This window comes from Thermobia domestica, chromosome 5 (genome assembly GCF_964235325.1).
Source record: "Thermobia domestica chromosome 5, izTheDome1.hap1.1, whole genome shotgun sequence".
In the NCBI taxonomy this organism is placed as follows: domain Eukaryota; kingdom Metazoa; phylum Arthropoda; class Insecta; order Zygentoma; family Lepismatidae; genus Thermobia; species Thermobia domestica.
This window is the reverse complement of record NC_137458.1, coordinates 261,349,659-261,421,747: the sequence shown is the minus strand read 5'-3', so window position 1 is coordinate 261,421,747 and position 72,089 is coordinate 261,349,659. Positions and strand designations below refer to the sequence as shown.

Below are 72,089 nucleotides of genomic sequence, written 5' to 3'. Positions count from 1 at the left end.
GCCTGGCCGAAACCTCGCGCCCCAAAATATCGCCATACCCAAAATCTCGCCTGACCAAAATGTAAATGTTCCAACAGATGATAAGGATGACGGTATAAAAGACGCTGTTTCAGAAGAAGTATCACGGGTATTTGACCAAGTCCCGCGATACCATATGAACATTCTATTTCTGTGTTAGATGATTTCAATGTGAAAGTAGGGCGACAGGATGTTTTTAAACTGGTTATAGGGAAAGAAAGTCTGCATAAGGAAAGTAATGACAACTAACGAGGTTAGTTTCGTGAAATTTGAAACATCCAAAAACTTAAAATTTTAACAAAAATCTAATAATATTTATGAAAATATGAAACAATATATGAGTTTTTACGACGTCCCTTGATTATGTCCTATAGGTTAAAGAAGACGTAGATGACCAGGATGAAGGAAATGATCGAATAAAGAAAGTGGGAGGAAACGGGAATAACCCGAGAAGGCCCACGCCCACGATGTTTTGTATGTTATTATTATTATTATTATTATTATTATTATTATTATTATTATTATTATTATTATTATTTGTAATGTGGAATTGCATATTAGGAAACACATTGGGTAAATTTTAAAGAAAAGTTTCAGTCGCGGCGAGGTTTTGGCACGGCGAAATTTTGGGCGGCGAGGTTTTGGCCCGGCGACATTTTGTCCCGCGAGGTTTTGGGCGGCGAGGTTTTGGCCACGCGAGGTTTTGGGCGGCGAGGTTTTGGCCACGCGAGGTTTTGGCCCGGCGAGATTTTGTCCCGCGAGGTTTTGGGTGGCGAGGTTTTGGCCACGCGAGGTTTTGGCCCGGCGAGATTTTGTCCCGCGAGGTTTTGGCCGGCGAGATTTTGGGCGGCGATGTTTCGGCCGCGAGATTTTGTCCGTATACCATTCAAACTTCAGCTCTTTTATGTTAGAGGAAAATATATTCATATTTTTCCGACTTAGAAACTTAGCTATATAGAGAGTGGGAGACATGAAATGTATGATCCGTCTGTCTACAGCTATCACTGAAAAACCTGGATAAGAGTTAGGGGGATTTTTAAATCGATTTATTATCCCAAGAATAGGTTCCATCTCCTTAACTCTATTTTAAGTTGGAAGTGATAAAAACACACCATTTACTTTTTTTTAAAGATGTATGGTCATAGAGTAAAATGGTAATATAATAAAAGAAGTGGTGTTCTGCAATTAATTCATCGTTCGAAGAACAGATTCTTTCTCAATTCCGATGTCCATTAAACAGACACGGTACTAGATAGCGAGAATCAAATTTTTGATACACATTTAGCATCTAATAGTGTGTTTTTACGACCCTTATCTCTCGTTTCAAATTGAAAATAATGAAAAATCTATAATTTTTGGTTCAACCCTAATCGCTACAATGAAAAAATGGTACGAAGTAAGGAGAGATGGTTTTTCATTTAAATTCAGTACCGCACGGATACATTGAATCTGTTCTCCTATTATAACCGGAGATGATACTTCAGATTTCATGATTGACCTCTATGCGGCAATAAAGGCAAAAATATAATAAGAAGCAGTTTCTGGTATTTGTGAAGTGTCTTAAGAATCAGTTTTTTTATAGCTTCCCCTTCATTAAAACTGAAATTGGTAGAAATGTGCGATATCCAGGTTCAACATTGATTCTGGTGGTTGAAAACGATACTAGATAGCGAGAAGTGTTTGTCGTTATATGCGATTATTCAACGACACATTGATAAGTTCAATCTCCGACTTTATTCCTCTTTGCAATGAAAAGTGGCAGAAGTTTACTGCTTACTGTTCGGTTTCAGTTTTGATCTTCATGAACCGAAAACTGTAAGATGTAACAAGTTTGGGAATCTACTGTACCTTCACAATAGGAAACGGAACTTACTTGTTTTCTCAATGGAGCAACTCAATTGTGTTTATTATATTTATGTAAAATAAGAAAAAGAATGATACACTTAAGACTATATGGAATAAATTTCTACTGGAACGCAAAAACCATTGAGATGATATCACGGACATGATCGACCAAATTCTTAGAATAATTCATCAGCACTCAGTGCTTCGAAAAACAAACAACGACACATACTAGATTGAAGTAATCATTTAAATGTATCCATCTTTGTTTTACTTACACAATCGTTAAATACAGCAGGTTGTAAAGAAATATAACTTCGATATATCTACAGGCTTTTTTGTATTTCATTTTTAAGTCCAATACTTGAATATATTTTATAGTGCTTTAGGTCAATATAGTAACTACTCACAATCAAATGAGTTCAGAATCGCAACTAATATTTCACCTACTACTCAGCATTTAAGTTAAAAATAATGTTTTTACGTCAAACCTTTCGTTCAGACAAACAAATTTTGTAAGCTTGGTTAGTCAAACTATATAGCACTATCTTCTAGTGAACTAGAGCATATTCTGGGAAAAATGTCTGCTGTATAGTCGCTTGTCTAGAAGGCTCAAACAGTTTCGAATATATTTCGAATATCTTCCACGTACCGAAGACATGTGGTATAAGTACGGGAGGGAACTGAGAGATGGAAAATACCATATTTTGAACTTGGAGCTACAAGTGCAATACAAAAAGCGAAATATAGCGCAACTAGTATAGTTCTTGACTATGTAATTGCCCTTCTTCTTCCACTTCGTATTTTAATCTGAGACTCAAATCCAAGAGACGCTTACATAATATAAATAAAATATGTTTACTAATTGTCTAGGGTAATTAGCAAACAAATATAACTTAATACCCAAGGTTCAGGGAATTTTATATAAATTAGGCTTTTCCAGTTTGACTAAATTTTATTCAGGAATCAAAAAAATTATCGGGATTAAACGTTCTTAGTTAATAGTTTTGAGTTCTCTAATTTGTTCAGTAAAAAGAAAGAAAAACAAATTAGGTTCACCTCTACTTCAAGAGGTCTCCACCTATTTAAGGCCATAAATTCTGCTTGCTTCAGTCCGGAAGCTTTCCATCCAAGAATAACTAAGATTTCTCTAAAAGAGGTTCTGAACATGCGTCCTCGTACAAGCCATCATGAACCTCGAAGTCTCTAAAGACAGCCCCAACATTCTGATCAAATAGCTAATAATCATTAATAAGGGAAAAGGGAAATAGGGAAATTTCCTTCATCTAGGAATATAGCACATTCATTCAAGGCTCGGTAATAGGAAACAATCTGAAACCCACAGTCTGTCATCCCCTTACCTGAGGAATCAGCTGTGTAAAATAATCTAATCCAGCTAGTCAAACACAACTAACTGAAAAAATACTTATTCGGCTCCAGTTTCCATAGCAACGGCCTACCCTAAAATTCAATCAAATTCCTGCAACAGCAAGCGCACAAAAGGACGTTGCCTACAATAGATTTAATGGTCTCTACTAAAATACATTTCACTCAAATTTCCTACCCGGGTATCGCACCTATCCTTAGTCTAAGCCCCAAGGACATACAACCAGAATTTAAATATTCCGATTCGTATTCCTCTAATACAACTCTAAAACTTGGTCCTAAACCACAGCCATCTTCTCGGCTGCACCCTCTCTTCTGACTTAAAAAAAAAGTCGCGAAGATAAAACGAGACGTATGGAGCACGGATGCTCCTCCCGAAAGAAATTCCGTCTCGACAGTTAAAAAAATCCAGATTCTGCCATCTCTCTGTTATTTCCCTTCTTTCATATATATGATTTTCACAACCTGCCCTTCTCTTGTTTCAAACTGAACTAGCTCGCTACCAAAACAAACTTTAGCCTAACTTGGAATTATTTTCTCTAAAGCTGTAAAAGATAATTTTCATATTAACAAATACATATATATATACACATTCAGCAATACATAAAATGAACAACAGGATATATATGTATATCCATATAAAAGATTAATAAGTATGTACAATATTATTATCATGTTTTTACCAGCGCTAGTACTTACTACTAATTATATATGTATTAATAAAACCAAAGATATAATATGAATATTAAAATAGTTTAAAATATAAGTAGATATATACAACATTAGCAATGAGCCTGAAAGTGCTCGTTGCAACTACAATTTCTCAGTGAAAATACAGTGTGTTTAGTTTTGAGTAGATAAAACTAGTTCTCTTTATTAATATTAATTAAATTCTGTTTATTGATATTAATTAAATTATTAGATTCTGTTTATTAATAAACATGATATATAAAAGCATTAACTAGGATTACTTTTATTTGAAATTGTTTGGAATTAATTAAATATTAGAGCGAAGAAGATAGATATTGAGTGGCAAACATTTAAGGAATAATTGGAATATCAATATTTCGCTATTTAGTCAAGTAATAAATATAAGACAATGTGTGTAATTTAGAAGGAAATACCGCAGGCAACAATGACATCTACGGACAATTAAAAAAATGCCCAGGCGTTGAAGTTCTGTTGGTGTACTAAAATACCCCAGAATCATAGCAAAGGTTTAATTATTATTTATATAACATCAAAGAAGCATATAAACACATCATTAAACCGTTTTAAAATATTTACAGGTCAGATTATTTATAGATAAATTATTTACATACAGAGGTGCTTGGGGCAAAGTCTCTATGAATTATGTTCTTGATCAGATAATTAATGAAAAATTAGGAACCAGGGAAGCAGCTGGTAAATTTGGTACTCCCAAAAGTTCACTGCATGATAGCGTTTAATTGATATGAAATGAATCAGAAGTCTGCCTTAAACCAAAGTTAGGACATTTTCAATAGACTTTCGACTGAAGAGTGGACAGCAACTTGTTTGACACGTCGAAGAGCTTGACAATCGTTTGAAGCTTCTCAGACGCAAAGAATTTCTTAGGCATGCATATAACTGTGCGAAGAACTCAAAATTGAGTACAAATTTAATAAAAAGCAGAGGACTGTAGGAAAGCATTTGTACACGAATTTCATGGACGATTGGGTTGAGTGTTCAATCTGCAAGGATTAGGCTGATGACGCATGTGCAGAAATTGATCCAAGCAACCCCTACTACAGTGTTGTAAAGTATATATTCAGACATGTGGACAGAAACAAACCATAACGTAAACTGTCCGGTTCTACCTCCCCAGTTACGAATTTGAGATATTACCTCACAGCCAAATGAGTTGGACGTATTTGTTCAAAGTTTCTACCTTTGTAAACCTTTGTAAGAAGTAAAACAATGTGGTATACTATTGTGTTTCACTCTATTTATTATCATATATTGAGAATAATAGGTTTTCCAAGAAAGCTTTGTTTTCCATTAGTCTCCAGGACTGGGGAACCTTCCACTAAGTTGACTTTGGATGTACTAAGTATGTTGTCAAATCCACACTGTTTTTCTGCTCCAAAACTGGAAGTCAAGAAATAATTTCCAAATATGCATTTCCCTGTCTTGTAATACACTGTTAACTGAATCGAAGGTTGACAGAAATTGTAACATTAGAACTGTAATGAAATCGAATTATAATATGTATCTTGTCCATTATAGCTATGGAAATATTCACAATATTAAACAAAATTCACGAAAGTTTCAAATATATGCAAATATTAATAATACTTTTGTAACAGTTAAGGATAACGTATCTGATGAAAAGAATGTTACACTGTCGAAAGTTAAAGAATGACGCGTATCAATATATATTTTGTACTTTGTAGGTTTTGTTTTATTAATACTGTAGAATTCTAATGTGCAAATCTTTCTTAAGAGTTCCATAGCTTCAATAGATAACTCACCATCTACATGTCGTTATTCCTTTTAATAAGAAAAAACTCCAGAACAGACTTTATATTATTAAAATTCTCTTAAGACCATTTCACTGTTTTCAAGTTTTCAGTCCATCGATAAATCCAACAAGCTGTTAAGCATCTGGCTTTTCTGTGAAACTTGTAATATCCCCCGATCCAGGTCCGAAAGAATTCAACTTTGAAAGCTAGAAAATTTTTAAGAGAATAAAAACAAGGCATGCTGAGCCCACGAGACTAGGGACACGTATCCATCCAGGTGCAAGACCATTTTAATAATAATCAATTATGTTAGAAATTTGTAATATAAATCAATATTAACTTTTATTCAAAAAATTAACAATTTATTTACAAATTAAAAACAGCAAATATAGCAAATATAGCTATAGTCACTATATAACTATATACGTCAATAATTCAATTCAATATAATTAGTTACTCCAACAAGAATAATCTGCCTTTAATTAAACACATTTTGATAGGTCAAGCTATCACACAATTTTTAACGCTATCTTTAATAGCAGTACTGTAGTTCTAATAAATCATTAAGAATTTGACAAAATACAATTTAATTGTCAAACGATACGGCAAGAAATCGATCTGTCATTTTAGAAAATTACTTTATAATACTTCAATCAAACTTAAGGTTTCATTTTACTACTCGTCTTGCAATCTCTGGAAATTATTTAGATTCAGAAATGAACTAATGGATCTAACAAGAATTAATCAACCTTAAAAACATATATTCTCCGAGTGAGCAACCCAATTGAAGGCGATTATTCTACCGAAACAAACATTCAACATAACAAGGACACAGGAAGGATAGACTAAGAACTTTATAAAAGCTTCTTCTTACCTTTAATATTCCGCAATCAGGATCACCATCTATGCTTTTAGCTCATCCAATTGTATATAACATTTAACGAACTAAAAAATGGAATAGAATACGAAAATTCCCAAGCCAAAACGAACATGCAAATACAGCAAGGACCTTTCCACCGAAACTTCATTTGCCTCGTAACCAATCAGGCTCAATTGGATCATCTACCACTCGCAGCACGATACAGATGCAGCGACAACTCACAACTGACCTCCTGTTTCAAAACGGAGCACTAGGCTGTTTATTAACAAGCTATTTGCCAACATCATTTTATCTTCAAACTCTATTTAGTTGAAATTTATACAATCCAACTTATCAACATGAGTACTTTAAATATTATTTTATTTTTTCAACGACAAAAATTAACATTTATTTCAAACACTATTTATGTTATTTTATACTTTATTTGATTCATTCTGATAGTCTGATAGTCCATTATATGTTACTGAAGGGTGCTTTTCCAAACCGTCGTATCAAGTCAAGGGCGAATCCCTTCTCACAAGTAATGTCACATCCAGTGGCACCTACAGAACTATGAACTATTTCAGTCTTGATAAGTGTTTCTTCCACATATGCTTTTCTGGGGCACTGCCCCCAGGAGTTTTGAGAGTGTCCCCCGGAGGACCCTAAGATAATACCTCTAGAATGTAATAATAAATAAATTAGTACCAGCAGTGCCCCCCTCCCGTAATCCTAAGTGTGCCGCCTCGGAACATCTTTCCTGAAAGAAACACTGGTCTTGATGTTTTCTGAAAAGTCTGTAAAGTGATTTTGTTAATTCAAAATACTCTTTCACATTGGGTAACAGGGGTGAAATATATGCAACAGTATTTTATTAAAATATAACGAGGTTGATTGTGACAAGGAATATAAGGGGCTGTTTTATGAAGTTTTTCTTGTAATAGTTTTTGTAAACCTCTTTTCTATCATGCCATCACACTAGCACAATCACAAGATTTTAAAATAGTTCTTGTTTTAAACCTCAGGTAGTGCCAGTTAAAAGCTTCCGTAAGTTTAAGCGAGTGCGTGCTTTACCAATAATTGATGCAAGATGCTGCTTCCAAGTTATATAAAGATCAATGATGTTATACCTGGATATATTACCGTCTTACAGCTGGAATAGGAAGATAGTCAATCTGAATGGATAGTCGATTATTATTACAGCGATGTACAGTTCATTTTTTAGATGGTAGAAAGAGGATACCATGATATTAAGATGTCATTTCGTGAATCAGTGACATAAATTGTATACGGCTGTCTGCAAAAGCATATTATTGTAATGCATGATGTTGCAAAATGCAAAGAAAGTAGTCTTGTATCCAGCGTTTCTTCCAGACAGTTTTTTTTTGGTTCACTGCCCTCCCCCGGAACTCTGAAAGTGCCTCACGAATGAGGCCAAAATAATATGTCTATAATATGAAAATAAATAGAATAGTAGTAGCAGTGCTCCCCGGAATACCAAGTGTGCCCCACGGAACATTGTTTCTGAAAGAAACACTGCTCGTAAAGTATTGGAATACGTGTACCCTGGGTAGAAATAAAGGCATATCGATACCTACACTGTAGATGACCAATATATGCACGAACATAAAATAATATACCTTCAAAATTTTGAAGAATTACTTTAATAATATTCCTTATTAATAATATTAATTTGTTCCAATTAAGAACTTTATTGATTCACTTGCGTATTATGAATAATATTGCTTGATTCAAAACTGTAATTTCTCTTAAAGCTTTATAATACCTGTACGTTAAAAAAATATTTTTACATCAAAATTTTCCGAATAAAACTATTTAACATTAGCTATTTTCAATATAACGATAATTACATTATCCTTACGAAGAAGCAAAAATACATTTTGTGGAGTATCGACTTCAAAATGTGAGAGAAATGTGACTAGTCTAAGGAAGAATCAAGTATGGTTTAAGAATTTGTTGCGAAACGCAGAATTTCCTTTATTACTATGATCGCTCTGACAAAAACTATAATTTGCATGTTGTGTAACCTAGTCTGAAGATGGCTGAAGAAAATATACACATTAATTTAATTCACAATATTTATTTTCTGACATAACATACCTTAGAATTTATTCTAAAAACCTTTCTCACTAAAAGCAAATCTCGTGTCAATATAAGTGAGTTATGTTTAGATTAGGGCGAAAGTTCTCTTTATTTTGGTTTTAGTCATTAGGGCCCCCCTCCTCTAATCACTTTGTCACCTTTTCTTCATTTGAACCGCGAAATGATGAAGAAACTAGCACAGATAGATTAAATACATTTCCAAATTAATAAGTTTGATATAAAACATATCAAGCTAATTGTGCTGATCTTTCACCTGAGGATCACGACTATTTCCTTCGGGGATATACGGCCCCCCGCGTGTCCCTTGTACCTACGATTCTGAACCAGATTTGTCGTATTGTAATATAGGTTATGTGATACAAAACGTTTACATATTTTCAGAGCATAAAAAACTGCCTTTAAAACTATCTCTGTTCCCCCGCTTACCCCCTCCCCAAGAAACTAAACGTGGTCCCGTCAAGCTGGTACCATCTCCTCATTTAATCAAACAAGAGCATTATTTTCGACGTTTTAGTACGTTTTATAAAAGCACTATTTTCAAAAGGTTTTTATTTTAAAATTTCACAAAGATTATGATAAACCTTTCAGTATTTATTCAATAATTTGCTATCAATTCTTTACGTTTAGAAAACACGCAAGGGCACTTGTAGAAGGCACAACATAAATATCTTAAATTACTCTACTCCCCATTGACTTAACTGACTTTGACAATACATTTCCAGAATTTAAACGTATTTGTAATTGTTTAATTTCACAACAAAATCAGTAACGAAATACTCGAATGCTAGACTGTTAATGGTGGCATACATTTCTAAAGTATGCATAAAGGTTCGCTAAGCCGTCTTTTTTTAAAAGTGCATATATTCATTCCATATACGGTAGTTCTTTCATGAATGTAAAGTGACTTTACCCTTGACCATAAAAGTAGGCGGATCAAGTTCGGCTAGGGCATGTTGGTCATCCAGCAGCACATGAACCAGTGCTGCTATAACCCGATACGAAAGAGAAAATTAAGAATTTTTCAGCGCCTCTCAGAAGTCTGTCTCTTATCTGTCAGTCATAGATATACACTCTACATAACACGTCTATGGATATACACCAATTCCTACCTCGAAAAGTTAGTGCGAAAAGTATATGAAAATATAATATTTTCGTTGGCTTTACGTATTTGCAAAACTTCAGAGCTCTTGATACTATGATAGTACGTGAAATTAAAATAATCAAGTTTGATTCTAAGAAAGATAAAAACAGAATAGTTAGCTAATAGAAGCGTGAGGAAATAATTCAAATGGTTCTGAAACAAGAAACCTGGTTCAGATTAAAATAAATCACAAAATGTTAATTACTACTATATCGAAACTATATATCATCAATCGTATGTACTCTTTCCCTGAAAGGAAAATTGCATCACACTTAATATATCTTGTAGAAATATTGTTTTGTGTATAAGTACATTTAATAAACATAAATGTCATAAGGTTACTCTCTTTAGTTATACTTTTCAAATGGCCAGTGGTACATCTCAGATAAACGTACAATCACACCAAAATTTCAAAAAGTATTTTTCATAAATTAAAGAACGATGCGAAATCCGCAGGAACACTCTAATTGAGAATAGTATGACATATAACGGAGATGAAACGCAGTACTTACCAACTAACTTTTAATTGCTTTCAGATATAAAAGTACGAAATGTAAACCTTCTTTGATTACTTGCAGATAACAAAGTTTCTACAATTTATGCTATTCAATTTCTACGAGTTGAACCTAACAATAACAATAATACATGATAGTGACGGGCAAAACGATTCATTTCGGAGAATCGATTCATTTACTTTGATTCAATAAAATGATTCGATCATTTAATTCGTTCATATGAATTGGTCGTCCGCGTTTTCCTTTTGCGCAAGTGAATTGGTTGGGATGATTCGCTCATTGAATCAGTTCGGTTTCCGCGCATCTCTTTTGCGCAAATGAATTATTCGATCATATGAATTGAGTGGGAATTATTCGATCATAGGAATCGCTTCGGCTACTGCACTTCTTTTCTGCGCAACTTCATAAATTCCTTGTGAGAAAATGCAATCTCGTGAATCATCTTCTTTGTCACATGACACGGACAGCGTTGCATTGGGGTGAGTGGAGTGGCTTGGGGACTCTTAAGCTTTAGTGCTATTATGAAGTTTCAATAATATGCTGTTGTTCTATTCCCATTGTTGTTATTTTTGCATCCTGCTTTCATATTAGAGCTTGAGACAAACACTAAAAGTGTTGCAATCTCCACGTTTTTTTCTGCCAACTTCAGTTTTTCGAGGAAATATTTTGTTGAAATATACTCCGTAAGATTTTCGTGGGATATGAGCAGTTATAACAATTTATTTTCAACTTCTTATTGTCGTACATATTAATATGGGGAAAATTATAGAGATCTGTATAGGCGATATTCATGATTTTGGTTTTCAATACAGAAAGCATTATACAATGAGTCTGTAGTGTTATTTTCATTTATAGTGGGTACTATTTGCCCAGGTCATAAACTTTGTAAAGTACATATGTTAATGGATTTCTTTTGTGGCTGTAAGTCAGAGTTATACCCTGTAGGGTAAAGAAGATGTGGATGATTAATTAAAGTAAATTGTTATCTCGCAGTCCATTCTATTCTATCCTAGGGATCACCGTGGCTCACTGATAAAACTCCTGCCTTCTTTGCACGGGGTCGCTGGTTTGATCCACTGCTAAGTAAGTTTGTGGTGTACATCATCATGTCCGTGCGTCATTTACTCGCCTTAATCATCCATTTTCCTTAGGCTAATGGACATAAACAAGGAACGTTAAACTGCAAGATTTCTATTTTATTCTATTATATTCTAAAATATGTTCTATTTTATTTTTGACTGGAAAAGATACTGATCTTCGCGGTAGAGAAAAAGAGGGAGTTTACACATGAACATATATTTAATACTATTGTGATAATTTTAAAAGATTTAGTTCGGGGAGACATTGAATAAACGCAAAATGAAATGAAATTTTAAAGTTTAACGTTCCATGATTATCATCGTGTAGACTAAAGGAAACGATAACGATGAGAATGAATAAAATGGTGAAATGAAGGAAGTGACCGAAAACAAGAGAGCCCCGAGAAAAGCCACACATATAGTGTTTGTCCACCATAAATCCCATTTGGCGCAAATACAAAACCAGGAACCCCATCCATCAGAAGTGAACGCTAACGCACTGAGCCACTACTACTTCAATAAGCAAGAGATGAACATACATTTGCGAAAATACTGGTAACCCCAATTGAACCCAATCTGAGAAATGCCCCGGGAGAAACTTCTTGGCCTGGCGGATTTCCTCCCCGGCCACCCCTGTTATCATCAGTGTTTGTCTACATTTCAAAGAGAATACAGTTAGTTTGTTAAATTTCAGTTGAGTTGATTTTCAGTTCAACGTCCTTTTCAACAGCGAGGCTACATGAGGCGTGGACCTACTGATTAACATGAAATCCGAACCACATGAGCTTCCGCCGAGAATCGATCCCGGGTCTCCCACATCTTGTTTACATGGAATCTCAAAAAACTATTTGTGTCTTCATGTATGTTTCAATAAAAGTAAAGCGAAATGTAAGTACCACTAAACTTCGTTCCATTTGGACAAGCGTTTTTACTGAAAGATGCTATACACTGTCTTCCCAGAAAGAACCTTTTTTCGTCTTTCTACATATACATTTTTAAAATCAATTATGTACAGTACAAATAATTTACAGTGCACTTTTTCTGTATAAGTACTGTATTTACATTGAATATAATATAGTACTCTGAGTTGATTATAAAACATTAAAATTGACCTTTTTGGCTACTGCAGTTGAAAATGATGAAAATAATTTTATCCAATGCACGTACAGAATCTTAATAAAATGGATAAATGCTCATCAAGACTATGTTGATATTAACTACGAAATCGTATTACATGTAATTGAGCAACACTGTCAGTACTTCACGACAAGAAGCAAGCAACAAGAAAGTTTATTCTGAAAGTAATCTAACAACGCGGCTTCCTTTCTTCCTAGGAAACAACCCTACCACACAGAAAGAAAAAAAAATAATCACATGCATCTACAAAAGCAGGAAGAGAAGGCGCGCATATGGTTTTCTTTCTTTTTCACTCCTCGTGAACTGCAAGCGCATTTGCAGAAGCAACCTCACCAATTGTCTCACACAAGCTGGCAGTTTGTGGTTCTCAATTCATTTCTATCACGGCAAACAATTCAGTGAAGTACAAATGATTCATTAGAAGAATCGATTCATTTGTGAAAAGAATCATAATTCATTTGATTCACGCCATGATTCGTTCATAATGATCGAATCGTTCATGATCGACACAACACTAATACATGATTAAAGTACAGACAATATATATTTGTACTCTAGTAAGCTTTTCTATAAATATTACTAACTGTAAGTACCCGTTTTTGTTGAATCTTAATTCAGAATCCGTTTTAAACGAATAAGAACCCATTGCTTCCAGAATAAATTCCTTATCAATTTCTCAGTATTTACCCTCTTTTGTTATACAACCCCGTGCAGTCATAAGGTAACAGGGGTTAAATACATACATTATTATTTTATTACACAAGTATATAATAGATGCAACTTCTGCATTGAACATAATTCTCCACATTCCATTCTTTGATTTTGTTATTAGATTCTAGTATTTTATTTAAGAATTTCTTTAAATATGTAGTATCTAGTTTGTTAATCGTTTGTTATCGATTGTATCTTTGCACAAAAGTTAATTATTTCATAAATCCTCATAGACCACAAAAAATTATTGAATTTTTACATTGTAAAACTTATTAGCAAGAGGAAGAACAACCAATAGAAAACATAAGAAATACATCTTACAGGTGTATGAAAAGAAACTTAAACTGTTACAAATTGTTACTTGAAATGCAATTTTTCAAATTAACGCCCTACTATTGTGCCCTTTATGCTACAGGAGGTGGATGATTAAGGCAAGTGAATGATGCATCATCTGTACATTTCCTAGTAGACACACCTTTATAATACCTGGACTGTATCGCTTTGTTGTCATTCGCCTTACTTTTAGTGTTCACGCACCAGTAAGGAGTTGTTTTTATTCGGACTTTCAATACCAAACAGAACGTTTGGATAGAAGTTTTTCTAAAACGCTTATTTTAAGTTTGTTGATATATATATATATATATATATATATATATATATATATATATATATATATATATATATATATAATAGATAAATGTTTTAGCAACTACCGTATGTTTTAATTTAATTTAATACATGGCAACGAAATAGTGGTAAGATGATGGTACTTATCTTTAATTGTTTGAAATTTTCGTTCTATATAAGTACGCAGTTTAATAGCTTTCTCTGGAATCGCTAAATTAACAAGAGATGTCTAAAGACCTAAACAAATACTTTGCTTAAATTAAAACAATATACCGTTCAATAATATGTAATTCAAAAGAAAAATTAAAAATTGATAAGACAACTTAATAATTACGTTGCGCTACTAAGACGCTGGAAACTAACAGCATACGTCAATAAATAAAATTTCATTGTAGAAAGTCTGTCAACCATTCAATAAAAGTGTTAGGCCCAAGGGCGTCGTTTGAGGAGGATAGGAGACAATGTTCACTTGAGTTTAAGAGTTCCATAGTCTTTATTCGATTGTTCTAAAATAGTAATAAAACACGTAAAATTCTTAAGTCGCTGAAGAATCAATCTCCCTTGCAAAATCTGAAATTATGCTACGAGTTATGCTTTGTACGTTTTATTTATTAATAAGATTATATAATTAACTTGTTTGAAATAGCTATATTGTTATTATTATTATTATTATTATTATTATTATTATTATTATAGTAGGAAGCAAATGTAAAGTAACATAACGAGACTTAAAAATACGACGCATATCCGATCTGATATTTATGTACACCAGTACATTGTATATTCGTAATTTTGACCATAAATTATTCTCAATATGTACTAGCCTGGCTGATTTTCACTATCAGAAGAAGAGAAAGAAGTGTTTTAAAATAATATGATTGTCAATAATGTTAACATATGAAGATATTTAAATGTTTGTAAAAAATAATAAAATTTTGGATAGCAGGTTGTCAAGAGCAACCAGATATATATAATATAAATAAATGGAATCAAAATAAGGGACGGAGTGTGTATTATTTAATGGCTCAAATTTATTAAAAAAGGAACCAGTGATTTAATCGTTGTATATGGTGCCGAAAACCCGAGAGTTGAAAGGTAAAGTATTGTATTGTTTTCGAAGTATAGTAAAAAAAAACAATCAAGATTGAGCCATATATTAATTGTACTTTTCTAAGAAGTGGCCGGATTTTATATAGGAACATTATCAATGTTACCGATAGTGACAACCAAGTAATAAATTCATTCGACATGTTGGAAGCTTTGAAAGAAATATCACAGCAAATCAAAGATCAACCTCGACGTAGTGATGAGCAATTTGAGAAAGTTCAAGAACAGTTCGAAAAAGTAAATTTGCAATTGGGAAAACTAGACCAAACATTGGATCAACGAATGAAAAGAATAAACCAAACAATTACTGAAGAAACTTCATTATCAGTCAGCAGGAATGCGTTAAATGAACCTGAACATTCTGTAGATCCTAGATTTTCATCGACGAAGAAATATGACATTATTGATTTGAATTTTTGGATGAAATTAGCTAAATGTTCGCAAAAGCATACCGCGGTATTGGTTGGATCGGATTATCCCGACTTCTCTCTTCGTTCGAATGTTTTTAATTGTCCTACTGATGATGTGTGTAACAAAGATTTTGGTATGTATCAATATGCGAGAAAGTATGATCATTTTCGTCTCATGAATGCTATTGTATTTACGATAAATTCTATATGATATTAATGCTGGAAATGAGTTAATGGTAATAGAGCCGTTGGGTGATATGTACACGACATTGATTCACGTAGCAGGAAGAAAGTTCATTCCAATATTTGTGAAATTCAGAAAGAAAGCGTGCGTTCCCACCAATGCTTGTAGTGATTGTACAACTGAATTGGAGGTGTTGAATTGTGTATTCAACAAAAAGACAAGAATGATGTTGGCGAACGGTCTGATGTTGTCTTCGCAGGACGTAATGCAGTGCGTTAATTTCAGACATCCAGGTCTGACGTTGCAAAAGTTTGGAAATTTTTCAATGATACAATACAGTGACAACTTGATCCGAACTAACATTACTCGAGACCAACTTCGATGTATTCATGTGAGATTGAAGTGTCTTCCCAATGTACAAGATGATGTCGGATTCACGTGTACCGGTGATACAACTGAACCTAATCGCAGAAGAAATTAAACCCGTGGTAGGACAAAGTATCGTGAGCATTGTGGAAATAATAGGTACAGACATGTTAAGAGGCATGATACCTCGACATCAGTAAAACGAAAGAGAACCGAACTTAATTTTACCGGATATGTAAATGAACGTAATCCTAGTTGTAACCGTGGTAATGATTGTGTAACTCAACCTAATCCTAATGTAGTACGATCACGTACACATAAGGAGCATGTAAGCATTAGATTTAATTTCGTTCGATGTGGACATCGTAGAAATCTCATAGACAGCGAAAATTTTCAACGTAAGAAACGAAGAACTGTTGAAGTAAATAATGCGCAATATTGTGTTTCTATTAGTGACTTTCAATGTGACTTGAGTGAACTTGTTGGCCATGTAACTTAGAATGGATTTCAGATGTCCGAGAAGATCGTATTCAGTTGATATTGCTTTCAATATCATTATGATTTCGTTTGTTATTCGTACCTTAATTCAGTCCATGTCTATGATCGCAGTTACTCAATTTATGTCCGGATATGCATTAATGTGATTGTATTACTTAATATTTGTATTTCATACTATTTATGTGTTTTTCTTATGATTGCCAAAATGCAATATTAATCACATTATTCATGTTAAGATGTTAATAAAATGTTAATTATTATTTTATGTTCTGATTGTTATTGATATTTCAATCTTAATCTATATTTTGTTTAACTATATCTTATATTCGATCATTTTTGCGTTCTAAGAACAACTATAAGAAAATCACATACATCCTTTTCAAAACCTTCTTCATGTTGCCCAAATAGATAATGCTTGGATTGTAACAAGCATGTAATGGCCCCGAAAAGGAAACAAGTAACTTGTAAATCAAATCTGGAGTGTGCCTTATCGTCGTTGGAACGTATAAATAAATGAAGATGATGATAAAATTTAAAATAAATATGATAATAAATATGATAATAATATTGTGATAAAATTAAGTATAATATACATGTATGATTATATGAATTGTAATTTTTAAGTATACGAGGTGCATTCGAAAACTCGAATGATTAACATGTATAAGTAACCGGTCCAAAATTCATTTTCCTTTTGTGAAGTTAATGAATAAAGAGAAAAGTCCGTCGGGCGCCAAAATACACAACAGTACATTGTATATTTGTATTTTTTGGCCATAAGTTATTCTAAATATGTCCTGATTTTTACAATCAGAAGAAGAGAAATGAATGTTTTAAAATAATATGATTGCCGATAATGTTAACATATAAGGATATTCAAATGTTTGTAAAAAAAAATAATACGATTTTGGATAGCAGGTTGTCAGGAGCAACCAGATATATATAATATTAATAAATGGAATCAAAATAAGGGATGGAGTGTGTATTATTTAATGGCTCAAATTTATTATAAAAGGAACCAATGATTTAGTCGTTGTATATGTAGGGCAATTCAGAATTTTTTACAGCCTATGTTCAATCTTACTTATTTTTGGCCCGTTCAGAAAAAAAAAAAACTTCTTTTCCTGGGTGCAGGCCTCTAACAATTCAATACTGTTTTAAATATATTCCATCATTAAATATTTAAATATAACATTTTGATTTCCACGAAGAAACATACATTTAAATTAATGTAACGAAGAAATCAATAATAGTCGACCCATTAAATTTCCAGTTTATTGAAAAGCAAACAACAATAATTTTGCGCATAAATTAATTGGTTAAAATTCATAGATTGCACTTAACGTTTAATATTGTTAATGGATGTAAGGAGACGAAATACTCTAACACTTTAAAAACCAAATCGTTGGATGGAAGACAGTTTTACATAGTGCTTAAAGAAGCTCAGGATTTTTCTAATGTAGATCAGTATATATTACTTTTCGTTAATTGTATGAGCACAAACTGCAAGAGATTCGTGGTAAGTATCTAATGACCTTAAGGATTCTGCCCAACGAAAGAATAGAAGAAAGCGGTGTTGTATTTGCTTTCTTACATCTAAATCTGTGATAAAGTTCAGTTATATTATTGCATCCTATAACGGGATAGTTATACGTTACCTGGATTACGAAAAAGAAAAAAATGGATACGAAATAAAATTTCATTAATTATTTAATTATATGTTTAATTATATATTCAAAAAAGGAGACAAAATTTGAGGTTTATAGCCTGCTTTTATTTTAAAAGATTTTGTTTTAAAAAAGTGGCTTGAGTAGGATTGATTGTGAGAAAATTTCCTTTAGATTCACGGTCAAGCGCCCAGAGATCTTTTTGCTTATTCGCCTGTAGGTCGTTTGCGCATCGTCGGAGTTTAGGACAGAAAGCAGATTGCCTTGGGAAGCTGATTTGAGGAGGAATGTCTGTACGGTTAACATTGAGGAGGTGTAATTGTTCGAATGGCAAACAAACTAAACTTTGTGCTACGCATCGTGTTTCCTTCGAATTTAAGTCGTTGGCTGTAGATTTTGTGTACTTATTATCTGTAATGAAATACGAATAACCAGTTTAGTGAGGATTTTTGCAAAATTTAATATTTAAATTTGTGCTACATTTCATGTGGTTAGTAATTTTTCAAGACTGCAGCTTTACTGTTGAATGTAAATTTGATGAAAAAAATAGAAGAGAGACTCGGTTCAGTTCTCTCTAATGCCGTTAACAAGGTAAATAAAAATTAAAGGTTTATTCGCATTGTATAGTATCACGGAAGTGCAGTATTTTATTCTATTCCATATTATCATGTGCAATAATTTGTGGGTCCACGTCTGGTTTTCTCTTTGAGTTGCTGGTTAAAATTTTCAACCGTTTAAACTGAAAGATTTACATATATCCTCACTATATAATAGATTATTCTTGTTTGTGAATGGATCCGAGACAATTTAGACAGGAGAAAAACGCATTTTAAAGGTAACAAAGACGGAAATTAAATGGTGAGTTGATTTTCAATTTTGCTAGTAGTTTGTCTCGTCTGTGTTTGTTCAAATTTGTTGTGGGTCGTCTCTTGTCATCCATGTGGCTAGAATTATCGAATATTTTATTAAGAAAGTTTGCGCGAGTCAACTCGGAAAATCCAGGAGAGAGATGGTGGCGGGTTCATACCGAAAGCCACATAAATGTTAATGTACTTGTATTCTTTGCAAGTTTAATATTCCTGTGATTACTTATTCGATCAGTTATTACACTTCCTAATAACTGTAGATTCAGAAGCGAATATTATGAAAAAAAGAATTTCTTTTCTTAAAAAGTAATGATTGTTTGAAATGTTTGACTTGTTTGAGCTTATTGTTTAATCCAGTAAAGTGACATATAATTTGCCAAATTTAAAGCTTTCGAGTAAGTTATAAGACAAATTCCGCTGAATTTAGTGTTCGATAACCTAACAATTAATTATGAGCTCTAAAGTTTTGTATTATATTTAATAACTATTTTTTGTGCAAAAATATAATCTGATATTTTTTAGTAGAAAGGTATCTTGATTCGTAATATGAAGGAAATCTCCCTCAAATATTAAATGAATTTGCGAATTTCTTGAAAAACGATTACGGTTATTGGCGTTATAGAGGAGAAGTCCTGGATTGGCCTTAGTTTATTGAATATGTAACTGCATGCTCGAACTGAGGGATTTTGACTAACTGCTTGACAATTGCTCGATATTGGAAGATTGTTATTTTTTTGGAGATATTTCACTTTTATTCCTGCTTAAAACATATAGTTTTTTATAAGATCTGTTTTGATTTGGCGACGAGGAGAAATATTAAGAATTGTAATTTATTGTAAGAAATAGTTTTTCCTGGAAAGTGTTTGTGTTGCCATTGATTAATATTTATAATATTTTGTGTTTTTGCTATTTACCTCTGGATTTCCGACTTAAAACTAATAATTACATATTCTTGTTGCTTCGTCATGTAAAGCCCCTTCTGTGGCCATTGTTGGATTGGTGTTTCCCCCTTTGTCTGATAGGCTACGGACGGGGGAGTTACAATCCCCAGATGAGATATAGTCTAACCATACGCTAGTTTATGTTTAGAAGAACATAATTATGTCCACCAAGGTATATCATCGTCAATAGTTTTCGAGTACATTGTGGTTCATCCTCCGAAATTAAAATTGATAATTAACGATAATCGTGCCACATAAAAACATAGAATTGATACTCAAGTACAAACTCATCAAGGTTTTTATTACGACACAGCAAAGACTAAGATGTACAGCATTGTGATTGAGATATAACCCATAAAATTTTGTTAAGTTATAATCTTAGCTTTAAGTACAATACTTTCCAAAGAGGAAAATATGCATTATTTGATAGGTCACATTAATCTAAAGAAATTTAGATGATTGAAGGTAAACTCTCATTTATGCGTTTTTTTAAAAAATCTACAAAGCATTTTTTTATTTCGCTAAGAAGGTAATACTTTTCGTCAGTGGTGATTGACAATTTTATCTTGCTGGAAGAGATTGAAGATATAGTTTATTTATATGTTTCTCTATGTGTAATTATACATACACATATAAGTACATTCAGAGCTTAAACCAAGCAGTCATGTTGCTAAGCGGTTAGCATACGCCCCATTGGCGTAGGAGACCCAAGTTCGATTACTGGCGGGAGCTTGGGTGGTTCGGATCCCACTTTAAATTTTAGCCTCGCTTCCCGAACAGACGTCAAATTATAAACAAAATGAAAATCAAATCAAGTCTAAACCAAATTTTCATTGCAGCAATATAACAGTCAATACGGCATTGAAGACCACATACAGTCCTTGTTAAGTGTTGCTATAATTACAAAAAGGCAGAGGCAAACAGAATGTTCTGTACTCTTCCAAACATGAACAATGAAATCTGATTCAATCTTACTTTCAACAATGTTCAGCGTACCAACCAATCAACAAGAAATATATAATTCAAAATAGAAATAAAATACAACTTATTCAACAAAAGTGATGTTCTTTGGTATTTTTCTATTATTATTATCAGCTGATGTCCTACGCATAGCTTGAATATACTCACATAAAGCACTAGATTACATCTAACCAAATGTTATTATCAAAATTTTCATTCAAATTAATGGCTACAATTATTAATTGTAACTTACCAGGTAATAGAAGCATGTCCTCATTTCTGCTTTCCTTAGTTTCTGATAAGGATTACTCCAATGTAGGGCAAAATATTATATAAGTCCTCATCAAATAGAAATTACAAGACACAGTCGGTTCGATGTTGTATGTGATTTCTGAATTTTTCAGGAATAACCAAGAGTCAACTCATTTTTTAAGGTGGTAATTTCTGAAGATGTACGGCCTTTTAAATTACAAGTTGCTCCTTGAAAAGTAAATAGATAAAACCACAGAAAACGTATGAATTAAATATTATTTAATTATCTTTTCAAACGGTGGGTTACTTAAATTTTAATTAAGGTTAATAATAATCACCCGCTTACACAATGGTGGTTCTGGGTTTTAACGTCCCTTTATGCAAAAATGAACATTTCCCCGAAGAAAGGGCGCAACGCTTTAAGCGGGTAGACTGCAAAAAAATAAACATTTGACATATTAAGAATGCATTTCTATATATATTTCCTAAAATAATACATAATTAGGCGTTTGAACTCTTTCATGATTTTCTGCTAACGCTACTGATAGCTAAACACTATGAGTTAGAATATGTAATTATTTTGCGTCCAACCTTCATTTTAGTATTGAATCGTTTTATAATGCTTCATATGGCAATAATAATTCCTCAACATAATATAGCTTTAAAATCGATTCTGATGTATTTTATCTTCTTAACTAGTAACAGTGATTATTCAGGTTCTTTGGAGAAATTGAACATCCTGTATTCAGAGATAATTAATTCATACAATACTAGTTCAGCAAGTAGTGATTTTGTGGACTATAGTAAACATCAAAAATTACTACTTCACAAGCAATTATTTACGCTAATTTTTGACGTCACACTCAATTGAAGAGTTCGAAGGATACACATGAATTCTGTATTTCTAAAATTAGATTTTGTTCTTTTTTTCAATTAAAAATTATTCTCGTTTCACTTTTGTTCCAGGATGCATTTACATAGATAAAAACGTATATCTTCTGCACTTAAAGTCAGTTTAAACTGTACCACAGACTAAAGCTTCATTTCCCATGCTACTGACATCTAGAAAGTACTGTGTAAACACTTACAGGCACGACACGTGTCTTATTAGATAGGTACTGTATTGTTGCTAAGATCTCTATAATCTCAAGTTTTTTCATAATTTTAGTTGAAAATTTTTGGAAAAGAATATCTTGGAGGGTGAGATTTGAATGTGATAAAAATTATTTTACCTGATGACGGAATCGGGTAACTGAAAAGGATGAGACACATTTTTCGCAGCAGCTTCGGATTTTACGAGGAAAATTAGATAACCTTATTCAAAATATTTTTTTTATTTATTGAATCATAATAGATGACCCTGTATTAAGAGAGAACTAGTTTTATTAAGATTTCTTTGATTGGGAGTCCTCATGCCCCATTCTAGAATATATTTTTCAATAAACATTACAAAACGTGTATCCTAAACACTTCTCCCAATTTATGGTGAGTAACGTTAAAACGGCCTGTGCATCTGGCGTGAATTCAAATAATTTAGTTGTATCGTATGAGCAGTGCAATAAGATGCAACGTACGATGAAGGCAATTTCTTCCCAAAAGTTTTATAAATTTAATGCCTCCGTAGTTAAACATCTATTGCATCTTACAGGCTGTCCATAATATTTATATCTGAACTCGCTTCTTTCGTTACTATTCAGTTCAAAATCTCTTGTCGTCGCGAATTCTGTCGAGGAATTTGAAGCTTAAAATATACGAAACGATAATCATGCCTGTTGTTCTGTATGGCTGCGAAACATGGTCGCTTACTCTAAGGGAAGAACATAGACTGAAATTATTTGAGAACAAGATCCTGAGACGAATATTCGGACCCAAGGGGAACGGGAATGGGGAATGACGAAAACTTCATAACGAGGAACTACATAATTTATATGGTTTACCCAACATTGTTAGGGTCGTAAAGTCTAGGAGGCTTAGGTGGGCGGGTTATGTAGCTAGAATGGAAGAAAGTAGAAACGTTTTCAAAGTCTTGACTGGAAGACAAATCGGGAAACGACCATTAGGAAGACCTAGACGCAGATGGGAGAACAATATTAAGATGGATCTCGCAGAAATTGGAATACAAAGTAGAAACTGGATGCAGTTACCTAAGGATAGAAGTCAGTGGAGAGCTTTTCTTAACGTGGCATTGAACCTCCAGGTTCCATAGGCCATAGAGTTAGTTAGTTAGTTAGAACTCGCTTCTTTCTCTGAGAGTTGTAATTTAATTGTTTATGAGATTTGTTTTTCAGTTGCTTCATTCATTCATTTTGAAAGAGTTCCAAAGTTCGTCATCCGTTTCCAGCGAAAGTTTGATAATTTACCTAAAATAAATGGATAAATTGCTCATTTGTGTGCATGATAATATGTACGGAGAGCGGTACATGTGTTTATGTTTTATAAGCAAATTTAAGCATGGAAGTGGTTAGATTGGATTGGAGGAGAATAACGAGCATTTTTATTCTAAACATGGCTGCTGGTGTAGAAACGCTTAATTTGTTATCGTTAGGCAGAGATGAGAAATTGCACACTTTTAATTTTAACAAAATGGTTCCAAACTTCCCTAACCTTAAGCTATGACAGCCTACCCTACCCTCTACTTATAACTAACTTACTCTTCATTATCCTACTCTATTACAGCTTTCAAAGCAGGCCTAAAAATTTTATTTTTAATTATTTATGGCTGCCAAAAACCAGATGGAATACCAATTTCGAAACTACCGCCGTTTATTTTGTATAAATTTTGAAGCGTATTTCATTTTAAGCCTTTACTACTTGCTACTTTTGGGTACTACTGACGCCACACTTAATTGGATGCTTTTTTTGCAACATTCTTTGAGTTGTTTAGTTCTTTTCGTAATGGTTTCTCTACTTGCTTCTAAACTAGCTAGAATCAAACAGAATAAATCAATTATCGTCAACGTTGTCCCGATTCGTGATAGGTAGCACTTACTTTAACATACAAGTAAGTAAAAGTTGCAACAGTACAATGAGGGAAAAGAAAAAGAAAAAAAGTAAAGTTCCCAGAAGTTAGATTTTGAAAGAAGCTTGCCTAACGTGTCAGGATTTATTGTACTAAAATCTTTAGACAAAAATAATTTTACGAACATGCTCTCAGAGCCTTCAGACTACAATTAGTCCGGAGGCAAAACAGCTGATTACAATGGTCGGCAAAATGAAACTTTTTTTCGCTCCCACGAACAAAAATAGGTGATTCCTGTAGGTTTCGAGCTACTCCGTTCGAATCCGTAACCCGTTCTTCTCCAGGACGTACCAGTTTCAGGGAGGGGGTGTTTGATTATCCGCCCAAAGATGCTATTCTCCACCCACAATAATTTGCACGTAATAATTTAAATATCAATATAAATTATGCAGATAAAATTGCATAAACAGTTAAAGTTTAACACTTATGTATCACTTGGTTCTCCTACTTCTCTTGTAATTACTACAAGGTGTCTCGGGTGTCACATTCCAACAGAAGTCTGCGAAGATATTCACACTCCATTTACCACTGTAGCGCATCTTTATGGTAGCTATTTGCTGGTGAAGCATTTCCCGTGTTCGTCAGAGACCTTCCCAAGCTGTACATTTCAGGGAAGAAGTCCAGGTGGCTATGCAGGAAGTGTAACTTTACGGAAATATTACATCCTATGTTACGAAATGAAGTAATAAACCTGCCCACAATGTATTTGTAATGAGGTGACCTATGAATCCCTAGAAAGTTACTACACACTTCTCGAAAGGCCTCCCAAGCCTCACTTTCCACTTCATTAAGCTTAGAATAAAATATAGTATCCTTAAAAAGTCTCTGATTTGAGATCCCGTAAAAACACCTTCTTTCACCTTGGCCTCGCTGAGTCTTGGGAATAGATTACTGAGATGATTAAATGCTTCACTATTCCGGTTCAGGGCCTTGACGAAGACCTTCATGAGCCCTAATTTGATATAAAGGAGTGGTAAGAATATTTTCCCCGGATCCACAAGACGTTCATTAGCCACGTACATCTTCCCTGGAATCAGTTGTTTCCTTGGCGGCCATTTTGTGATGGTGTACTGATCTTTGGCTCGACTATCCCAATGACACAAGAAGCAGCAGTAAGCTCCTTGTAAACCGGTGAGGATGGCAATAACCTTAAGGTCAGCGCATACAGACAACTGGAACTGTTCTTACTTTATTTTCTGCAATAGGTTTCGCATGTTCTCGTATGTTTCCTTCATATATACAGCATGAGCAATAGGGATGGCAAACTTTTCATTCCATTGTGTAGTAACACTGCCTTGAGACTTATCCTAGAGGAATCTACGGATAGTCTCCATTCCTCAGTGTTGTAGTTCAACTTCAGTTGTCCCATAAGCTATGGAACCTCCCTGCAATACACCAAGTCACCACCCTTTGTAAAATCAGGAACTAGGCTCGCCTCTCTTTTCCTATACATCGATATATTCACATCTTGGTTTAGTAGATTCCATTGTTGAAGTCGTGATGCAAGCAACAGGGTCTTAGACTTGGAAAGGTTAAGTAACTGATCAGATCATTCAGCCCCTCCTCACTTATCACATGTGGTTCACCAGTGTCAAGCACTGGAGCGTAATTGGGATCTGACTGTGTACTCAAAGATTGTGCAACATTCTCACAAGCAGCAGGTTCTTCATGAAACACTGCACAAGTTGTATGAGTCTGGTTGTACGGGTACAGGCAGACAAACATTATGTTTCACAGGTCTCCTCGTGGAATCCAAGTTTGGATACTGTATTTTATGCTTCGTGTTTTTTGAGAAATCTTTTATATTAGTCAGGCAGAAGTAACAGTCTGAAGCATGATCACGGAGCATGCGCCAAACCATAGATACGGCGAACGGCACCGATTTATATGTACCTTTCAACCATCATGTGAGAGTACGTGCACACTTGTTACAACTTTATTTCGGAGCCCAAACGCGATCCTGGTCACCAATTTTCACCCGAAGTAAAGATAGTAGGCTGTGTTCAGGAACGGTGACAATAGCCTACTTTGTCCCTTGAAAATCACATATGTATAAGAATGAATCTGTCGAATTGTTGCAAGTTCTCGGTATGTTCGGTTAACACAAACGTCAATATTTCACGCAGAAATTTTTTCACCTAAAGTATTCACAGACACAGCGTAACACCACCTAGTAACATGAATATCAACTGGAAACTGAAATATTTGTTTCACGCGAAAACGTGGTGTATGTCTTGGCGCCTTTTTTCAACCATCTGTCTGTCGTCCAGACAAAAGGGAGCCGACGAATGATCGCAAGTTGATTACCAAACTTTTGTCCGTCAATAACTCTTAGGTTTTCGTGTATGAAGTGTTGAACGACAATAAATCTTTGCACCGCAAGGGGAGGGGGTACGTTTCCGGAGGGTTGTGAGCTAGAGAAAAGAACGTTCCTTGGAAATAGCCTAGTAACAGTTCTTGGATTAAGATGAACAATCAGAATTATGAACTCCAAACACGGAAAACACATATTAAATACGAAACATACGATTTTTCTGTCAATTATGGAAACAGCATCCCGCCAAAACCAACCTTACGTGCTGGAACTTTCTCGATGAGATCTTCGTAATCAGCGTCTCGAAATCTATCCGATACACCCTTTTACCTTCGTGGGAGGATTTTCATGTCGACCAGTGTTATTAGGTTTCGTTCAAACCGAGATAATAAAAGCTGCCGATGGCTCTAAATCATAAAGTTCACTACCCTGATAATTTCTAGATCGCCAGTCGCTTAATACGAGTGGACGTTCCCCCCCTTACTCCCACTGACCCCTCAACTGAACCTATAAAATGAGCGTTTCTAATAAAAGGCCATATCTCCAAAACTTATGAAGTTATTAATGAAATTCTTTTTCCCGTTTTATCAGTAAGGTGTGCCTTACAATTTTGTCTATTCATGCATTCCAACAGTTTTTTCGGAAAATTTAACATAAACATTAAAACCTGACGTATTGTGGGCTTAATATTTTCTTTTTTGCTCTACGTTTACTTTACAACGATATTGTATATCTGATATCTGTAAATTAGTTCCATTTTTAATTCTAGCTGTTTTGAGCAACGGTGCTTAAAAGTGCACAATCTGTTCTGGAGAAAAAGAAGAAAAAATGTGGAGTATATGTTGAGATCAATAGATTTTTATATAATGATAGTTACAGTTTCGTGTTGCTATGACAACAGAAAGTTTTTCATGAAGATTTGAGATTAAAAGTAAGTTGTGCTGGGTATAATTTTAATTTGTGATAATATATGGTTCTTTGCAAAAATATATATAAAAAACTAAATGTACGAATGGTGGTGTGTTATTTATTTTAATCTTCGAACTCGGTAATATAAAAAATATTGAAAATCTCGTCATATAATATTTTTTTTCGCCCAGGAGATACCTTGAAATTTGGTTGAATCAAAGTAAGCATCTCACAAATAACCATGAATACGGTTTATACTTTATTAAGAAGTAAAATGACAATTTATTGCAACCTTAAAATGGATATATACAGGGTGAAAGCGTTAGTAATGAAGTTGGTGATGTTGAAATACCAGGATCGGATATATCAACGAATGTGGCTGAGCTTATAAACCAGCTAGGTCAGCAAATGAATTTGAGCATTTGACACAGCAAACCCAACAAATGGATACTAAATTCGAACAAAAGTTAGAACAAATTACACAGCAGATGGATAATAAATTAAGCAAATAAACTCTAAACTAGAACGAATAGACTGTAGGATGGAACAAATTTTGCACGTATCTGCCATTGTACAAAGTTCGGTGAAAGCGTTTGAAACTCAAGTTAGCGAGCATTGCAATCGGATTAGAAAATTACAGGAAAAAAATAAATACTATCAAGGAAAAGATTATCATCGCAAATGGTAATCCTGATCCGGTCATCAACATAGACCATATGCCAATTGAACCCAGGCTAGCTATAGAAGAAAGTGATATACCTGAAAACTATTCTGAGAGGGGTGGTAGTGCCTCTAATATCGGATAAGAGAAAAGACCCCATTCATCACATCGCAGGAAAACCAAATATGAAGGGTAAGGGGAAAAAACAAGGAATGTCCATGTGTGTGCTTTAACGGGTGCTTTGTACCATATGTTGGTGACTGTTGGTACTATTTGTCTGTATATGCAGGCATGCGTAGATGTAGAAATGTCCATGTAAAACTGGGAAAAGATTTGACTAACCCTATTCATTTTATACAGCTTTTCAATATTAAAGTGCCGTTTTCTCGAAAATGTAGTTTTGTGACATTCCTTCTTTTATCCCCTTACCCTTCATATGTAAAGTCTAAACATTTGAAACAGTCTAATAATAATCATCATTTATGATTTAGCGAAATAAGATCATCATATCATCACAGGTATTCTGCCTTTATTGGCAGGTCACTTGTCGCAGCTGAGAAGCTTCCATGCTCCACGATTCTCCGATAACTTCTTCGTCTTCGCGTATGTTATCCGCGAAATAAGATCGTTAATCAAATTTAATGGAAGGTCGGAAGACATACCAGCAAGTGTATTTTTTTGGAAATGTCCGACGAAGAATGCGACCTAATTGGACCTAATTCGAACCAAAATTCTTATAATTTTGCCACACGTTTTACTACGACCTTGATCTGTTTGGTTCAAAGCGGTCAGGGGGAGTTTATGTAATTATTTAGATTTCAAGAAAGCTTTAGGTCCTACACTTAGAAGCTTCTAAGCTAGCTTAGAGTGTTGGTAAGAATTAATAATATATAAGAATATTCCACTTTTTAGGAACATATTTTGTTGGCTCTAAAATATCATTGCTTTTGTATAATATATTTATTTACAACCTATTTAATGACACAGCTTACATACAACTTGAGATAAATAAATTATAGGCCTACACATCGTTTCCTATTAACTGTTTACAAATGCAATGAAGAGTATATTCGTATGTTTACCATCGATTAATGAGTATCACTAGTGGAAAAGGCGTTGAGCAAGTTCAGAATCCGAAGACGAATTCTCAACCGATTCCGTTATATCATCATCATCATCACAGTCAATACCACCAAGTTCAATTACAAAATTTTCTACGGTATACTCTATCAATTCATCTTTCTCCCAGAACTGCTGCTCGAGGCTGATCACGTGTTCGTTCTATCCCTCCCAATCCTTCGCCGTCACAGACTTTAAGAGCATATCTGGACACTTCCTCGAATCTATTCAAAGGCAAATCTCCTGTTGGAATATTTTCCCTACCAATTACTTTTGTTTCTGCCCAAACTTTCATTGATATTCAATTTTCACATGTAGGGAGGTAGGCGAAGTACTGTACGACCATCGATCTTCAATAATTAATCAACCCGATCTACTTTCTCCTATGGATTACGTTGTTCTATCAGCTGATGTAGTTCAAACTTCTTCATATTTGGGAAAAGGGAACTCGGTTGTCTTGAAGCCAGTTCATCATCTCCTGTTTCACAGCATACTTTGAGTGTGGTTTGTTAATTTATATGTTGTGGTAGGATGCATTATCAAGATTAATGACACTTTTTTAGGAACATTCGGAACAAGTTTTTCTGTAACCCTTATCTCAAAATTAAAGGATTCATTTGTCAATGGTAGTCCCCAGAAGTACTTCCTTCTCTAAACGTTAAATTTGCTCCATCAATAAACCCGCTTCTTGCTCCAGCATTCACTAAGATCAACCGATTCGAAGAACTTGGCTTTGCAGACGCACCGTGTGAAGTTTTACTCTTCTAGTATTTCCCAAACGTCAGATTCTTGTATACCCAACTTTCGTCTATGTAAATGATATTTCTTTTTGTGACCTGTACTTTCAGATGGCCCTCAAATACCTTCCCCTCCAATTACCCAATACCTGTACTTTAAAATGACGGGTTAGAGCCCAGCAGACACGTTGTTTTCCGTGTTTATTACAGCTCAGTGGGAAGTGAGACTTGTGTTCTCGAACCTTCCCTACTAAATTTTCTCCCTGAAATCAGTATGCCTACCAGTGGCAATATCCTACTCAGTGTTACGGAAGTGTTATTTCGCAGGAATGCCAAGTCAAGTCATGTATGAAAGATGTTGGTTTAAGAGCGATCTAGAAACATCCGATTGAAGTCGTTGTGCTCAAGGTTCAAAGCCGTAAACAGAGAAAAGTGTACCTCGTGTTCCAAGCTTTGCGAATTAAATATAACAACATTTATTCCAGCTTTGAATTTTGCTTGCAAGGTTTACTTCAATATAACGTTCTTAAGGGTTTCTTAACTGATTACAATCATAAATAATAAAAATGTTAAACCCAATGAAACTAATATTATGATATTCTATACTTTACCTGTAATGTTGTATTTCTTTCCAAAAGCTCGTATGATACACGCAAAATATACGTCATTTAAGTTACTAGGTCAGATTCTGCCACTATGTGAATCAACAAGTCATACTAATTTCTTACATCGCTCTATATTATTTACACTTGTCGTATATTTCGTTCAAAGACGAACGTTAAAATATTTACGGAGAGTGTATATGTGATACTTAAGGGTGTTTTATTCACAAAAACACCTCGTAAGTGCTATATCATACCTCAAAAGTGTACTCGGGATGTTTCATTACACCATACGATTTACAGTGTGTCAACAGGAATCCCGAATTATAGCATCGATCCGGATATTATTACCTTTTAAGTTGCAGCAAATACTGATTACTGCGCAATGTCTTAATTCCAATCATCTAATTATGATAGTGTAAAATTTCGAAAATCAATCAATGGTGCAAAGTAATACTAATCCAAACCAAACTAATAACAACCGAAAACAACCTTATCATATTCCATCCGTAATATCAATTGGTAGAAGAGTGTAGTCATAATGTAAGAAATAATGATAGAGTCAATTATATCAGTAATAGAACCGAACCCAATTTAAGAGGAAACAGAAGTATTAATTTCATAGTTGTCAGAAATTCTCAAAATTTTAACAATAGAACTGGAGGAATTCATAATATACAGGACTGTATTCAAGATTGTAATATTCAATGCAAGCTAATTGAATCTTTTGGTAATGTAGCTTGATCGAAAGTTATGGCGTCCGTCAAAATATACCAAATGTAAATAGATACAATTAATTAGAACGTTAGTTCCTTCAGATGTTTTATCTAAGATTAACAGATAATGTCGAGTTTACAGATAGATTCTTATAATAATTTCTTTATTTCTATTGTTCCTAGTTATGATATTGATCAAGTCTCCTTTTGTTTCACTTTGAGTGTTATCATTTCTTTGTAATTCGCTTCAATTATCAATATATTGGATTCAATGTTATTTATAATCACCTTATTTATGCCCCAATGAAAGAAGTAAGTTATGTAGTATTTCAATATACTTTAATTTAATTTGTCAATTCGCTCGAATGATACTGAGTTAAAGAATCCATATTAGGACTTAAATAATTAGCTAAAGAGTCATATTTTGAATAAGTCCTCCTCGTCGAATGATTTTATAGAATTAAAATGGAATTGATTATTAAATGAATGTAAGAATCTTATTGGGGCAAAATGAAATTAATATATTTATTATAATTTATATGTGTGAGGGCTACTGGAAAAGTAAGGTAAGCACGTGTGTAAGATATATAACGGTCCTGGATTCTTTCTTCAATTGTAACCAAATCATGAAGTCCTAGTCGGGAGCCATATATACAATGATATTGCATACCTGATAACTGTGAGTTACTTTAATTTTTAATTGTAGCTATTTTGGGTAACGGTGTTTAAAACCCATTTGGGACCAGCGTCCTATTTTTAGGACATTTGATATTTTATTTTTTATAACAAAGAAGAGTAAGATTTTCGTGTTCTGCTAATTACAGGGAGCAATTGGAGATATGTCGTAATGCACTGTAATTTTTGATACATTTTTCCTTTCCCTCTGTAAAAGAGGCACGCTTAAACTTATCTGTATAAGTTTTTTTCATTTGGGTATGTTTTGGGCAACGTTATTTTTTATTTTTAATACAAACAATGCATTTAATTTATATGTATTAGGCATCAATAGGTACGCGGCAATCAGACAATAAAAAAGTTATTTTAGTTTTGTTATTACTTTCGGTGCTATAGATGTTGAAACATTAGTATCATATAAATAGGACCCTGGTCCAAAGCAAATATACTACTAAGTAATAAAAGCGAATGTATAGATAGACTGACGCCCTTGATTTTTCGCGTTCTTACGCTTATCATTCATTGTTTAATGCTTAAGAACTACAATTTTTTACTTTTCTCAATTGAATGCAATTTACATCTAAGCTTTAGTGTAACTACAGTTGAGAAATAAGTGGTAGAAAAAGAAAAGTGCTGAATAATAATGTTCAAATTTGAAAAAAGAAATACGCATCATACACGAAGCTTCCCCAAGTTGGTGTACAAACTGACAGAAACTTTAGCGAACTGAAAGAGAAATGTTGTAAACAAATCACCTACAGAGATATTCTTTTGTATAGTTTCAACAGTGACATAGTGCAATATAGCTATAGTGAAGGAAACAGTTCGTTATGATGTACATATAATGAATGATCATCATTTTCTGTTGTACAATTATAAAACTCGTTATAAAAATTTGATCTCTGCTATGCAAAGGATATGAAAATAAAGGTGAGTGCTAGCGACAATATACATCATGATAGAGAAGATTTTTCTTAAGATTCCAGAGTGGTTTTCAATATGCTAGATATTGTAGATGGTTCGAATAGCCATCTGCTATATTTTGAGAATTTTGTCGCAGGTAGAGATCTGCTAATACATTTTGTGAATTGGGATTCAGAGGAACCGGTACTCTGCAAAGCAATCCTGTGTCTCAGTATCCATTGACTAATTCAAGGGTTGAGTAAATACATATGCACGGAGTTCATATGAATACAGATTCGACTGGGATCGTAAGTTCTCTTTGACAAATGGAATGGTAATTGACGTGTTGTAATTGGCACAAATTCTGACAGCATACATCCTGTTTCGTGAAAGATGAGGTGGAGCCGACTACATCAAGAACATATTAGAATTGAACAGCCTCTTGTTATCCTACAATAGACATATGGGAGGTGTCGACTGCTTCGACTTACTAGTTCAAAAAATTAGAATTGATATAAGATTCAAGAAGTGGTATTGGGTGATATTTTGACGAATTATTAACATGATGATCGTAAACTCATAATTATGTTTACGAAACCAACTCAGTTCAATATGGATCTTCTGACATTTACACGCAACATATCTGTATATCTATTATATATATCAAACTTGGTGGTCACCTCTTCAAATGTATTCAATGATGTACAGCTCGCTTGAAGTAGTTACTTGATTATGGAAAGCAAGACATAAAGATGCCATGGTATTAGATGCACTTGAATACCATTATCGTATTTTTAAAAGTGTAATGTCACATCGTGTTTCAAAGCGTTTCGTGAAATACCAAGAAGCCAAAGAAAAATAAACTTTGAATCAAAGCCAAACACGTGCAACAAACTAGCACAGGTAGATCGAAATTACAAACTAGCAATTATCTGAACTTCAAACATAACTGCCCAAGCGGCACACCGACGTCGAAAAGACGTGTTTTTTTTTTGTGTAAAACACCGTAAAATACACCGAACATGACGTGATTTACACGTCTTTTCCCACGTGGAAATGTCCGGGAATATGACGTGATTTTTATGACGTCTTTTACACGTCATAGAATATGACGTAATTTTTATGACGTCTTTTACACGTCATAGAAATGACGTGTAAATCACGTCTTTTTTACGTGATTTCCACGTGTAAATCACGTCTTTTTCACACCCTTCATGTGAATTGGAAGGGGGGCGTTCTCGAAATGAGGCGGCGAGAAGCAAAGGGGTGTAAGCGATATTTGCAATAAAGTATGGATGTCTCAAAAATGGATTCTGCACAGCTAAATATACAAACTGAATGGTGAAGCTCGTCGCAGTCCAATAGAAAGTCTACCCATGAATGCTCTACGCCGAACTTCATTATGCAGTTTGTATATTTTGCAATGCAGAATCCATTTTAGAGACATACATACTCTATTGAAAATGTCACTTACACCCCTTTGCTTCTCGCTACCTCAAATGTCATGGAAGTCTTACAGGATTGTTCAGTTCCAAATGTCAAAACCATTAGAAATTGATGTGCATCCGCAGTTTTGATATTAGGAATTTCAATCCATGTACTACCTCGATTATTCGCCACACTTTTGAGGCTATTTACCAGCCCCTATTCAACCGTTTTGCACCAAAGTTAGGGGTTAGGCTACTAGGGCTACCTAGTTCTGGCCCTGTAAATTTTGAAATAGATCGGTTGAATAGTGGTTGAAACAAATAACCCTGAAACTGTGTCGAATAATCGAGATCCTACTATAAATAGATTGAGATTCCTAATGTCAACACTGGATACACATCAATTTATGATTATTTGGACATATGAAACTTAATAATAATAATAATAATAATAATAATAATAATAATAATAATAATAATAATAATAATAACAATAATAATAATAATAATATTTACTCTAAAACACACAGCTTACAACACATTTTTTTCAAAAAATGATAAAATAGAAAAATCATACTTTTTCTATTTTCTTAACTGCGTTTTTTTTTCTTGACAGTTCTGAACTGATCTCTGGCCGCAACACTTTTCTTGGGTAAAAAAAAAGTCTACGAATAACAACTGGACAACGATTATTATAAGTAAAAACAATAATGAAAATAAATTTATCCTTGTGGCTGCTGCTTGATTTTTCACCATTGTGTTGTAATTTGCATAATAATTTACAAGCTCCTATACCAGATAAGTAAGACCACTGGGTTATTGTAATAAATAACAGATCAGGATAGACCCTAAGAACCCTAGATCTTGCTACAGCGAAATACATCACCACCCTCTCTCGGAAGCACACATTGGGGAACGTCAAAGTATTGTGGTCTGTTCCAAGAATTTGGAAATTTCGCATCTCCGAATGTTCGTATTATCTATGGATTGGGGATTTCCATATCCAATTAACCACCTCTAGTGTTGTTGATTTATATTTTTTAGTATTTGGATACTAGCCTATTGAAGAGTATATATTCGCCTTAATGTGTGGTATATTTATCTACACATTAAGAAACGAATATACAATAGCTGTCGAGGAATAATTATATACCTAATGCAACAGGAAAGAAACGGCAGCGCTTGCTCCACGAAAGGATAAATTTAAAGCCATACATTAAAAAGAAAACCGAGACGCATTGAATCGACTTGAAAAACATAAAAAAAGCCCTCGAATATAAGACTCACCCTTGGCGAAAAAAAAAAAGCCCTACATAACTTTTAAGAATGAGAAAAGACGAATAAACATGGTAAAAACAAAGAATGAAATGGAAAAATAAAGGAACATTGTACTTACAGTCCTAAGAAAATGAAATGAAATGAAATCTTTGAGTTTTACGTCCCACGCTTATACCGGTTAGGCTAAAGGAGACGGTGATAATGAGAAATGAATGAAATGGTGGAATGAAGAAAGTGGGAGGAGACGGGAGAACCCCGAGAAAACCCACGCACACGGTGTTTGTCCACCACCTGGACAAAGTTCACTTGGCGGGGGCTGGGATCGAACCCGGAACCCCAAGCACCAGAGGTGAACGCTCTACCACTGAGCCACCGCGGCCCTTAGTACTAAGAAGAATCCACTCATTTCGTCACTGGAATTTATTCATGTGTATTTACTAGTACCTTCTTCTTAATGAAATTACGGTACAACACGTGCTTCCATAAATTTTATAGCTATCCATTATTACGCTAGTATGCGCACACATACACACAAACACAACCACCCACATCCAACACACACTCCAATACACAAGAACAATGGGTTTTATTGACAGTGCAAAATTTAGGACTAAACTTTTATAACTCCAATTTAAGACACCTTTATTTTGGAGGTGAAAAATCGAAAAAGGAAGTACATCTTAAAATTAATTAATCTCTGAGGGATGAAAGCGAAAACACATAACCATTAATTTGAATTCTACATTTATTAGTTATATGTACAATGTGCACGTTTTGTCGTATAAAATAATATTCATGCTATTTGTAATGCAACAAGAAACACTGATTGTCTTTATTATTTGTAATACAAACAAGAAATATGTAGACAATGCAAATCTGTTGGTTATAATCTAAAACTTACAGAGATCTTTTAATAATATAAAATAAAAAGAATAAAATTTTTCTATAAATTTCGTATGAAGGAAAACACCTTTCATAGTTATTGAAAGTACAGAAATGCAGCATCATATCAAAAAAGCCTCACGTGCTTAAGTAGGTTAAAAATGGGGACTGCGGTAAGTATCCCACTTATTATCCCATCTATTATACCAGTAGCAGTTTCTTCCATCTTTTAGTTTTCGAAAGAGATGCCTTTACATTGATTTCCAACAAAGCGAGGAGGAACAGGTCAACATCTTTCAAGCATGCCGAATCCTTTTCATCCTCAAACAACAAGGCAGATGGAAGTGAATATCTTTCTACTAACATTTTGAAGATTTGTGGCATTTGTTCATTTGAAGATCTTTATTTTTACTCACGAATGATAAGTGTCTTTAAGGCTAGTTTGCACAACGTGAACTTTGCTCTTTTTTCCGCGGGAGTTAAATTCCATCGCCAGCTCTTTGGAAACCAAGCATCAGAGAAAGGTCCCTTTTCCTCCCAACGATGACAGATAGGAACACTGAAACAGAAAAAAAAAATCATGAACAATCATAGTGCAATTTTTCAGGTGGGGAGAAAATTTTAAAAAATAATTACAATACGTCATGTGTAACTACAATCAATACGCAATAAAACGATTAGTTACTGCACTCGCTTGCATGAAGTCCCACTTTTAACGGCCTTCCAAACAGCGAAATTAAACTACCATTAATTTTAGTTATTCTGTAATAGCTTAACTTTTGATTTTATTGCAGCTGTTAACTCTGATTGTTCAGGAGGATCAAACAAGTTGGGGGATATAAGACTTTGTATATACAGATACATGACAAATAATTCTGAAACACTGATAGAAGGCTACATTACGTATGTGCTCACAATATAAAATGCCACTCCAAGACCAACTTTAGGATGTGAGCTAAAAGTGACGATCAAGTATATTGATACGATATTGATACAAACAAAATGGTGTATAACTTATGTATTCCGAAAAGTAAAAAAATTGTGAGCAAACGCCCCCTCACTTGTTACTGGAGTATTTTTAAAAAATAAGACTTCTAGAACCAGAATTCTGTCACAAGCAGTAGGGTGAAAATCGTCACATTATTTGTTCTGAGCAGGGTTAGAAGTTGCGGCAGTTATTATTATTATTATTATTATTATTATTATTATTATTATTATTATTAATAATAATAATAATAATAATAATAATAATAATAAAACTTCTCTTTGGTGAAAATTATATTTTACCCCTCTGTTCAGGAAAATATTTTCGGGAGGACTACTTTTATCCATTCAAAAAAAAAAAAAAAAGCGCGAACACTATAACATGTGATACATTCCATATTAAAGCTTTGCTTATATATAAATACTCAAGTCAAATAAAATAATTGCTGAAAGAATAAAAATTAATAAACAGGGAAACCTTTAAAAATCTAAAATAATAAATAAATAAATAAATAGAGTGTATCTGAAGAAGACAAGGGTAGTTGCTGAAACAGTTACATTTAAATAAAATTGGCGCAGCTGTGGCTCGGTGATAGAGCGTTCACCTCTGGTGCTTGGGGCCAATGATTCGATCCCAGCTCACTTCAAGCGGCTTTTCTTGGAGTTCACCAATTTTTTCCCACATTCTTCATTCCACCATTTAATTCACTTCTCATCATCACCGACTCCCTTAGCCTCAGTGCCTGATCGTGGAACGTTAAATTGAATATTTCATTTATATAAAAGTATTGCCTTGTTCAACAATTATTTAATTTTAGTTAAGTACTAATAAAATATTACTACTTTCTTTCTTTTCTTCTTACTCGGCATTTTCTTACATGGGTATTATAAAATAACATGTCAAAAACTCACCTGTCGCAACTTTGGTATGTATGTCATCCTCCACAGTGATATTTCTAGAGCAGCTCGACGAGCAGAAAGGGGTCAGGTGGTCTGCTGTTGATCAATTCATCATTTGCAGGAGCATTGGCCACACGCTCTGGAAAGTGGGAGTACATACAAGGCTTATTTTGGCAAATAACATGTATTTACAACTAGGCTTATTACAACGACTAAATACATTTAACATGAAATGAAGCAGTTTAATTTTATGTAAACAGTAAAGTGGGTTTTTACTACATTTTGTATCAAAAAAAAAAAGAGCTTATAGAAAAAAAAATAAGTTGGCAGGGAAATATCAGCCATAAATTTTACATGCTTTCTGTTCTGGATATTTTCAGCGTAAAGGAAGGTGTGAAGAAGAGTCCGAAATCGTCCCAACCTCGATGCAGGAATGGCCACTTCTTAAATGGAAAGATACGCAAAATAAATATTGACAAACTTGTGGACAGATAGATTTTATGGATTATTGTCTGCCCGTTGTTAACAAGAAGCAGGGATCGGAAAATCTTTGAGTTTTACGTCCCACGATTATGCTGATTAGGTTAAAGGAGACGGTGATGATGAGTAATGGATGAAATGGTGGAATGAAGAAAGTGGGAGGGAACGGGAGAACCCCGAGAAAACCCACGCACACGGTGTTTGTCCACCACAAAGTTCACTTGGCGGGGGCTGGGATCGAACCCGGGACCCCAAGCACCAGAGGTGAACGCTCTACTACTGAGCCACCGCGGCCCCATAAGAAGCAGGGATCGGTTTTGGGAACGGAGTGAGAGCGTAAAATATCGCATCTTGAACACAAAGAACACAAATGACTACCTGCGTTTTCGAACGCGGACATTTTCTGACCAAAAACACCAAGGCAAGTAATTTCTTGCTATGTATTGCTTCATTTAAATTCTGCAACGTTAAAAAAAAAAGTTTTTATCTTACATTTATAATACAAGCTTGAAAAAATCAAGAGCTCCAATTCTGGGGTAGGTTTTATTTAAAAAAAAAATAAAAAATATCTTACTCTGGGAGGGGCAGTCGTCACCTCTGGATCCGCCCCTGTTGTGTACACACCTTCCTTTTGGTGGCAGCAGATAAGTAAGCCCCGAAGCAATGAGGTATGTTTTTTTTTTTTTTTTTACTGATGGGGCTGCAGTGCCTCAGTGGTAGAGCGTTCACTTCTAGTGCGTGGGGTCCCTGGTTTGATCCCAGCTCGTGCCAAGTGGGCTTTGTGGTGGACAAACACCATGTGCCTGAGTTTTCTCGACACTCTCCCGTTTCCGCCCACTTTCTTCATACCACCATTTTTCACATTTCATTATCACCATCTTCCTTAGGCTCGGTGCCTATCCTGGGGCGTGAAACTAAATATTTAATTTCATTTCTTTTTAATGATGAGGAATTGGTGTTCCACCTGAAAGCAGGTTTTTGACCCAAAGAGACTTCCGTTGTTAATGTGCGCATAAACATTAGGAGGATATTCCCTATGTCAAGAGCTCTCTTAAACACATCTGACTGGAACCAGCACCAGCCCCCAACCACGGTCCCTTAATAAGACATTTGGTTTCCTTTGAACCGTTTCACGATTAGCAGTGGAAATCATAATAATATAGTCATGTAGAGGATACTTAATTGAGCTGGAATATATTTTTTTGAACTTCAGTGGCAACATTGATAAGTATCCATCATCACATGCTGGCACTGGAGTAAGTACTGTAATCTAAAATGCGAGGGAGCTGTCTACTCAATTAATGAACAAAATATTCGAACAGTCAAAAACCCGTTACATTATTATGATTTCCACACCGAATTCTGTAGCACAGTTACGGTAGCCAAGTGTCTTGTGAGGGTGTGTAGGTGCAGCAGGGCGATGGTTGCAGTTTGAGAGTGCTCTCAACTCAAGGTGACCAGACGTCCCGTTTTGGCCGGGACAGTCCCTTATTTTCAACCGTTGTCCCGTTTCTTTCAGATTCTCAAACGGGACGCCTAAATGTCCTGTTTTTAAGCAAACATGACCCAGGTGTCCCGTAATTATTATTCAAAATATAAATAGCCAATGCTAATTCTACACTCTTCCGTACCAACACTTACTGGGAAGGTTCACCCGTGCCTAGAACTTCTGAATATTCAAATGAGAATTGAGTGTTCTGTGGTTCAAGTGGAAATTGAGTGGGAATTCTGAGTGTTGAAGTAGTTAAAAGTATTGTTGGGTAATACTTAAGTTAGAAACGCTGTGTTATCATTCTTACTTTGTATTTTGTAAATTGAAAACACTGCTGAGTCCCAAAATGCAATGTGGAAGTCACCCCACCCCCCGCGCCGATTAGTATGCGTCCCGTTTCTGAAAGTAAAAGTTCTGGTCACCTTGTCTCAACTGGGGTAATATCCTCCCACTGATTATGCACATATACAATGGGGGCACTACTTTAGCAAACGGGTCTACCAAATATTCATCTATTTTGTGGATTTTTTCACTAGATTTAAGACAGTAGTGCTACAAAAGGTTAAACAAAACATAACTGAGTGAGCGAAGGGGTTAGAACTTCCATAGGGCTTCTTGTTTCTAACTTTGAAGCCATACACGATTGGCATTGCAACAATTGCCGAGGGTCATTTCCCAAAGAGGTTCACTCGAGCAGTCGGTTCTACCTAACAGAAAATTCATAGGTAACATACGATGTAAAACATATTTTTGTGAAGGAATAAAAGTGTGAATGTCAGTAATTAATATCAGTAAACAGCAAATTGAAATGAATTTTGGGCATTATTCGAGCAGACGGTTCTACCAAATTTTGACATATTTCTTACAGTTTCATATCAGATTAGAACAACGCATTTCTTTTAGCAGAGTATGAACTAAATCAGAAGCTCCATTAGTGCTTGCAGATTGACTTCAGGCCTCAGTACAAATACAGCGTGGACGTAAAGCGTAACAATTTCAGTGAATAAAACACGAACCAATTTATTTCAGCTCCCCACTAAAAAGCAGGGGTAGGAGCACAGCAACAGGGTCCGAACGGCAGCGACGGGATGCGTCCGTAGGGAGCAGGCGCGTCAGCGACGGGGAATATACGTCTAAACGAGAATAGTGGAAGACCACACTTACATATGCAATACTTTCACTGATCACTTAAAATTCATCTCAATATGATGTACACTGACAGTAATTACTTATGTTCACACTCTCATTCCTTCACGAAAAATGTTTCTTATAATATTTTACCTATAAATTTTATATTTGGTAGAACCGTCTGCTCGAGTGAAGCCGCATTTTGAGTGATAGTGAAATCATTGTAAGCGTAACTGTGCTTTTCCATTATCCTTCTTTACGCACATAGTCTCCGTCGCTGACGTGCCTGTTCCCTACGAACGCACCCCCTCGTTGCCGCTCGGGCCCTCTTGCTGTGCTCCTGCACTGATTAAAATAGAATGCATTTGTGCTTTTTAGTGGGCACCTAGCAAAAGTTATTTCGTGTTTTATGCACTGTACTTAATATGCTACGCGTCGGGAAGGTTCTAGAACACAAGTCCCCCCCATATAGGTTAACAGCTAGATTGGTTCTTTTCTGTACCAAAGTTTAACATTTAATTCACATAGTATTGTTGAGCGAGCGTCAGCGAGTGAAGGCGGGTTAGAGCCCCGCACGGCACGTTGTTTTCTGTCTTTGTTACAATTAAGTGGGAAGGGGTACCTGTGTTCTAGAACCTTGCCCCATGCGTCTACTCTATATTTACACTAACCCCCGTGAAGTCAATCTGCAAGTAGTAATGGAGCTCCTCATTTAGTGCATTATCTGCTATAGGAAATACAATGCTCTAACCTAACCTGAAAATGTAAGAAATGTATTAAAATTTAGTAGAACCGTCTGTTCCAGTAATGCCTCCAAAAGCATACACTTACTGTCATCTCGTTGTTTGCTTGTATTTATCAGTCTTTCGCCTTGGCAAATAGTACCACAATGCGTGCAGCTTTTATTATACGGATTCATAGTAGTCTATAAGTAGTAGTAGTAGGAACGGGTTAGAAGCCCCGCGGAGGTTGGTTGGTCCTGTTCTCGACATGAAATAGGCAAATTAAAGACTTGTCCAATTTTTTTTCGTATATTTTACAATCTACGGATCTGTATAATAAAACTGCACCACAGAATGACATACTTTCCCATGCATACTCACTCCCATATACGGTTTATTGAGAATAAAAACACATACATTATCATTTTACTACCTTCACTATTAACATTTTATATAGTATTCTACCTAAAATATTTAATTTGATACAGGCGTCTGCATATGTTAACCTAATGTAGGTATCCTCGTTCTTTCTACGGTATTTTAATACACTGTAATAAGAAACCGTAGAATACTCAATCTGCTGAATTTTACACAGAATGCACCTAGATAGGAATAGGATAGGAATTATACTTACTTGTCTTAAAGCTGACCGTTATCACAGGTGACTTCAACAAAACACATTATTTATATTCACAAACAATACCATCAAAACACGATTCCGCAAATGGCTCACGATTCCCAGCATGCACTGCTCAAACTGCAGTTACAGTACGGGGAACGTCCGCGCTTTTTAGCACCTAAAAAAGACGTCTATTTTTGGTGATGTCCGACACGTGATTCTTTGTACCATTCTGGCACGTGATAAACACGTACAATTTAGGTCATGTTTGACACGTCATTTTTGTTACCATTTTGGTACGTGATAAAGACGTTCCAAATTTTCAAAAGACGTCATTTTGAATTCTAACCCCAAAAAAAGACGTGTTTATGACGTGACTGTGCTACTTGGGTGTTTAGTGTTCTAAATACTGGTATTTGTACTTTATGTTTAGTTATGTGTCATATATTTTATTTTGTATAATTTTCATAAATAAACATCAATACAGAACACACACGCATCTATATATATATATATATATATATATATATATATATATATATATATATCGGGTGTTGCAAAATAAGTGTTACAACTCTTGGAAGGTGACTCGTTTCACTGAGACAAGAAAAAAAGTTATCTTGAACTTTCGGCTATCGGACATAGTTTCGGATCTACAAGGTGCCGAAAGCGTGGGAAAATGACTTTCGGACGCCAATTGTTCGGAAACTATCCAACGTAAAGAGGGAGCGTAAAAAAATCACTGAAGAAGTCAAACCTGCTCTATTGAATTTTGCATGTTTCACAATCCTACCATGCACGCGCAAGGGATTCCCCAAAGAAACGCAAGGAGTCCCGGATAATCTGCCAAATGAAATTTGGTCTAAATGGATATGGATTGATAGGATGTCTACTAGGAAACAATAATTCGTTTGTATTAAGTCGATATCTGGAACAAATACAAAATGGCAGATACCTTCATGCCCGTGGTGTGTGGTTGCATAATCGCCAGGTACGGATGCTGGCTAACAGTGACGTTCTCAGTATTAAGTGTAGCGAATTTGTACTCATAAGCTCTTGAAAGACATCTGGAGTGTTGGTAGAGAACAACAGATGAAGCAGTATGATTCACATGTGTGGAAACACTTAAAAAAATGCCCAGAAATGCACTCATACTAAGTAAACGTGAGTTGAAAGCGTCGGAAATGTAAGGATTAGCATCAAGAACATGAAAGCCATTGAACATTCGCCAATAATATTCCATCAATCCGATGCAATATGATGTACACGTTTGTTTACCAATAAGGATGCAACAACTGAGGCCAAGTTGAAATTGTGCAAGGGGACTCACAAATAAAGAAATGAATTTCACTAGTGGGATCGGATGATTGATATCAATATGTAGGTAATGGACAAATGTCAACTTGTGCCACTACTGCTGGTACACGGTCCCACGTGCGAAAAATAGAAAAATAACTACTCAGGTCTTGAATCTGAGACCGTGGGCTTCCAGTAGTATTCGAAACTGCCACCACCCGAGCAAAAGCAAGCGCTCTATCCCTGAGGCTTCGAGGGATCCTCACTTTCTCTGTATTCATTTCTTTGAGGAGAACCCATTTTGTTTGGCAAGCTCTCTTGTAGAGCCTCCCGACATGCTTGTGTGTTTCATTTTGTTACTCGTACTGCACAGTTGTAAACAGTCAGAGCTTTAAGACGTTTCTTCCTATTTCTCATGTCGTTAGATTTTCCATATATATGGTGTTCCAGTAGTAGTGTTACATGTGCTAAATTGGTAAATTTTCGTCTTTCTCTTGGCATGTGCACTGTGTGCTAGATATGAATTTATGGAGGTATTTTCCTTTATTTCGAGTACATCATATGTCCTAAAAGACGTGGGAAATGATACAACTTTGTTATTTCTACGCTCTATCAGAATTTGAACCATGGATTAGGAGATTTCTTTTCATATGCGTCGACTGTGGGACAATGTCCCAAACAAAGAGGGACATTGATACAATTGTGTTCTAGTTACGTGCTACCAAAAAGTGCACCAGATGTAATAAAAGAATGTGCAACGTTACTTTCCTAGTTTTAGCACTTGGGACGGTGTCATAGCAGTAGTGGGACAAGTTGACATTTGTCCATTACCTACATGTTGATATGAACACACACATTGACCACATTTCAAAATCGATCTTGCGATCCCACTTGTGACATTCATTTAGTTTACCCAGTTTCTTTGTGAGACCCCTTGCACAATTTCAACTTGGCCTCACTTGTTGCATCTTTATTGGTATGCATCTGTGCACATCAAATTTAATCGGATCGATGGAATATTGTTGGTGAATTAGCAATGGCTTTCATTTTCTAGACGCTGTTCCTTACATTTTGGACGCTTTCAACTCACGTTTACTTACTATGAGTGGATTTCTGGACATTCTCGTTAAGTGTTTCCACACACGTGAATGATACTGCATCATCTGTTGTTCTCTACCGACACACAAGATGTCTTTCTAGAGTTTTTGAGTACAAATTCGCTACACTTAATACTCAGAACGTCACTATTGGCCAGCATCCGTACCTGGCGATTACGCAACCACACACCATAGGCATGATGGTGCCCGCCATTTGTATTTGTTCCAGATATCGACTTAATACAAACGAATTATTGTTACCTGGTAGAAACCCTATCAATTCATATCCACTTAGACTAATTTTCATTTGGCAGATTATCCGGGACTCCTCGCGTTCCTTTGGGGAATCCCTTGCGCGTGCATGGTAGGATTGTGAAACATGCAAAATTCAATAGAGCAGGTGTGACTTCTTCAGTGAATTTTTTACCCTCGCCCTTTACGTTGGATAGTTTCCAAACAATTGGCGTCCGAAAGTCATTTTCCCACGCTTTCGGCACCTTGTAGATCCGAAACTATGTCCGATAGCCGAAAGTTCACGAGAACTTTTTTTCTTGTATCAGTGGCAGGGGTCACCTCCCAAGAGTTGTAACACTTATTTTGCAACACCCGATATATATATATATATATATATATATATATATATATATATATATATATATATATATATATATATATATATATATATATATATAGCTATAGATATTAATCAGGAAGACTTCGTGCTTCGATAGACCGGCTGTGATCACTCAATATAGTTACTGAGGATTCTGCAAAAATATTTTGAAAATGACCATTGAGAGAATACGGTAGCATTCGTAATTTTAGAAATACTCTTCAGGTTTATAACGATGTTATCAATCATCATGTGAATTACCTGTAATTGGTGTTTGCCCATTCCACTTAAGACAGCTTTAGATATGTCCTTACATTATTTATATTTTCTGGTTTTTCATTATGGTAAGTAATATATTTTAGTTAAAGAGATAAGGAATTATTTTCAACAACCGGTGATATTGTCGCACACAAATCGTGTTGAAAAATCGGAATTATCCTGATTACCAAAAGTAAATGAATTTTAATACTACAAAAGACATCTTTGCTTATCTGAAAGTTTTGTGATCCTTAACGTGCGGTCGTATCAATTTACCAGAGATCTAAAAATGATGATGTCAGAGCTCACGGTAGAAGGATGAGAACCGTTCTTCAAATATTGAAAAGTAATCAGCTTTTATCTCGGAAACGAAACCTACATTGACTGACGTGAGCTGAAATTCAGTGGTGCCATTTGGAGCATCCGCATTCGAATGAAAGTGTACTTGCCTTCAAACGTACCTCACTGTAGAGTTATTGCGGGAAGTAAACCTAACAATATTAGTACCATTGGAAATATAATTAAAGAAACAACACAGAGACGACATTTCAGGAAATTCCGATATGGATGCAGTAGATGACAATAGCAATACAACCAACTCCACCTCTCAGACATCTCCACCAATAATCAGCCTCAATCTACATTAATTCCTTTGTTTCAAATTTTGGCAGGTCGTAGAGCAATGAGAATTTAATCACATTACAAGTTAGAAAATATCTACCAAGCATTCCACTAGGAGAAATAATTAATATACGTAACGGTTACATCTTAAAATATTTAAATCCACAGTTTGCTATCACCGTTAGAAACAAGGCATCGTTTGAGATCTTTTGGAAAAACGTTACTTTTACATCTTTCTCCTAAACACCTCAGAAACAAGCACTGCCACCTAAACTTTCACTGTATCTGTCTGTTGTTATTCGTGGATTGACCTAACATATTCTGACATCGAAGTTCATGAAGAACTTCAACATGAGGGACATAACATTCATCGTCACCGGATATGGAATAATCAAGGAGCAACATAATGGTACGCATTCTCACGTTTTCACAAGGTACGATCGATACATTGCTCACTATTGATGCATTCTTCTAGAAACGTCGCCACAGAGTTGAATCTTCACGCACTCCAACACCCCTTCCTGTGAGATGCGAAAACTGTCAAATCTACAATAATCATAACACGGAAAATTGCAAAAATTCACCTGTATCTGTGTAATGTACCATTACAGTTGAAAGTAATGGCAATTTTTTTTTACGCACCCTGTACCTAGTATTTTTTTTTATTCAATTTCGGTTTAGCTACACAATTTATTTACTCCCTTTACTTCGAATTAAATACAATGAATCGAAAGGTTTCATTAATAACCATATTCCCACTGTATAATATATTTATTTACATTTTGATTAAGTGTAAATCCCATTTTCTGATATATAAGTTGAAAAGTTTCAAGGTTTACCATTCTGACGTCATACCGAAACATAGTTCTGTCATTGGATATAAATTTTCTTAATTTCAGACCAATGTAGAATTTAGTCAGGTACCTAATCTTTCCCTCACCCCCTCTCAGTAGTCCATAGTCACTTTCAGATCCGGTTATATCTGGATTTGCCAAATTTCTATTTGCTTTGTAATTTCCGCGGCTAAAGTTTTCGTTCTGATTGGAGGAATTCTCCTACCTCTGGCTTTTTCGGCGCAATGTTATGAGAATAATCGAAGACACACTAGCCGGAGCAGCTTGTGATTTTTGTGCCACATATTTTTCGGGAAGGATTCGGATTTCCAAGGAAAACTAAGGTAACATATAATGTAATTCAATAGTTAAAGTTTTACAACGGAATAGGAGCCCGGAAAATCCACAAATTTTGGTAAAGAAGCTGCAATTCAGTGAAATAACAAATTCCGGAGTTCTGTTTTCTAGGAAGCCATGTTTGCTGCCCAGCTATAACAGCAGAAGTGAAAGAGTGACTTTATTTTTTTTTTTGTTATTCCAAATTCAATTAGGGATTAGGGAAATTACGACCTGATTAGTGCATGTTGGTCGTGTATACAGTAAATGTGATTTATCATTATTTATTTCGTAATTGCATGTATGTAGTAGGTTTGATAGTACTGTAAATAATCATAATGGCAGCTTAAGTTAGTTCAAAAGGGCTCCTATCCCCTTTTCCAAATTGAACCGGTTCTAGCGGGGGAATGGGTTAGTTATTGTTCGTTTTAGGGCCTTTTCCCCTTTCAGGGGAAGGGTCCCTCCATAAACCTCATTAAGGTGCCCCCAGGGCATCAAATTTTGGCAATCATTATGTAAACAATTGGTCAGGTCAATTAGACCTAGTGTTACCTTTCTCATTTTTGACCCCCTTTAAATTAAATAGAGCCGACTGTATATATCGACGAGGGAGTAATGTATTTTAAATCTAATGTGTTAGGTTATTTTCGTCAACATGCATGTAACTAAATGGTGCATGTTTAGTTTAGTTAGTTGCCTTTATGTATAGTACTAACAGTGGTGTATGTAGTCAGTAGGTTTGTGTGAGTGTGTGAATTTCCGATTTGGACAGTGTATAAATATGCTTTAATTTAGTACCATTTTTCTAACATAAATAAACCAGAGTAAATATTAAATTTCTGATTAATGAGTACAAGTATACATTTCGGTACACGGTAAATTATGCCTCCACTACAGCGCCATAGCGTCAGTTTTCGGTAGTCAATTGTTTGTTGACATTACGACATCGCATGACTTAGTGATTTAGATTGTTTGATTTTGGACATTTATTCTCAAATTACTTCCCGTGGACATGGTTTTCGGTTCGGATGAGTATACCTTCATATAAAATAGCATGAGATCTTACTGTACTGAAAATTTCAGCTTGCTAGGTCCAGTAGTTAATGAATAATCCGCTGAAATAAAGAACACCTATTTTCTTAATAGAAGTAAAGCCCATATGCTGTTACTGTTTGTTTAAAAATGTAGAATTAAATTCTCTTTTCCCGTGGCTGTAGAAAATTCCATTGTTGCTTCAGTTTTATCAACAAATCAGAAATAGATTAATCATTGACAATTTAACTTTCCGTAAATACATGCATGATTTTTTTTTTTTAACCTGCAAGGTAAATACAATTTGGGTGCTTCGAAATAAAGAGTACGTGGTTCGATGAATGTGATCGTGTGGTGGTTTGAGCGTGATAGATTGTGATAGTTATATATATATATATATATATTTATTACTGCGTAATGTAAATATGTGTATGGCCTGCGTGTAAAATGTACGAAATAGGGTGTTTATAAAATATTACTTCGTGCGAAAATTAGTAGATAATGAATGAATGTAATGATATGTTAATAATATGATATATAATACGAATGAGATGATGACCCCTATATTTAAATGGATAGGCCTAGTGAATTTTATATAGTGAAAATATGAATATGTTTACGAAGAAAAAAAAAATCTCTCGCGTTTTGACTTCCACACCAGTGCATTCATCCAACCGAGTTTGCTACTTGAATAGTAAATTGTAGTTGGGAAATTGTGTCTTACTTTGCATTTATGTACCTCATGATAACAGCCCCGGAATCTTAAAACTTTCAATAGATAGGGTAGCATCATGTGGGAATTACTTCTAAAGGTTGACAGAAATGATAATTAAGAAAACCAACTGCTATATTCTGTGATCATCGAAAAGTACAGGTTTCGGTCATTTGTACCTTTAACATTCATTGCCTCTCCGAGATTTTTTTTGTTGCTTACCTTATTTATTTATTGTGCAGTGTTCATATAACTCAGTTCGGACTATCCGATTAAATTAACTGCTACTAAATTTAGCGTACCCGGACGTCGACCCCTAGTCCCCTTAAGTATTTTTCATGTCTTTTCTTAGTTTAATTAGATGAGGGAAATTAACGACGTCCCAGACGGTGGCATGTCTGCGCTGGGTAGCCATCGGTGATGTTTCGGTAATTGAAATCACCGATCCAAAATTCAGTTTATTTAATGTTTTTTTTTATTTATTTTGGCAAATTCTAATTAGGGATATCTTAGCTATTACTCTAGTTTCATCCCTATTCTGGAATCTTCTAGTTTCCAAGAGGTCGGATGATTTTTTTTTCTTGAAATTCTAAATTAGCGCCTTCTCTAACCTTCCGGACGATTTCCGGGAACCTGCTGGTTTGGGCCGGATACGGGGATCGGATTTCAATCTTACAACCAAATACTTGTGGGATTGGGATCTGATGGACACAGAACTTGCATCCTTGGCAGCAGGGCGTTCCTTGAGTCTACGTATTTGAGTAGACCACCCTTTTGGCATGTTAAGAATATTTTGGCTATGGATTTGTCGAGATAGAAATTCGACTTCTGTCTTTGTAGCGTTAGTTATTTCCCACTTAAGTCTTTGGCGCCACTATTCTTCGTCTTCCTTCTTCTCTATCTCTCTCTGTCTTCATTACTTCGAGATTTTTTTTTTTTAAATTTCAACCTTCCCCCCCCCCCCCGGTTTCTGAAACTCATGAAAACATACAATATTCATTTCACTTATTTCGATCGTATGTACTAACTGAGACATCGAGGGATGCAATTCGTGGAGGTATTGCAGCACAACTCAGGACCATTTTCGCGATATTCAATCCACCACGGGAGAAATTGACGGGAAGGTACACTATGCTTTCAGATTCCTAGAAACTTACTTGTTATTCATTGATCGCACAACTTATACCCATTGACGACTGACTACTGGTTTTTATTTCTATTGATTGGTCATATAGTGTGTATGTATTAGTAGTCTGGGCCCACTAGTTTCCAATAACATTGATTTTTGTATATACATCTATATATGTGCTTACATAGTTTTAAAAGTTACGTGCCTGCTCAATTTGTTACATTTCCACCTCTTATGTCACTAAATAACACCAACTATTTTTTATATATATATATATGCGGATCTTTAGTAAATTGAAAATGATTATTGATTATCGGGTTTATACATAGAAAGTACAATGTTGCAACCTTATGAGAGAAAAAAGTGAATTTTGATAGTCAGGGTTTTTGTTTTGTCTTTGAGCCAATAAAATATAAATATTTATAAAATATGAATACTTGTCGAATATGAACGGTTATGTAAAATTTAAACGTCGACAAAATACTACGATGGATATTAAAGTAAAATTTATTGTATTGAGTAATATGAACATATATATATATACGAGTATGTATGTAATGGGCTCGGTATTTACCCTGGTTTTATTTAGGTTGCCAAAGGTTTTTGACACCCAACCTTTACCAACTATTTGTGATATATAGCGTTACCGCGTATATTGTAATAAATTACATTTTGTTGAGTGGTTATTGATGTCTGTAACTATTAAAGTTGAATATAATGTTAAATACCGCATGTAAGTAAAACAAGTAGCAGGTCGTAAGATAAGTAAAATAACCCTAATCCTCATCCAAATTTATTCGCGAGATCATAGTGAAATTAATAACCTACGAAACAGTGTGCCCCACCAACGAATCTTCTATCAGTAGACTCTGAAACAAATCCTTCCCCTACTATCGGAAATTTAACTATTCAGTGACTAGAATCTTCTGACTACAAGATCTATACTATAAAGAAAATTACTGGTCTTAAATTTAATGAAGTGAAATTTGGTTGATAATTTAATGTGAATACCGGAATATGGAAATATGTTTTCAATGTCTGTGACTGGATTCAAAATTTTTTTAACCTTGATAAACTTTGAAATGTTATATTGAGTGCGTCGAGTGACGAAATGAGAAATATAAATATATATATGATATGAAGCAACTATTTGTCTATAGTTAAAACAAAAATAATTAAACACTCTCATGGACACAAACCACAGTGCAAAAGAGAGTTGGAAAAAGGAGCTATTATCGATGTGAGAACAAAGACTCATAAAATCGTCGAAATGTCTCCTCTTGGGACAGAGACCTAATAAAATGCTATTAAAGTATTTTTTTTTTTAGAATGATTAACCAATTATATATATATATATATTTTTTCTTTCTTTTTCCGCAACGATATATATATATATTCATTACATTGAATCCTAAATGTATTGATCTTTGAATTTTTTTTATTTTTGTCTTTCATTTTTTTTTTTTGTCAAATTCTCTTTTATGTAATTCAACTTTTAATATATATATAGGAAGAGAAATGTGTTATTTGGTCTTGATAAAATTAGCGAATTTCTATGCATGTTAATGAAACATTCTTTCCATGTATTAAGCTTTTCCCTGTTATGTCCAACTAATTTTTCTTTTATTGAAATGTAATAAATGTATATAGTAATGTAGTTAGGTTAGTTTAATTTAACTAAATACAACCCGAAGTATACATTGTCCTGTATGAATGTGTGTGTGAGTGAAATGTAGGTTCATTATTAAGTGCATCCATTATTTTGACATATATGTGTGACTTATTATAATTAATGGTAGTTATCAATTAAACTCATTGAATGTTAATACTAACTTAAGTTGGCTCTATGAAGGAAGTAAAAAGGACTGAAGTAGCCTGAACGAATGATCAGCATGGGAGAACTGTGAGAGTCAAAATTTTCTACGAATATGTAATACTCTGATTTTTGTTTTTTTTTTCTTTTTCTTTGTGGTCGACTCTAACATGCCATCAACTTCGTCGTTTATTTTTCAAATATTGGATATTAGTGGAAATATTGAATAAACTGTAAAATCAAACTTTCTCATCTATCTCAGATCTAGATCGGGATAATTTGGTAGTTAGGGTTAAATGGATCTAGATCGGGGATGTATGGGTTAACATGTGTCTACCCTTGATCACCTTAATACCAAATATTAACCCAATAGCTATGGGAATTCGATAATTATTCACTTTTCTTTACTATATTTTTCAAAATATTCAGTAACAGCTTCCTCTTTATCACCTTCTTACTTTACCTCTTTTCTCTTCTATCTTCCTTTTCCTTTCTTCATCTTCTTCTTCTATTTTTAATAAAACTGAAAAGGGGGTCGTGACTGGGAATCCTAGATGTAATAAACACGGTCATGTATTTAGTTATTTTATTTCATTCTCTTTAGAAGTCCGATAAAAAGTTTTCTCGTTTCGATCGAATCTAGTATGTTCAAAATTAAGAAACGGCTAATATATTCCAACGTAATTAGACATAAGCTGATAGCTTCATGAACATCCCCACCAGGGGTGAAGGGTTCCCACTTACGACTTATTCTTTTCTTCAAACAGTTTTAGACTGACAAGCAGTGACAGGATTCGTTGTTATGGAAACGGTAGTTTCTATGGCAACGGCCCCCTTTTTTTTCAGTTTTAGAGTGGCGACACGTGACAAGACTGTTGCCATGGTAACCATGTTTACTGTGGTAACGGATCTGAAAATGCTTATTGAATAATACCAGTTATCATGCCAATCAGTTTGAATTGGTGAACCGCGATAAGAATGGTTGTCATGGCAACGTTTGTTTCCATGGCAACGGATCTCAGTTTAAATGGCGACCGATAGATTTGAAATTTTTTTTAAGAATGTCAAAGAGTGAGGTTGAAGGCATGTTGAATTGATTATAACATTGAAATTAATAAGAGAAATTTTATAGTCAAATGAAATAAGTAGAGTCGTTGGCTACTTTGTCATTTTTGTTTCCTTTTCTAAGGGGGAAAAAGAGAAGGAGTGTCAAAATTTTTTCTAAAATTAGAATTAAACGCTAGAAGGGTTTCAAGGAAGGAAAGAGAATGGGAGTCCTTTAAGTCATGAATAATACTTGTCTGGATAGTGAATAAGTATTTTATAGTATATGTGTATTTTTGATATATATCCTGTCTTTTGTAAAGTGTAAAGTGTCTCAAAGCTATGGCAACAAAAAAGGTTGTGGTGTCACAGGGCGAGTGTGAAGTCACGTGCACTCAATGCACATTAGATGAAAGAGAGAAAAGATCTCGCGCCCCGCGAAGATTAATTAGATGCACCGGTTGTGGACTAAAATGGATCCACTTTGCTTGTTCCAATTTAGATGACACTGCTGAAAATGCAGAAAAGGTGCAAACCGGCGAAATAGAAAAATATTGTGAGGATTGTGAAAAGGACCGAGGCCAAATATCTCCAGCGGAGATATCTGACCTCGACGATGAGGAAAAAAATGAAAATCACAGTGATTCTCGGGATCAGACGGCAAACCCGAAGGAAGGAATGTCATCTGGAGGGTCTGACACGTCTGCATTAATTCGCCAGATGATGGAAATGATGCATGAAAAAATTTCTAACATGGAACAAAATAATACAGAAATGAGGCGTGAGATAAATCAGAATAGTGAAAACTTAAGGCGTGAGATAAATGAGAAGTTTGATACCTCGAAACGAGAGACCGACGCTCGATTCGAGGTATTAAACAATAAATTTGATCAGATTTGTTTAGACTTTGCCTCTTCGATTAGTAAATTGAAAGAGCAAACGTCTACTGAATTGGAGCAGGTTAGATACCAGGCCCAACAGTCTACCGAGCAGCTCAGAGACGAAACAAATGAGAAACTAAACGAAATAGATGTAAGGTTTGAGGGTACAAACAAAAGATTTGGTGACATCGAACGAAAGGTTGAACAGCAGCAGGCTGAAATAAGTAAATTGAATGTTGTAATATCCGACCTATCAATAGAAACTAAACTAGAGTCGGTTGATCAAAGAATTAGTCGAATTCAAACTGAGGTAGACAGTATTAAGGGGAAGATTACTAAACTGGAAATCGTCAAGTCTGATATCTCCTATCCTTTTCCTGATAGCGATTCTTCAGGGAAAAATTTCCCAGAAACGAGTAACGTCCTCCCGGGAAAGAGTCAAGTGTTGCCTGATGCACGGGACACAACCATGTATTGTCCCCCGCATCAGCCAACCTCGAAATCATGGTTGAGTAATTTCGATGTACCGATGCAGTCGAGTGTTGTGACTACAACAGTCACTAGCGTAAATGCTCACTCTACCTTTGGAATGGTACAATCTTACAGCGTGCTGCCAGGAGGGGAAAGGAGATGTGCCGGACCGTCGGTTACTGCCGTGGTGGGTCCTAAGTTCGAACCTTACATGGTCAATACTAACTATAAAACCTCTCTTGGTCATATGGGAGCGTTCAGTTCAGTGACCACTCCGTCGGTGGCAAATCCGGTGACAACCCCAACCGCTCAGGATAACGCGTTGATTCCACTAGATTCTTTTCCTGCCCCGTATAGTATGAGCTCTAAAGTTTCCCTCCGGGATATTGAACGTTTTCCCACTTTCGATGGGAACATTACTAACGGGTTACCTCGAGTTTTCCTGCGAAGATTGCAGCAATATCTAGACATGTACAAACTTACTGATGGAGAACGCCTACAAATAGTTGAAAAATGTTTGATCGCCGCTTCGGGCGCATGGTTTGCCTCGGTTAAATACCAAATCCGGACGTTCGGTGATTTTTTGATTCTTTTTAAAGAAGAATATTGTAATGAGCACATCGAACGACTCCAAAAAAGAAACTTACAATCACTCCGGTATGATCGCTCCAAGTATGGATCCCTCTTGGACTATGCTTGGAAAATTATCGAACTATATTATCAGATAGCGGAACATCCCTCTCAGGCCGAACTGGTAGATATTATAGTTAACGCTCTTCCACCCGATGAGTCCCGGGCCATAGCATCCCACTTGTGCCAAACGGTGCGAGAAGTCACCTCACGGTTAGCTGCCTTGTGCGGTAAGGAAGTTGGTGGTCCACCAAAACGATACTTCGCCCGACAGGCAAAGATTCTAAAACCGACGAAGACGAAGGTAACGGCAAGTTGCCAGACAGATTTCCTGAGTTATACCCAAGCTGGATCTCGTTATCCTAGTGGGTATGGCTCAGAAAACAACAATAATGGCCGGCGACTATTTAGGAATCGGCCCATGTTCAACAATCGCCGGAGTTATCGTCCCTATGACCGTACCAACATGGCATCGAACCCGGATAGGGGCGATAACACCAGGAGGAATTTTAATACGACGTACGGAAGAAGGGAGAACGGTAATAGTCAGGGCAATAATAATAACAATAATAGTAACAATAATGTAAATCGACCCCAGAATTCAATCCATTCGCAAGTGCGTGGTAACGGTGAGCCTAGAACAATATTAAATGGGAGTGATAGTCGCGAAACTGCGGTAAAGTCGACAAACTAATGCCGCAGTTACCTGATGAAATGGGGGAGGATAACTGCGGGTACATACACCCCATTAACCACAAAATGCAATATTCTAATAATAGTAAATCCGAGTTTCAGATACAAGAATACCCCTCGCCGAATTCCTTAGAATTTATAATAAAATTCGTAATCGATGAAGAGCCATTTGCGGTGGGGGAAGAACGTTATTTCTCGGCATCTCCCAGCCTAAAAGGAAGTATCGGTGGCGTTGAACTTGTTGCTACCATCGATAGTGGTTCGGAGCTCTGCCTAATGGACTGGGAGGTGTGGAGAAGATTGAAACAGCGCTTCCCTTCTGCAAAATTAAGGCCGTACACGGGTCTTACACTGGGTGCATTTGCTGGGAAGGAAAGTTTTTCAGTTCAAGGGGTTCAAAATTTCAATCTTAATATTCAAAACCATATTTTTGAAATAGCTATTTTTGTTATTAAATACTTGCGAACGGATTTAATCTTGGGTTGCCCATTCTTAGATAAGTTTCATTGTATCATCGACCGTGAAAAGAAAGAAATTCGTATGAAAGATAGTCTTGGGAATGCAGTTACTGTTTCAACTAATAAACCAAATGTAATGTTAGTGGGAATACCGGAAAGAGAGATTGCAATCGGTGAGTCAGGGCGGCCAGTGATGGATCAGCCCATGCTTGACCCCAGGTTTATCTGTCAAGCTGCCTGTGCAGTGACACCTCTCAATGGAGGAGAGGTTAACAGGGACGATCAGCTGGATCCATTCCTGAATGCCGAATGCAATGTCTCTCCACAAGACATCGACACTTACATTACTACTCGGGATGATTTACCACCACCAATTAGATCAGGTCTCCGTAAACTATTATTACAGTACAGATCTCTCTTCTCCGAGTACCCACGTCGTGTTAATGCGCCTCCATACAAAATTCAACTAAAAGATAACGAACCAGTTGTGGGACCTTGCTATTCTGTCCCACAAGCAATGCAACCCGAGTTTGAGGCCGAATTAAATAAGTGGTTACGGTTAGGAATTGCTATAGAACAGATGTCCCCATACAGAAATCCTATTCATGTTGTCAGAAAGGCCTCTGGGGGCGTACGTCCCGTTTTGGACCTCAGGGCTACCAACTCAAAAATTATTTCTCCACAAGCACAGGTTGAACCAATAGACGATTTATTACATCGTGTTTCACAAGCCACTTGGTTCTCATCTTTTGATGCATCTAGTGCCTATTATGGGATCAGTTTACACAAAGAATCATATCAGTGTACTAGCTTTGTGTATAAAGGAAGGCAATATTGCCTTACCGTTTTGCCACAGGGATTGAAGAGCAGTCCTGCTGTTTTTCAATCCGTTATGACTAATTTTTTCAACGACTCAACTCGTCCTTTTGTAGTTTTATACCTTGATGATGTTATGGTAAAATCGGTCACGGAAGAAGAACACTTATCTCATTTAGAAAGAACCTTTGAAATTTTCAAGAGGGCAAATTTTTCCTTAAATTTTCAAAAATGTAAGTTCTTTGCACGGGAGATAAAATTTTTAGGTCATATCATTAGTGGCAAAACGATAAGGGTCGACCCTAAATTAAATGAACCCATTCGTTGTTTTCCGGTTCCGAAATCAAAGAAGGCATTACAAAAGTTCCTAGGCCTCATAGGGTGGAGGAGAAAGTTCGTACCAAATTTTTCTGGCCTTACCGCTAAATTATATCAACTACTAAAAAAGGATCAAAAATTCACATGGAACGATGAAACATTGGAAACTTTCCATAAGTTAAAAGAGCTTATTAGCAATCCGCCTGCTCTAAGTCAGCCAGATTTCTCCCTGCCATTTCACATACACAGTGATGCGTGCATGGAAAATCTGGCTGGCTATCTTGCACAATATCCAGCAGGTCAAGAAGATCCTAATGTCATCGGATATGCTAGTCGACGGGTAAAGCCTTACGAGTTGTCTCTGTCGATCTCTCAGTTAGAACTACTGTCCGTTCTGTTCCTATGTGAGCACTTTGAACAATATATTATGGGTCGTATCACGTATGTTCATACCGACAATGCAGCAGTTACTCATGCTTTCACTCAGAAGAACCTTGAACCAAGAACCACCAGGATCCTCCTTAAATTACAAAAATTTGACTTAACATTTCAGCACTGTCCAGGCCGCGAGAACTTTATCGCCGATACACTTAGTAGGTATCCGCCCGAGGTATTGCTTGAACCCGAAACCCATTATGTGCATTTCCTAACGAAAACACAATATGCTGACATTGATTTAAATCATATCAAGAAAAATCAAGAAACTGACGAATTATGTCAAACGTTCTTAAGGCAATATGAAAATAGTGGTAATCAGAGTAGAATCGCAATGCATTGTGGGTTAATGTACATAAAACCGTTGCGAGTTCAAAAATGGCTTTTAGTAATACCTCAGGCTTGTATTCACCAAATTATCAGTATTGTTCACTCCACAGGTCATTTTGGAGTTCAAAAATGTTATCGCTTTTGTCGCGCAATCTTTTATTGGAAAAATCAAAAATCTACCATAAAAAATTTCATCCGAAACTGTATCCAATGTGCGGAAACAAAGTTCACAAACCGAACCATAGCTCAGCAAGAATATCACATAAGAGCAAATGTACCCCATGAGACTCTGGGGGTGGACCTTATTGGGAAATTACCACCTAGCCAGGGATACTATTATATCTTATCATTAATAGATATTTACTCTCGTTTTGTTACTTTTCTTCCGCTCAGAAAAGCTCATACCAAAGAAATAATAACGGTACTAGAGAGAAGATACTTTCACCTTTTACCATATCCTCAAGAATTCTTAAGTGACAGGGGACCACAGTTCCAGTCCAAACTGTGGCAGGATTTCTGTGCTAAGTATAAAATTAAACACAAGAAAACAGCTAGCTATTCTCCTCAGGGTAACAGCATAACAGAGCGCAGCCATAAAGAGCTCAATAGGTTAGTTCGGTTATGGTGTAATGAAGATCAAACCACCTGGTATAGATATCTTGTAAAAATACAGGACCTTCTTAATAATTCTTATTGCTCAAGTATTGGTTGCACGCCGGCGGAACGCTTTCTGAGTTACTCTGCTGTTGACAACTACCGGAAGGTGTTCCCATGGCCAAAACAATTAGATTCCGTTGAAAATAGGTTTAAATTTACGGAGATAGATATAAATTCACGAAATTCTAGTAAACGGTCAACACATTCTGTTACTCTGGAGGAAGGTCAACTAGTAATGCTGAAATTACACAATTTATCGTCAATAATGAAGCAGGAATCCGCCAAATGGATGAAAATTTTCACTGGCCCGTTTATCGTGAAAAAATTATTAAAAAACTGCGCTGTTTTGTATAATCTCAAAGGTGAAAGTATCGGAACTCACAATTTTCGAAATTTAAAGATTTTCAATTGTACAGAAGATAAACGTAGTGAATTACTTGCGCATTACCCCAAGTAGATATAATACACTGTCCTAGAGTGACTGGTAATGTTTGAATGAGATGAATGAGTGTGTTAATTTAACAAGCATCAGTAGTTAGTATTCCCAATTAGCAAAATTTTGTTATTCTAACAAAATTTTTGTTAATGGGCCGGGGAAAACTGTAATGTACCATTACAGTTGAAAGTAATGGCAATTTTTTTTACGCACCCTGTACCTAGTAATTTTTTTTATTCAATTTCGGTTTAGCTACACAATTTATTTACTCCCTTTACTTCGAATTAAATACAATGAATCGAAAGGTTTCATTAATAACCATATTCCCACTGTATAATATATTTATTTACATTTTGATTAAGTGTAAATCCCATTTTCTGATATATAAGTTGAAAAGTTTCAAGGTTTACCATTCTGACGTCATACCGAAACATAGTTCTGTCATTGGATATAAATTTTCTTAATTTCAGACCAATGTAGAATTTAGTCAGGTACCTAATCTTTCCCTCACCCCCTCTCAGTAGTCCATAGTCACTTTCAGATCCGGTTATATCTGGATTTGCCAAATTTCTATTTGCTTTGTAATTTCCGCGGCTAAAGTTTTCGTTCTGATTGGAGGAATTCTCCTACCTCTGGCTTTTTCGGCGCAATGTTATGAGAATAATCGAAGACACACTAGCCGGAGCAGCTTGTGATTTTTGTGCCACATATTTTTCGGGAAGGATTCGGATTTCCAAGGAAAACTAAGGTAACATATAATGTAATTCAATAGTTAAAGTTTTACAACGGAATAGGAGCCCGGAAAATCCACAAATTTTGGTAAAGAAGCTGCAATTCAGTGAAATAACAAATTCCGGAGTTCTGTTTTCTAGGAAGCCATGTTTGCTGCCCAGCTATAACAGCAGAAGTGAAAGAGTGACTTTATTTTTTTTTGTTATTCCAAATTCAATTAGGGATTAGGGAAATTACGACCTGATTAGTGCATGTTGGTCGTGTATACAGTAAATGTGATTTATCATTATTTATTTCGTAATTGCATGTATGTAGTAGGTTTGATAGTACTGTAAATAATCATAATGGCAGCTTAAGTTAGTTCAAAAGGGCTCCTATCCCCTTTTCCAAATTGAACCGGTTCTAGCGGGGGAATGGGTTAGTTATTGTTCGTTTTAGGGCCTTTTCCCCTTTCAGGGGAAGGGTCCCTCCATAAACCTCATTAAGGTGCCCCCAGGGCATCAATTTTTGGCAATCATTATGTAAACAATTGGTCAGGTCAATTAGACCTAGTGTTACCTTTCTCATTTTTGACCCCCTTTAAATTAAATAGAGCCGACTGTATATATCGACGAGGGAGTAATGTATTTTAAATCTAATGTGTTAGGTTATTTTCGTCAACATCCATGTAACTAAATGGTGCATGTTTAGTTTAGTTAGTTGCCTTTATGTATAGTGCTAACAGTGGTGTATGTAGTCAGTAGGTTTGTGTGAGTGTGTGAATTTCCGATTTGGACAGTGTATAAATATGCTTTAATTTAGTACCATTTTTCTAACATAAATAAACCAGAGTAAATATTAAATTTCTGATTAATGAGTACAAGTATACATTTCGGTACACGGTAAATTATGCCTCCACTACAGCGCCATAGCGTCAGTTTTCGGTAGTCAATTGTTTGTTGACATTACGACATCGCATGACTTAGTGATTTAGATTGTTTGATTTTGGACATTTATTCTCAAATTACTTCCCGTGGACATGGTTTTCGGTTCGGATGAGTATACCTTCATATAAAATAGCATGAGATCTTACTGTACTGAAAATTTCAGCTTGCTAGGTCCAGTAGTTAATGAATAATCCGCTGAAATAAAGAACACCTATTTTCTTAATAGAAGTAAAGCCCATATGCTGTTACTGTTTGTTTAAAAATGTAGAATTAAATTCTCTTTTCCCGTGGCTGTAGAAAATTCCATTGTTGCTTCAGTTTTATCAACAAATCAGAAATAGATTAATCATTGACAATTTAACTTTCCGTAAATACATGCATGATTTTTTTTTTTAACCTGCAAGGTAAATACAATTTGGGTGCTTCGAAATAAAGAGTACGTGGTTCGATGAATGTGATCGTGTGGTGGTTTGAGCGTGATAGATTGTGATAGTTATATATATATATATATATTTATTACTGCGTAATGTAAATATGTGTATGGCCTGCGTGTAAAATGTACGAAATAGGGTGTTTATAAAATATTACTTCGTGCGAAAATTAGTAGATAATGAATGAATGTAATGATATGTTAATAATATGATATATAATACGAATGAGATGATGACCCCTATATTTAAATGGATAGGCCTAGTGAATTTTATATAGTGAAAATATGAATATGTTTACGAAGAAAAAAAAATCTCTCGCGTTTTGACTTCCACACCAGTGCATTCATCCAACCGAGTTTGCTACTTGAATAGTAAATTGTAGTTGGGAAATTGTGTCTTACTTTGCATTTATGTACCTCATGATAACAGCCCCGGAATCTTAAAACTTTCAATAGATAGGGTAGCATCATGTGGGAATTACTTCTAAAGGTTGACAGAAATGATAATTAAGAAAACCAACTGCTATATTCTGTGATCATCGAAAAGTACAGGTTTCGGTCATTTGTACCTTTAACATTCATTGCCTCTCCGAGATTTTTTTTGTTGCTTACCTTATTTATTTATTGTGCAGTGTTCATATAACTCAGTTCGGACTATCCGATTAAATTAACTGCTACTAAATTTAGCGTACCCGGACGTCGACCCCTAGTCCCCTTAAGTATTTTTCATGTCTTTTCTTAGTTTAATTAGATAAGGGAAATTAACGACGTCCCAGACGGTGGCATGTCTGCGCTGGGTAGCCATCGGTGATGTTTCGGTAATTGAAATCACCGATCCAAAATTCAGTTTATTTAATGTTTTTTTTTATTTATTTTGGCAAATTCTAATTAGGGATATCTTAGCTATTACTCTAGTTTCATCCCTATTCTGGAATCTTCTAGTTTCCAAGAGGTCGGATGATTTTTTTTTTCTTGAAATTCTAAATTAGCGCCTTCTCTAACCTTCCGGACGATTTCCGGGAACCTGCTGGTTTGGGCCGGATACGGGGATCGGATTTCAATCTTACAACCAAATACTTGTGGGATTGGGATCTGATGGACACAGAACTTGCATCCTTGGCAGCAGGGCGTTCCTTGAGTCTACGTATTTGAGTAGACCACCCTTTTGGCATGTTAAGAATATTTTGGCTATGGATTTGTCGAGATAGAAATTCGACTTCTGTCTTTGTAGCGTTAGTTATTTCCCACTTAAGTCTTTGGCGCCACTATTCTTCGTCTTCCTTCTTCTCTATCTCTCTCTGTCTTCATTACTTCGAGATTTTTTTTTTTAAATTTCAACCTTCCCCCCCCCCCCCGGTTTCTGAAACTCATGAAAACATACAATATTCATTTCACTTATTTCGATCGTATGTACTAACTGAGACATCGAGGGATGCAATTCGTGGAGGTATTGCAGCACAACTCAGGACCATTTTCGCGATATTCAATCCACCACGGGAGAAATTGACGGGAAGGTACACTATGCTTTCAGATTCCTAGAAACTTACTTGTTATTCATTGATCGCACAACTTATACCCATTGACGACTGACTACTGGTTTTTATTTCTATTGATTGGTCATATAGTGTGTATGTATTAGTAGTCTGGGCCCACTAGTTTCCAATAACATTGATTTTTGTATATACATCTATATATGTGCTTACATAGTTTTAAAAGTTACGTGCCTGCTCAATTTGTTACATTTCCACCTCTTATGTCACTAAATAACACCAACTATTTTATATATATATATATATGCGGATCTTTAGTAAATTGAAAATGATTATTGATTATCGGGTTTATACATAGAAAGTACAATGTTGCAACCTTATGAGAGAAAAAAAGTGAATTTTGATAGTCAGGGTTTTTGTTTTGTCTTTGAGCCAATAAAATATAAATATTTATAAAATATGAATACTTGTCGAATATGAACGGTTATGTAAAATTTAAACGTCGACAAAATACTACGATGGATATTAAAGTAAAATTTATTGTATTGAGTAATATGAACATATATATATATACGAGTATGTATGTAATGGGCTCGGTATTTACCCTGGTTTTATTTAGGTTGCCAAAGGTTTTTGACACCCGACCTTTACCAACTATTTGTGATATATAGCGTTACCGCGTATATTGTAATAAATTACATTTTGTTGAGTGGTTATTGATGTCTGTAACTATTAAAGTTGAATATAATGTTAAATACCGCATGTAAGTAAAACAAGTAGCAGGTCGTAAGATAAGTAAAATAACCCTAATCCTCATCCAAATTTATTCGCGAGATCATAGTGAAATTAATAACCTACGAAACAGTGTGCCCCACCAACGAATCTTCTATCAGTAGACTCTGAAACAAATCCTTCCCCTACTATCGGAAATTTAACTATTCAGTGACTAGAATCTTCTGACTACAAGATCTATACTATAAAGAAAATTACTGGTCTTAAATTTAATGAAGTGAAATTTGGTTGATAATTTAATGTGAATACCGGAATATGGAAATATGTTTTCAATGTCTGTGACTGGATTCAAAATTTTTTTAACCTTGATAAACTTTGAAATGTTATATTGAGTGCGTCGAGTGACGAAATGAGAAATATAAATATATATATGATATGAAGCAACTATTTGTCTATAGTTAAAACAAAAATAATTAAACACTCTCATGGACACAAACCACAGTGCAAAAGAGAGTTGGAAAAAGGAGCTATTATCGATGTGAGAACAAAGACTCATAAAATCGTCGAAATGTCTCCTCTTGGGACAGAGACCTAATAAAATGCTATTAAAGTATTTTTTTTTTTTAGAATGATTAACCAATTATATATATATATATTTTTTTCTTTCTTTTTCCGCAACGATATATATATATATTCATTACATTGAATCCTAAATGTATTGATCTTTGAATTTTTTTTATTTTTGTCTTTCATTTTTTTTTTTTTTTTTTTTTTTTTTTGTCAAATTCTCTTTTATGTAATTCAACTTTTAATATATATATAGGAAGAGAAATGTGTTATTTGGTCTTGATAAAATTAGCGAATTTCTATGCATGTTAATGAAACATTCTTTCCATGTATTAAGCTTTTCCCTGTTATGTCCAACTAATTTTTCTTTTATTGAAATGTAATAAATGTATATAGTAATGTAGTTAGGTTAGTTTAATTTAACTAAATACAACCCGAAGTATACATTGTCCTGTATGAATGTGTGTGTGAGTGAAATGTAGGTTCATTATTAAGTGCATCCATTATTTTGACATATATGTGTGACTTATTATAATTAATGGTAGTTATCAATTAAACTCATTGAATGTTAATACTAACTTAAGTTGGCTCTATGAAGGAAGTAAAAAGGACTGAAGTAGCCTGAACGAATGATCAGCATGGGAGAACTGTGAGAGTCAAAATTTTCTACGAATATGTAATACTCTGATTTTTGTTTTTTTTTTTCTTTTTCTTTGTGGTCGACTCTAACATGCCATCAACTTCGTCGTTTATTTTTCAAATATTGGATATTAGTGGAAATATTGAATAAACTGTAAAATCAAACTTTCTCATCTATCTCAGATCTAGATCGGGATAATTTGGTAGTTAGGGTTAAATGTATCTAGATCGGGGATGTATGGGTTAACATGTGTCTACCCTTGATCACCTTAATACCAAATATTAACCCAATAGCTATTGGAATTCGATAATTATTCACTTTTCTTTACTATATTTTTCAAAATATTCAGTAACAGCTTCCTCTTTATCACCTTCTTACTTTACCTCTTTTCTCTTCTATCTTCCTTTTCCTTTCTTCATCTTCTTCTTCTATTTTTAATAAAACTGAAAAGGGGGTCGTGACTGGGAATCCTAGATGTAATAAACACGGTCATGTATTTAGTTATTTTATTTCATTCTCTTTAGAAGTCCGATAAAAAGTTTTCTCGTTTCGATCGAATCTAGTATGTTCAAAATTAAGAAACGGCTAATATATTCCAACGTAATTAGACATAAGCTGATAGCTTCATGAACATCCCCACCAGGGGTGAAGGGTTCCCACTTACGACTTATTCTTTTCTTCAAACAGTTTTAGACTGACAAGCAGTGACAGGATTCGTTGTTATGGAAACGGTAGTTTCTATGGCAACGGCCCCCTTTTTTTTTCAGTTTTATCTGGATATTGCACAGGATCTCATCCTACGCGGCTCTACATCAATCTTCAACCGCCGCCTAAATGCCCAACTTGCTACGACCAACATCCAGCCTACAGCTGCAAGAATAAACCTCAAAATGACGAACAACATCCTGGTTTCGTCGTCCCGCTTCAGATGCCAGACTCTCCACCTCCAAGACATCTCCGAACCACAGATCGAGTTACAATACGACTGCTTCTTCAATTTCTTACGCTAAGCCTACAAAACATTCATCCATTTAACGCAATCATATTTTTCAACACATTACTAAAGCCGCTACATCTGTCTTCAACGTCAATTTCTACGCCACCTTTATCAACAAGTATATTCATTGTCATACATCACGCCAAGAAACAACGATTTAACTTACACATCATCATGGATTTAGTCTTTCTTTTCATGAATATTCGCTCATTATCTAATAATGAAACTCTATTCGAAGCACTGTTACTCTAAGGGAACGAGACGTTTCTCGCAAAATCTACAATATGTAAAATTCCTCGTTACACACTCATTCTTCATGACACTACAGTTCCAGCATTACGGGCCAACGGCGGAGGAGCAATTGGTTTCGGAGGTAGCACGGCCAATGCTACCTCATCATCCCACATCGCCATTGCATTTGTCCTGTTCCACATCTCCCCGAGCACATCGGCATTACTTTATACTTCAAGTCTATCATGATCACTTTTGTTACTATTTATGTTCGTCCAGGCCATTCCATCCCACTTGATTTTTTTTCAGTAATATTTATAATACATATAAACATTATACCATTCTCGCCAATATCAATAATCATAGTGGCACTCCAGCTTTACAAACACGCTTTACAAACTACAATACAGCTTATACAACAGGCATAATGAGTTTCCTCCATCTGCTACTAGGCTCTTTTCAAATGCCAGCCCTGACATCACTATCACCTCAAATACACTTACCAGTAACAATATTATCAGAGTCATTGATCTCCTTGGTAGTGACCACGACCCGATCAGACTTTCATATTTATCATCTTGGCACTGCTCGACGCCAGCTCCATAACGCTCAACGCCTCGCTTTGATAAAGCCAATTGGGATATATATCGCGCATATCTGATCACTCCTGTTGGAGATCTCCAACCTCCAGCATTATGTGACGCATTATATGCACACGTCACTACAATCACTTCCGAGATCACCCGTGCATCTGAATTGTACATTTCACTATCAGTTCTACTCCATACAAATCTAACTCGCCTCCGCACTACCATGCTCAGATCAAAAGCTCCCGTCAAGAATGTCGTGACTACGTCCATACAGTAAATCCTGAAGCTCTACGCTTTCACAATCAGCTCCAACGTTCCGTAAGATTCAATATTGAAGCATACAAAAACCTTCGATGGATTAATAGTTATAACAATCTCGCCGACACAGTATATCCATCACGTTACTGGAAACGTGTCAATGTACTTAGTGGTAAATTCAGTAAAACTTCATACAATCTCATCATCAATAACAGTCAAGCTGCTTCTGATCAGAACACGGCCAATGCTACCTCATCACCCCTCAATGATCTGATCATACTTTTTCTCAACCAGTTCATTAAGTCAACACAGCAAGTCATCTCTCCCAACCTAGTGCCAGTCATACATTGCATCCTAATGAAGTAACCTCTCCCATCACTGTTACCGATATCACTTCTGTTATCGAGACTAAACAAAACTCTGCTCCAGGTTTTGATTCAATTACATATCAGCAAGGAAAGTTCGCCGTCACTCTTCCTTTTATTAGCCTCTATCTACAATTTCATCCTTCGAACAGGTTGTTTTCCTGCCGAATGTTTGCAAAACCGAAGAGGCCACTCAGCGCAGAATTTACCAATCGCCCTATACAACTAACTTCAACTTTCAGCAAAGTACTTGAACGTATTCTCGTCAATAAGCTTCATCCTTATTTCCGTGCAGGCAGTCTCATCGGAACTTATGAACTCGGTTTTCGCCCGTCATATTCTATCACCGATCAGCTCCAGGGACTAAGCACCATTATCACAAATCATTATAATTATGTGTGCTCATCCTGTTTTGTGCTTTTCAAACTAGAAAAAGCATTTGACGAAATCTGGCATCTTGTCCTCATCTTCTAACTCATAAAACTTAAATAACCAACACCACAGATACGTTTTATCAATCTCCTTCTGGTTTGTCGCATTACCTATGTTCATATTAACAATCATTTATCTCGTTCAATATTTCTACATTCTGGCGTCCCTCAAGGATCAGCTCTGTTCCCCTTACTCTACTTGCTATTCGTTTCGGAATTCCCGACTCTGCCAGCAGGCGTACATACCTTCTAATAAGCCGATGATACAGCCTTCCTCACTCTGGGCCGTATCGTAGGACACATAAAATTAATATTACAAAAACCAATCGATCGTTTGTCTCAGTGGTGTCGGAAATGTGAAGCTCAGAACAAACACTTCAGAAACACATGCCATCTTATTTCTCCCACCACGAAAACGTTCCGGAATCCACAGAAATTAATCAGTACTCTGTCTCTCTGTTCAGAATTAAGAAATTGGTCCCAGTAAAACAGTCCCTTATCTCTGCATTATATTCAATCAACATGTTAATTAGACTCCTCATCTGAACTACGTTAAAACCAAAGTGTATAACCGTTTCAATGTCCTAAAACGTTTGTCTGCCATGACATGGGAAGTTACATCTAACATCGTTCTAAATACTATAAGTTTTTTTCGTCCCATCCTGACCTATGGGTTCACTGCCTGGATATCAACTCCACCATTATATTACTTAAAACTAGCAACCTTTGAGCGCCATGCCTTTCGTATCGCTCATCGTATTTCTCTTCCTAGTACGACTCGATACTTGTATTCTCACATAACCTTTCCTATATTGCTCAATCACATTGAATCTCTTTGCCGAAACTTCATCACCATTCGCTACCGAAAAGAGCAGCCACTGCTTTTCGAAACCATGCATCACATTGCCTTTTCATCTCTTCAGCCACGATACTACCATGTCCATCTCAATTTTCTCTTTACACTATATTATTATACTTTGCTTGCTAATCACTACTCTATATTAGTATCCTGACTTCGCACTTGTGCAAGATCACCGTCTTCTTGTCCATCTCCCGCATATATACCCGCGATATCACGCACAGTAACTCATCTGCCATCTTACAGGGCCTCCTATGTCTACGTTGGCCTAGCGTCGCCCCTAGGCATAAGATAAAACGCAATTGTCCTTATTAAGAGTACGTATGTGTTGTGGCGTGAATTACATTTCATTTCATACCTTATACTCACTTATAAAGACTTGCATTCTTTTCTACAATATTGTTTTGTATAATCGTAAACATAATTATTCTACTTATAACTATATCTGTTTATTATTGTTAATTTTCTCATCTATAAAATGATTACAGTCGCAAAGGTAATAATGACTTAGAATATAAAGTAATAAATTAAGAAATATCTCCTACCCCAACACCTCCAACCTTAGTTTCCTTCATTTACATTATCACCTTTTCTAAAAGAGGATGTAGCCCTATACAGGTTAGCTATCCCAAGGACTGGCAATAAAAAAAGGAAGGAGAGCAGTGTGAAATTATTCTCTACTACATTTTTACTTGCATCTTCAAAACTAATAAATTACAACTAATTTACAAACATTAATGGTTTTATTAGTGTTTCAAGTGGGTGTGCATATATAGAACGTTTAATTTGAAAAATAACAATAATTTGTTCCTTGTTTTCAACTCTGCTTTTCAGTTTTCGGCTTCCATCTCCGAAACTGTTGAAGTACAAAAGAAATGAAGTTTCATGAACAAACGAAAGAAACGATGAACAATTATTTTTATCGTTATTGCTAGCATTCGAGGAGGGGGAGAAGGCGGCAGCGTAAACTCGGACCCTTATTCCAGTTTTGTGCTAGTATATTCGGACATACATATTAAAGCGTAAGAAATGAGGGTTTCCTACACAAACGCAGCACTAACCATTGATAATATACTTGTCGTTACAACTCTAATTCGGGCGGGGGTGGAGAGGCAAGTTCACGCATCTGTATAAATATTATATGGAATTTGGGGTTCTTTGTGGGCAAACTCTATAATGTTATTAGAATTTAGAACATAATCTGATGCGTAGTTTTCTAACAAATCAAGAAATCGAGCTAGTTTGTAAACCCAAAAATACATTCTTTATGGAAACCACATCATATATTAAGATGGTATCAATACTGAAATATACGCTTTCCATGTCTTTTATACTGAAAGATGACAGTATATAATATAGCTAATAAAACATTCCATAATTAACTCTGAAATGATATTTTCTCTTTTATTAAACTTATGTCTATAACTGACACATATCAATTAATTGATAGACAACGTCAAGATTAACAAAATGGCGTAGTGAACATGAGGATAAATTTGCAGGCGTAGTTTTCGAGAAAATAAAAATAATGTGATGATAAAAATAGAAAAAGTATGTATTGGCAATACGAATTGTTAATTTTAATTATGCTGGAAGATATTATTAATTAATATATTGTTATTTATGCTCTTGAGTACGGGTAATTTAGAGACGACGGGAAAGCGTGGTATTTGCAATTAAAATCTCAAAATATAACTTTCAGATTACGCCTTAAATCTCAAAACATAAACTATTTATGTATTGTAACAAACAGAGATATCTTTTCTTATTTAAGGAAAAGCTTTCATTTTTAATTTTCCAGAACGAACAATTTTTGCCTTACAACTTATTTATATTTTCGAGATTCCATTTTTTAACTAGTTTTATATCAGTATTAAATCCAGAATATGTATCATTATAAGTACATGGATAGTACATACTATTTCATTTAATATTTTTTTCCTTTTAACATAAAATTTTCATCCGTCAAAGGGTAGTATTTAAAATATATAAAGAAGTAAATTTCTTGACTTTTTTTATGAAAAATACGATTTGGCCATCTAAATGTATTCAAGAAATAGTTCTCTGGTCATATTTACTACGCAAAAGATAGATTTGTGTTAGTTATGTTCAAGGATCTGGAAAGTAGAGAGGACTGAGAATTGTATGTAACTGTACTTCTCTTTCCATTTCGGTAAAGCCTCTTGGAGAGGATGAGGATATCAGGTCTCTCACGATAAATTATGTGACCCTTTCTTCTTCTTCAGACCGGCTCTTTCGCAATTGGTTCCAGTGCGTCAATTAAAAATAGATCCTCAGATCACTGCTAATAAATATTATACACATTGCAAAATCAGTAATAGTGGAAACAGCTAACTGCTGAAAACCAATTCTGTGTTGAGTTAATAATATCGATGTGATTTGGCGCTGCTGATACTTCGAACTTTGAAAACATAAAAAAGCTGAAACGGCCATACTTCTTCTTTGTCATTCCCTTTTCTTCACGCTTTTTTGAGTTCTTAAGACTTTCAATTTGTAAAGAAAAATAATTTAGTAGATTGATTCATGTCACAGAAATTCGCACCAGTTTCAGCTACGAGACTAGTTAAAGATATATACTAGATGTCATTAACAAATATGAAAAAAAAACTAATTTTACTAAGGGTAATCACAGCATCGATCAGCAACACACAATATAAAATCATCTAGAGTTATTCATTAGAATATCGTGGATTGCCATGATGTTAATAGTGCGGCAAATTTTATAACAATTAATATTTGTATCATAATAACACTTCACAAAAGAATAAGTTCTAATTAGTTTTAATATATCTTCCATTGCTGTATCGTTGATGATCTTAGGTTTCAATTTAAAACATTTTATAACAATAATCCAAAAAAATAACGAGAGATTTTGACGTTATTTAAATATTTTAAACAAAGAATTGAAAATAATTAGCTAATCATATTGCGTCAAGAATAACTTTCCACTAATGACCTTACACTGAATAGGATTCAAAAATTTCAAAACTAAAATTTAAAAAGACCAAAAAATGACGTATGTATTGAAACTAAACATTTCAGCGAAACACTTCAGAAATTTTAAGAAGATTCTAATCAAACATTTGAAGGTTATCAGCCCTTCTAAGTGTACCAATTAAAAATTCTCTATAATGATTTAGACTATCAATGGTAGCTATAACAGGTTTTGTA

At 35.2% G+C, this 72,089-nt stretch overlaps 1 long non-coding RNA gene across 1 annotated transcript; it reads right to left on the bottom strand.

The window, feature by feature from the left end:
- Positions 1-36,285: 36,285 nt before the first annotated feature.
- LOC145684834 (uncharacterized) lies at positions 36,286-43,066 on the bottom strand. The gene is made up of 3 exons (XR_014131408.1): positions 42,756-43,066; positions 38,312-38,438; positions 36,286-36,974 (listed from the first exon to the last, which is right to left on the bottom strand). It is a non-coding gene; the product is annotated as an uncharacterized LOC145684834 (long non-coding RNA).
- Positions 43,067-72,089: the final 29,023 nt, after the last annotated feature.